Raw genomic sequence first — 72,089 nt, forward strand, 5'->3', positions numbered from 1 at the left:
TGAATGAAAAATTAGCTCCAATCGCTAGCGGACACGATGTCCCGTTTGGAGAGCCCCTGTGTGCCTAAACATTGGAGCTCCCCCACATGTGACCCCATTTTGGAAACTAGACCTCCCATGGAACTAATCTAGATGTTCGGTGACCACTTTAAACCCCCAAGTGCTTCACAGAAGTTTATAACGCAGAGCTGTGAAAATAAAAAATCATTTTTCTTTCCTCAAAAATTATTATTTAGCCTGCAATTTTTTATTTTCACAAGAGTAACAGGAGAAATTGGACCCCAAAAGATGTTTTCCAGTTTATCCTGAGTACGTTGATACCCCATATGTGGGGGTAAGCCACTGCTTGGGCACACGTCGAGGCTCGGAAGGGAAGTAGTGACTTTTGAAATGCAGACTTTGATGGAATGGTCCGCGGGCGTCATGTTGCGTTTGCAGAGCCCCTGATGTGCCTAAACAGTAGAAACCCCCCACAAGTGACCCCATTTTGGAAACTAGATCCCCCAAGGAACTTATCTAGATATATGGTGAGCACTTTGACCCCCAAAGTGCTTCGCAAAAGTTTACAACGCAGAGCCGTGAAAATAAAAAATCATTTTTATTTCCTCTAAAATTATGTTTTAGCAAGCAATTTTTTAGTTTCACAAGGGTAGCAGGAGAAATTGGACCCCAAAAGTTGTTGTGCAGTTTGTCGTGAGTACACTGATACCCCATATGTGGGGGGGAACCACTGTTTGGGCACACGTCGGGGCTCGGAAGGGAAGTAGTGACGTTTTGGAATGCAGACTTTGATGGAATGGTCTGCGGGCGTCACATTGCGTTTGCAGAGCCCCTGATGTACCTAAACAGTAGAAACCCCCTGAAATTGACCCTCTTTTGGAAACTAGACCCCCCAAGGAACTTATCTAGATATGTGGTGAGCACTTTGAACCCCCAAGTGCTTCACAGAAGTTTACAATGCAGAGCCGTGAAAATAAAAAATCATTTTTCTTTCCTCAAAAATGATGTTTAGCAAGCAATTTTTTATTTTCACAAGGGTAACAGGAGAAATTGGACCCCAAAAGTTGTTGTCGAGTTTGTCCTGAGTACACTGATACCCCATATGTGGGGGTAAACCACTGTTTGGACACACGTTGGGGCTCGGAAGGGAAGTAGTGACTTTTGAAATGCAGACTTTGATGGAATGGTCTGCGGGCGTCACGTTGCGTTTGCAGAGCCCCTGATGTGCCTAAACAGTAGAAACTCCCCACAAGGGACCCCATTTTGGAAACTAGACCCTCCACGGAACTTGTCTAGATGTGTGGTGAGCACTTTGAACCCCCAAGTGCTTCACAGAAGTTTATGACGCAGAGCCGTGAAAATAAAAAAAAATGTAATTCCTCTAAAATTATGTTTTAGCAAGCAATTTTTTATTTTTGCAAGGGTAACAGGAGAAATTGGACCCCAATAATTGTTGCCCAGTTTGTCCTGAGTATGCTGTTACCCCATATGTGGGGGTAAACCACTGATTTGGCGCATGTCGGGGCTCGGAAGGAAGGGAGCACCATTTGACTTTTTGAACGCAAGATTGGCTGGAATCAATGGTGGCGCCATATTGCGTTTGGAGACCCCTGATGTGCCTAAAAAGTGGAAGCCCCTCAATTCTAACTCCAACACTCACCCCAACACACCCCTAACCCTAATCCCAACTCTAGCCATAACCCTAATCACAACCCTAACCCCAACACACCCCTAACCACAACCCTAACCCCGACACACCCATAACCCTAATCCCAACCCTAACCCTAATCCCAACCCTAACCACAACCCTAACCCCAACACACCCCTAACCATAACCCTAACCACAGGCCTAATCTTAACCCTATTTCCAATCCTAGCCCTAATTCCAACCCTAACTCTAATTCCAACCCTAACCCTAAGGCTATGTGCCCACGCTGCGGATTCGTGTGAGATTTTTCTGCACCATTTTTGAAAAATCCGCAGGTAAAAGGCACTGCATTTTACCTGCGGATTTCCAGTGTTTTTTGTGCGGATTTCAGCTGCGGATTCCTACTGAAGAACAGGTGTAAAACGCTGCGGAATCCGCACAAAGAATTGACATGCTGCGGAAAATACAACACAGCGTTTCCGCGTGGTATTTTCCGCACCATGGGCACAGCGGATTTGGTTATCCATAGGTTTACATGGTACTGTAAACCTGATGGAAAACTGATATGCAGCCAACTTCGCACCGTGTGCACATAGCCTAATTCTAACCCTAACTCCAACCCCAGCCCTAACCCTAGCCCTAACCCTAACCCTAGCCCTAACCCTAGCCCTAACCCTAACCCTAGTGCAGAAAAAAAAAAAATATTTTCTTTATTTTATTATTGTCCCTACCTATGGGGGTGATAAAGGGGGGGTTCATTTACTATTTTTTTTATTTTGATCATTGTGATACGTTTATCACAGTGATCAAAATATACCTGGAACGAATCTGCCGCCCGGCAGATTCGTCGGGCGCACTGCGCATGCGCCCGCCATTTTGGAAGATGGCGGCGCCCATGGAGAAGACGGACGGACTCCGGGAGGCTCGGTAAGTATGGGGGGGATCGGAGCACGGGGGGTGGATCGGAGCACGGGGGGGTGGATCGGAGCACGGGGGGAGCGGGCAGGAGAACGGGGGAGCGGACAGGCGGCCGGAGGGGACTACGGGACAGATCGGAGGACTGAGGAGGCGATCGGTGGCTGTGGGGGGGGGCACATCAGGGTTTCCAGCCATGGCCGATGATATTGCAGCATCGGCCATGGCTGGATTGTAATATTTCACCACTTTTTATAGGTAAAATATTATGAATTGCTCTGATTGGCTGTTGCACTTTCAACAGCCAATCAGAGCGATCGTAGCCACGAGGGGGTGAAACCACCCCCCCTGGGCTGTAGTACCACTCCCCCTGTCCCTGCAGATCGGGTGAAATTGGAGTTAACCCTTTCATCTGATCTGCAGGGACGCGATCATTCCATGACGCCACATAGGCGTCACAGGTCGGATTGGCACCGACTTTCATGACGCCTACGTGACGTCAAAGGTCGGGAAGGGGTTAAGAAAGTGAGGGGTTGATGTTTCAGTTTCAGTTTCAGTACTAGCCTGAGGAGAAAATGTTATGCTGTGGGCTGGAGGAAAAGAGGAGACAAATAAACTATAGTTAAAGCTTACACTCTTAAATTCCTTGCACCGTGTGGACATTACACTGGCGATGAGGATGGGATTCAATCACCTGCTGCTGTGAGTACTGACCCCTGCTTTACCGCTTCACACGCCAGCGCCACTGAGAGACTCCATCATGGCTGAATACTTGCACATGTTCCCACAGTTTGATATGACTGATGTCACTAATCTATCTCATAACTGGAGAAAATGGCTGGTTTGAGAACTTCCTGGAAGCAATGGACACAAAAGAGGAGAAAAAAAAGAGAGCTGTGTTCCTGCATTGCGCGGGCACAGGAGTCTATGACATATACAGCACATTACCGGCAGCAGAGACAGACACGTACAGAAACTGCTCCAAAGCTCTCATTGACTATTCCAACCCTAAACAAAACATCAGATATGAAAGATACAAGTTCAGGATTGCTAAGCAGCTTCCAGAAGAATCCATAGACACCTTGTCACCCGGCTAAAAGAACTAGCACATGAGTGTGCATTTACTGACGTAGATGATGAAATCCGAACTCAAGTAATTGTCACCTGCTCGTCTAATAACATAAGGCGTAAAGCTCTGCAGCAGGATCTCTCTCTGCATGATTTACTCAAGATGGCCCATGCTATAGATATAGCAGATCATCAGGCAACTGCAATGGAGAATGGGGATAATTTACATGTGCATAATCTCAAACATAAAAGTGCACAAGGCAAGCAAGCCCCGAAACAGAAGAAATGTTATAGATGTGGACAAGATTTCCTTCACTACATGAATAAATGTCCAGCTATAGGACAAACTTGCAGTAAATGTGGAAAAGGGAACCATTTTGCAGTTGTCTGCAAATCAGCGCCCGACAAGTCTCCTCTGCCAATGACAAAGCCTGCAAATATAAAAATGGTAAATCAAGATATAGAAGAAATGTCTGTGGCTGAGAACTATGTGTTCACGACGTCTGTCACTGGCTCAGTGCAGTCTCCATGTATTACACTCACCATCTGCAACATGGATATCACCTTTACAATAGATACAGGAGCTTCGGTGGATATCATAGACAGCAATGCTTATGAACAATTGAAAACAAAGCCAGTCTTACAGCAAGTGCATACTAAAATCTTTCCATATGGATCTAAAACACCTCTAGTTACAATGGGACAATTTGATGCTGAACTTAGCTATAAAGAAAATAGGCAGAAAACCACTTTTCACACATTACAAGGATCGGGAGGCTGTCTTCTCAGCTATCAGACTGCCTTGAAGCTAGGACTCATCCAGATTATTCATACCATAACCGACCCTGCGTATCTGGATGCACAAGCCATGGTGAACAGTTTTCCCTCCCTATTTAGTGGATTGGGAAAATTAAAGGACTCTCAAGTGCATCTTTATGTGGATGACAGTGTTCGTCAAGTAGCACAGGCTCACAGGCGTATTCCATTTCACCTGAGAAAGAAGGTATAAAAGGAACTCCAATTACTCATGGATGATGATGTCATTGAAACTGTTTCTGGTTCCTCTCCGTGGGTCTCTCCACTTGTAGTAGTACCAAAACCAAAGACTCCAGAGCAGGTGAGACTGTGTGTTGACATGCACCTGCCCAACACTGCTATTCAGAAGGAAAGACATATCTCACCCACAATTGATGGCATTATACATATATTAAATGGAGCAACCCTTTTTTCAAAGCTCAACCTCAATAAGGGCTATTATCAATTAGAATTTAGCCCAGAATCTAGATACTTAACAACATTTTCCACCCATGTGGGTCTCAGAAGATACAAAAGATTGACTTTTGGGGTCTGCTCAGCAGCGGAAATTTTTCAAGATACGATAAGGAGCGTCATTCAAATGCCTTTAATTACAGTGATGACATACTGGTTTTTGGGAAAACTCAAGCTGAATATAATCGTGCTCTATATGCTATCTTTGAATGTCTGCCCTCTGCTGGACTCACTTTAAACCAAGAAAAATGCAAATTTGATAAAAATTCATTGGAGTTCTATGGTCACATTTTCTCGGTGGAAGGAGTGCGACCTGATCCCAAGAAGGTGGAATCCATCAGAGCAGCTTCAATTCCACAGAATGCCAGTGAAGTGCGCTCTTTTCTTGGAATGGCAAGCTACTGTGCTAGATACATTCCAAATTTTTCCCCAATAATTGTCCCCTTTTGGCGAAGGTGGGAGCCAGCCGAAACCTCTGCCTACACTGGGCTCGCTCTAACCTCCGCTCGTTAAAACGGAGGTCAATTCGAGTAGAGACAGTTATTAACTCCTCCAGTGTGGCAGGAATCTCCCTAGTGGCCAGAGCATCCTTACCGTGATCAGCCAGGCCCCTCCAAAATATGGGGATAAGGGCTTTATCCGACCACTCCAGCTCAGAGGCTAAAGTACAAAAGCAGACGGCAAAATGGCTGACCAAGGACTCACCCTGAGTTAATGCCAGCAGTTGGAGCGCCGTGTCATGGGTGACTTGAGGTCCTAAAAAGACCTGTTTCAGAGTGCTCAGGAACAGCGGAGCACTCTGCACCACATGATCGCCACGCTCCCACAGCGGCGTAGCCCATTCCAACGCCCTGTCCGACAAGAGAGACACAGTAAATCCCACCTTAGCCTGCTCTGTGGGAAAACGTGCAGTCAGGAGCTCGAGGTGACTTGAGCACTGAATCACGAATCCCCTACAAGATTTGCTATCTCCAGAAAATTTTTCTGGCAGCGGGAGGCGAGATAATGTCGGAACAGGGGTGGCAGTGGACAAGGTTGCTGCAGCCACGCTAGCAGCCTGTACAGCAACTGCGGCAACATCGACAGCTGAGGTTGAGCTCTCGAGAGCCGCCAACCTACCCTCCAGCTGAATGTCCGCCATTTACTAGCCAGACCCTGGCACTAGTATTATGTTAGGGCTAGCGGAATGCACCGAGTAAATAGAGATGTTTTTATTGATATTGGTGCGTTCGCAGCCCGGGGTCCACCGTGCAGGAGTACCTGCTGCTAGCAAACGGCGGCACTATATGGCGGTATGGACTAACTCAGTTAATTCACCGAGTAGCTGTGAAAGCAAAGCACTGTGCCCTGTTAGACTTCACAGAGGCACAGGCTAACTGCCCAAACAGAGAGCAGTCAGTGGTCACGCATGCACACAAAGCTGCTCGCCGGAGGTGCCAGCATTCTAGGGGCTAATTTCAGCCAGGTCCCTGAATACATACAAACACAAACTCCTCGCCGGAGGTGCCAGCATTCTAGGGGCTTATTTCAGCCGGGTCCCTGAACACACTCTCACGTGACCACACTGGCGCAAAGCACATAACAAAGAACAATACTAGCGAATGGCCATGCGGCCATGCAAGCCTTAAATAGTTGCAGCACGTACAGGACCTTCCTAGAAGGACCAATGAGAGTTTGCCACAGAGCGTGAGCACCTACAGGACCTTCCTGAAGGACCAATGGCCTCGGCTGCAGTATCTGATCATGTGACCCTCGATCTCCACTGAGAGATCTTACTCTGGGCATGGTCAGAACGAGAAAAGCAGGACTTAATCCCAGAAGCATCTGCTCGCCGCTGCCCAGCACTGACTTCAATGGCAGAACTGACTTCAATGGCAGAAGCAGGAAAAGCAGCAGTAACTCTTTGCACAGAGTCAGATTGAGCGAGACGCTGGAACCGACGTCTCCACTGAGCAGGCTCCACTGCGGCAGGAAAAGAATGGGAGACCGCAGCAGAGATGGCCCGAGATTCCCCCTGTGCAGAGGCGGGAACTCGACCCCTAAGAACTCCCGCCCTCACTTTCTTAAAGAGACAGATCTAATCATTATACATTACAATAACAAATGTACATTTTTGGTGAAGAATCAACAACAAGTGGAACACAATTGTGACGTTGAACAAAATTTATTGGATGTTTTACATTTTTGTGGAAATTCAAAAACTGAAAAGTGGGGCGTGCAATATTTTTCGGCACCATAACTTTCAGTGCAGCAAACTCACTCCAGAAGTTCATTGTGGATCTCTGAATGATCCAATGTTGTCCTAAATGCCTAATGATGATAAATATAATCCACCTGTGTGTAATCAAGTCTCCGTATAAATGCACCTGCTCTGTGATAGTCTCCGGGTTCTGTTTGAAGCACAGAGAGCATCATGAAGACCAAGGAACACAACAGGCAGGTCCGTGATACTGTTGTGGAGAAGTTTAAAGCCAGATTTGGCTACAAAATGAATTCCTAAAATTTAAACTCCCAAGGAGCACAGTGCAAGTGATCATATTGAAATGGAAGGAGTATCATACCACTGCAAATCTACCAAGACCAGGCCGTCCCTCTAAACTTTCATCTCAAACAAGGAGGAGACTGATCATAGATGCAGCTAAGAGGCCCATGATCACTCTGGATGAACTGCAGACATCTACAGCTGAGGAGGGACAGTCTGTCGATAGGACAACAATCAGTCGTACACTGCACAAATCTGGCCTTTATGGAAGAGTGGCAAGAAGAAAGTCATTTCTCAAAGATATCCATAAAAAGTGTTGTTTAAAGTTTGCAACAAGCCACCTGGGAGACACCCCAAACATGTGGAAGAAGGTGCTCTGGTCAGATGAAACCAAAATTGAACTTTTTGGCAACAATGCCAAATGATATGTTTGGCATAAAGGCAACACAGCTCATCACCCTGAACACACCATCCCCACTGTCAGACATGGTAGTGGCAGCATCATGGTTTGGGCCTGCTTTTCTTCAGCAGGGACAGGGAAGATGGTTAAAATTAATGGGAAGATGGATGGAGCCAAATACAGGACCATTCTTGAAGAAAACCCGTTGGAGTCTGCGAAAGATCTGAGACTGGGACAGAGATTTGTCTTCCAACAAGACAATGATCCCAAACATAAAGCAAAATCCACAATGGAATGGTTCCCAAATAAACATATCCAGGTGTTAGAATGGCCAAGTCAAAGTCCAGACCTCAATCCAATCGAGAATTTGTGGAAAGACCTCAAAAATTGCTGTCCACAAATGATCTCAATCAAACTTCACTGAGCTCGAGCTGTTTGCCAAGGAAAAATGGGCAAGAATTTAAGTCTCTCGATGTACAAAACTGATAGAGACATACCCCAAGCGACTTGCAGCTGTAATCACAGCAAAAGGTGGCACAACAAAGTATTAAGTTAAAGGGGTCAAATAATATTGCACGCCCCACTTCAATTTTTTTGAATTCCCTCAAAAATTTTAAATAACCAATAAATTTTGTTCAACTTTACAATTGTGTTCCACTTGTTGATTCTTCACCCAAAAATTTACATTTGGTATCTTTATGTTTGAAGCATGATATGTGGGAAAAGGTTGAAAAGTTCCAGGGGGCCAAATATTTTAGCAAGGCACTGTATATATCCAGGGTTTTGGCAGGATGCCATAATGTATGGAAAGGGCTTCCTTTTCCATGGTCAACCTACTTTATAGCTGATCTCCCCACCTTTTCCACCACCTTATAGGGTCCCTGCCACTAGGTAAGGAACCTGTTCTCCCCAGTAGGCACTAACACAAGTACCCGATCCCCAGGCTTAAATTGTCTCACTTGAGCAGAACCCCTGGGTTTTGCCTCTTGGACTTTGAGAAGGCTCTCTTTTTCCCAACCCTTCACTTTTGTTACATGACCCAACGTGATCATTATGCCTGGTGCATTCTTGAAACCGATTTTTGGCTCCTGTCTTCTGGGGAACCCACTTAACACACTTCAGGGGATGCTTCCTCATCCTCCTTTGTATCTTGTACAGTGAACAGAAATTCACTGTTTACATCAATTGATTTTGAAACCATAAATGATTCCTGGAAGCATACTGGACTTCTGGGTGCTAGAAGTTTAGCCCATTAGTCCCAAAACAAAGGAAAATCTTGACCAATAACAATAGCATGCAACAAGTCCTTGACAACTCCCATTTGGTGGGACACAGAATTAACGTCTGTGAATACCGCAACCTGAGCCATGGATAGTTCTTGGCATCTACATGGATACACTTTAACCCCACCACCTTCCCAGGGATGAGCACATGCAGAAGTGTGGCCCTTGCCAGGGTTACCAAACTCCCTAGGTCCAGGAGTCTCATCACTTGGACATCATTCACAGTCGCTTGACATTCCTAAGGCCCCTCAGGAACAGTACTGCAGGCAGGGTAGGTGAAATGGGAGTGGCGTCGGACTATGCTGCAGCCCATTCAATCTGAGGTCAAGGGGCAATGTGCTAATGTATATGACCAAGGGAATGACACCTTCAACAGACAGTGTTATGAGATGTACCCCTTGAAACCAACTCTCCTGAGACCTTGGGTGCCCCTCAATTGTGATCTTGGGCCCTTTCTTTTGGGTATCCCTGAAAGGTGAGCTCAGGCTCCCTTGACTGTTCAGGGAGTTCTTCACAGCAAAATATCTTTCCATCAAGGAGAGTCATCTGCTGCTGATACTGCTTCTGCTGATACTGTTTCTGTTGCTATTGAAGCTGCTAGATCAGTAGTTTGTTAGTCTCCTTTTAGGTCTGCTGCTGTAACTGCAGAGTGGCCCTGGTCAGTTATTTAAGAAGCTCAATGCTTTTAGACTCTATTCACAATGCAGTATCTGCCTTCACCCAGGATATTCAATCTTTACATTGCAATAGTTAAATTGTAAATTTAGCAGCTCATTCTTCAGTGGTTCTCAGCCTGGATGGTTGCATCTTGGCACTGTCCAGATTGAAAACTGTTTATACCCAGACATCAATAATGGCATGAAACAGAACGCCTGATGGGTGAGGGATATGGTGGTTATTTACTTTTGTTTCTTTTTACAGAATACCATGGTTTCAATGGAATGGTTGTTAGGTGAGTGTAACTGTTTAGTTATTTTTAAATAAAAAAGTAAATGTGTGTTTTTTTATTTCAAATAAAAGACTTTATTCTGGCTGTGTGTTTATTTACAATACAACTATAGGATTACTAATAGATAGGTGTTTTATAGATGCCTCTCCATTACTAAGCTGTGGCCTTGAAGTCACCTCACAATACAACGGTGATATCAACCACACAAATATTAACCCCACTTGCCACTGCAACAAGGCAAGTGGGACCAGCCTGTCAAAGTGCAATAATTGTCGCATCTAATAGATGCGCCTTTTCTGATGTGGCTGCGGGCTGCTATTTTTAGGCTGGGGGGACAATATCCATGGTGTCTTACCAGCCTGAGAATTCTAGCCCCTAGCTGTCTGCTTTAGCTTGGCTGGTTGCCAAAAATGGTAAGGACCCCCCACTGTTTTTTAAAATCATTTAGCTAAATGATCAAAAAAATTGCTTGGTGATTAGTGATGAGCGAATACATTCAGCACTATTCGTTACTCGCACAAATAGTACAGTATCTGGGCTATTCATTACTCAGGGAGTAATTTGGTATTTGCCTCGGTGTGACACATATTGGTACGTGTGTGAGCTTGCCAAGCTCCACAGCAGCCACCAGGTTACGCCCATTAACCCCTTCCCGACCTGTGACACAGCGTATGCGTCATGAAAGTCAGTGCCAATCCGACCTGTGATCGCATTCCTGCAGATCGGGTGAAAGGGTTAACATAAATTTCACCCGACCTGCAGAGACAAGGGGAGTGGTACTTCAGCCCAGGGGTGGCTTTGCCCCCACATGGCTATGATTGCTCTGATTGGCTGTTGAAAGTGAAACAGCCAATCAGAGCGATTTGTAATATTTCACCTATGAAAACTGGTGAAATATTACAATCCAGCCATGGCCGATGCTGCAATTTCATCGGCCACGGCTGGAGACCCTGATCTGCCCCCGCCACTGACTGACATCGGCGATCTGCCGCTGCTGTCAGTCCTTCCTCCCCTCAGTCCTGTCCTTCGCTGCCCTCCTCTCCCCTCCGCCCCCCGTCCTCCCCTCGGCTCCCCCGCTGTCTGATCCCACCCCCATACTTACCGAACCCCGGTGTCCCTCCATCTTCTCCTATGGGCGCTGCCATCTACCAAAATGGCGGGCGCATGAGCAGTGCGCCCGCCGAATCTGCCAGCCGGCAGATTAATTCCAAGTATGATCACTATGATAGGTTCTATCACAGTGATCAAAATAAAAAAAATAGTAAATAACCCCCCCTTTATCACCCCCATAGGTATGGAACATAATAAAATAAAGAAAATATATTTATTTTTATTTTTCCACTAGGGTTAGGGTTAGAGTTAGGGTTTGGGATAGGGTTGCAAATAGGGTTAGGGTTAGAACTAGGGTTAGGGATAGGGTTAGAATTAGGGTTAGGGTTGGAATTAGGGTTAAGGTTAGAATTAGGGTTAGGATTAGAAATAGGGTTAGGGTTAGAACTAAGCTATGTGCACACAGTACAGATTTGGCTGCAGATCCACATCGGATTGGCCACTGCAGATTCGTAGCAGTTTTCCATCACGTTTACAGTACCATGTAAACCTATGGAAAATCAAATCTGCTGTGCCCATGGTGCGGAAAATACTGCTCGGTATTTTCCACAGCATGTCAATTCTTTGTGTGGATTCCGCAGCGTTTTACACCTGTTCCTGTATAGGAATCTGCAAGAGAAATCTGCACAAAAAACACTGAAAATCAGCGGTAAATCTGCAGCTAAAACCCAGTGCGTTTTACCTGTGGATTTTTTAAAAACGGTGAAAAATCTGCACACAAATCCGCAATGTAGGAGGATAGCCTTATTGTTAGGGTTGGAATTAGAGTTAGGGTTGGAATTAGGGTTAAGATTAGGGTTAGGGGTGTGTTGGGGTTAGGGTTAGGTTTGTGGTTAGGGTTATGGTTAGGGTTGGGATTAGGGTTAGGGGTGTGTTGGGGTTAGGGTTGTGGTTAGGGTTGGCATTAGGGCTAGGGGTGTGTTGGGGTTAGGGTTGGAGTTAGAATTGAGGGGTTTCCACTGTTTAGGCACATCAGGGGGTCTCCAAACATAACATGGCGCCACCATTGATTCCAGACAATCTTGCGTTCAAAAAGTCAAATGGTGCTCCCTCTCTTCTGAGCATATGTGGCACCAGCATACTCAGGACAAACTGGACAACTACTTTTGGGGTCCAATTTCTCCTGTTACACTTGTGAAAATAAAAAATTGTGGGCTAAAAAAATCATTTTTGAGGAAAGAAAAATTGTATTTCACGGCTCTGCATTCTAAACTTCTGTGAAGCACTTGGGGGTTCAGAGATGTCACCAGACATCTAGATAAGTTCCTTGGGGGGTCCAATTTTCAAAATGGGGTCACTTGTGGGGGGTTTCTACTGTTTGGGCACATCAGGGGCTCTGAAAACGCAACATGACGCTCGCCGACCATTCGATCAAAGTCTGCAAACGTCACTACTTCCCTTCCGAGCCCCGACGTGTGCCCAAACAGTGGTTTACCCCCACATATGGGGTATTATTGTACCCAGGACAAACTGTACAACAACTTTTGTGGTCCAATTTCTCCTATTACCCTTGTGAAAATAAAAAATTGCGAGCTAAAAAAAATTTTTTGAGGAAAGCAAAATGATTTTTATTTTCATGGCTCTGCGTTATAAACTTCTGTGAAGCACTTGGGGGTTCAAAGTGCTCACCCCACATCTAGGTTAGTTCCTTGGGAGGTCTAGTTTCCAAAATGGGGTCACTTGTGGGTGAGCTCCAATGTTTAGGCACACGGGCTCTCCAAGCGCGACATGGTGCCCTCTAACGATTGGTGCTAATTTTCCATTCAAAAAGTCAAATGGAACTCCTTCCCTTTCGAGCTCTGCCGTGCACCCAAACAGTGGTTTATCCCCAAATATAAGGTATCAGTATATGCGCAACAAATTTTAGGATCCAATTTATCCTGTTGCCCATGTGAAAACGAGAAAATTGAGGCTAAAAGAAATTTTTTGTGAAAAAAAAGTACTTTTTCATTTTTACAGATCAATTTGTGAAGCACCTGGGGTTTAAAGTGCTCACTATGTATCTAGATAAGTTCTTTGGGGGGTCTAGTTTCCAAAATGGGGTCACTTGTGGGGAGCTCTAATCTTTAGGCACACACGGACTCTCCAAACGCGACATGGTGTCCGCTAAAGTTTGGAGCCAATTTTTCATTCAAAAAGTCAAATAGTGCTCCTTCCCTTCCGAGCCCTGTCGTGCGCCCAAACAGTGGCCCCACATATGGGGTATCGGCGTACTCAGAAGAAATTGGACAACAGCTTTCATGGTCTAGTTTCTCCTTTTACCCTTGGGAAAATAAAAAAATTGTTGCTGAAACATCATTTTTGGGACTAAAAAGTTAAATGTTCATTTTTTCCTTTCACGTTGCTTCGGCTGCTGTGAAACACCTAAAGGGTTAATAAACTTCTTGACTGTGGTTTTGAGCACCTTGATGGGTGCAGTTTTTAGAATGGTGTCACGTTTGGGTATTTTCAGTCATATAGACCCCTCAAATTGACTTCAAATGTGAGGTGGTCCCTAAAAAAAAATGGTTTTGTAAATTTTGTTGTAAAAATGAGAAATCGCTGGTCAAATTTTAACCCTTATAACTTCCTAGAAAAAAAAATTTGTGTCCAAAATTGTGCTGATGTAAAGTAGACATGTGGGAAATGTTCTATATTACCTATTTTGTGTCACATATCTCTCTAGTTTAATAGAATAAAAATTCAAAATTTGAAAATTGCAAAATTTTCAAAATTTTTGCCAAATTTCTATTTTTTTCACAAATAAACGCAAAAATTATCAACCTAAATTTACCAGTAACATGAAGCCCAATATGTCTTGAAAAAAGAGTCTCAGAATCACTAGGATCCGTTGAAGCATTCATGAGTTATTACCTCATAAAGGGACACTGGTCAGAATTGCAAAAAATGGCCAGGTCATTAAGGTCAAAATAGGCTGGGTCATGAAGGGGTTAATACACGACAATTCATGATTGGAATTTCAATGGCAAAAACCACAGCTCTGTCTGGTCTGTTGTTCCTTTACGTAACTCTGCTGTGGTGTGTGGTTTGTCTCCTAGACAAGTTAAAAACCAAGAATAAAAGGTAAACAAACTTTATTCACATAATATAAAAATATAGACATTCAAAATACAGTATATATTATTTTTTTTTAAGTCAGAAAAACACACAAATGTAACCATGGGTGGGTGAACCTGGAAGGTGGATAGTGTGAATGTATAGACAATGTTTTACGAAGTGAAGATATTACTAGAGCATAATAGTGATGTAGCTGTAATAGATATTAGTATATATGCTACATGTATCTATAATGACATAGGTGAGATATAAAATAGAAATGGCAACACAAGGTATCCCACAAAAGTAGTTCAAAAAGCTATGATAGTAAGATAGTCTTGGTACATATTATATCATTTTTGCATAATACATGTTGCCACCAATAGACATATATGAAGTAAGGTACAATAAATATACAGAACATAAGATATAGGTAAAAACTATAACATTGTACTTCCAATATGTATCATGACAAATTAGCTGTCAGTAATGCCTATTGAACACATATTATAAACATTGTCTAATACACAACACAACTCATCTTTCCTAAAAGAGTCAGGTTATCAGGCACCCACAACACCCGATGCGCATTTCACATTGAAATGCTTCATCCAGGGGTGGTGGAACACTGGACAGATAGATATTTAAATGATCACTGACCAATCAATAAGCAATGGTTCTTGTTAAGTGGGATCCCATTCAGCTGTGCCTAAATGTACCCTCAGCTCTTGTTGATTACTCCAATGCCATAGGGACCACTGCATAGATATCCCGGGACGAAGTGGGAGACGCAGCCGCGTCGAATACGAGAGTACCAGAAGTAGAAGCGAATGGCATCATCCAGGGTAACCACAGTGCATCACCGGAGGTCAACACTGAATGAGTCATGACAGGAATTTGTGTTGATGCTGGTGAAATTGTTGGGAAATTCCCGTCATTTGACTATAATATGGTCACATGATTGGAGCAAATCACATGATTTGGCTTAAAAGCAGCGGAGGGAAGTTTGAGAGGTTATTATACCCGGGACCACGACTGGAGGGGAAATGATGAAAGCCAAATAATCCAAAACAGAGTTAGATTTGGTAATCTTATAAAATAGATAAATACGCTGATAATGAATAATAATAATAAATTCTTTTCACAAGAACCATTGATTGAATGTAAAGTGACAGTGCAATAAGGCACAATAATGGAAATAAAGTGCAAAGTGCTGAGATGTGATGACCAATATACGTTAGTTGATCTTTAAACCCCGCTCAATGGATTTTTCGTTGAAGATGAATACTATCTGACCACATTAAGTGAACAACGTGAAAGGTGACAATAAAATATGAATTAATTAAAAAGATATTTAAAAAAATAAAAAAGTGACGTATTGTAAAAATAATAATAAAAACTATATAAATGCATATAAGAGAACAAAGTGAAAAGAGACAATAGGATGAATTTTACTGTTATAAAATGTTTTAATAATAAGTGCAATAAAGTACTGTAGTCACAATAAAGAAAAGGAAAATGCATACATGTGGAAAAAGTGTGCAAAAAATATTGTGAACCAAAGTATGCATGTGTATGCATATACTGTACACATGCATAAATATATGAATGAAGAGATGAAAAAAGGATAGCAGCAAACTCATATATTGTTGGTGAACAAAGGCATTCATGCAGAAGAAATATTCATAGGGAATAATAATAATAATAATCTTTATTTTTATATAGCGCTAACATATTCTGCAGCGCTTTACAGTTTGCACACATTATCGTCGCTGTCCCTGTTGGGGCTCACAATCTAAATTCCCTATCAGTATGTCTTTGGAATGTGGGAGGAAACCGGAGTACCCGGAGGAAACCCACGCAAACACGGGGAGAACATACAAACTCTTTGCAGATGTTGTCCTTAGTGGGGCTTGAACCCAGGTCTCCAGTGCTGCAAGGCTGCTGTGCTATCCACTGCACCACCATGCTGCCCAGTGCAGTGACCACCTAAATAAATAAAAAAAGAAGCAAGAAAATTGAAATTAAAATATATTTTAAGATTAGGAAAAAATACATACAATTAAAACTAGCATTAAAAAGGATTATTTCAGCAGGGGAAAATAAGTAAGACAAGGAGGAAGCGGAAAAAAAATACAGATAAAAGTAATTGAGATAACAATGGGTAAGTTATTATGTTCATAATTATCTATTATAATAGACTGACCCCATGAAGGGTCTAGATGTACCTAAAAACTAACCAAAATGGCTACAAAAAGGTTCATAGCTATTATGTTAATTGAGACTAGATGGAGAGATGGTATTGAGCTTATAGATCCGTTGTGTTTTGTTTTGTGCAAGAAGTTTCTTCAAATTTCTACCCTGAGGTCCAATGAAGACTATCTATCCCCTTAAAAATCAGTCCTGCAAAAATCACAATTATGGGTCTGCTTATATTGACGGGATAAATTTGAATGTGGATGAGTCATGCACTTGTGCCCCCCAATGTCCAAAACGTGCTCATGTATATGTCTTTTAAACTCATGTGTTAATATAATAATTCTTGGCACTCAGGAGAAATTTGTAGAATGATTCAAAAAGTAGATTTTTATTCTAGTGCATCCAGCTCAACATATAAACGTTTTCGGTCTCGACAACTGAGACCTTCATCAGATATGGTTGTCAAATGCTGTAATGTATATACAAAAGAGATGAGAGAAATATTTTTAAAAAAAAAGAAAATACTGTTTGCACAATTATACAAAAACAAAATGATGAATAATATGATCCATATTATACTAAACAAAATGACGGTCTGCATACAAATATCGATAGTAGCATGCAGCGCAGAAGGCAGAAAAAGGTGGATCCGGCCTGAATCAGCGTGCGTTGTGAGTCCTGTTCAACAGAGTGCTGGAGAGTGTACACATGTTAAGGATATACTAGGTAGGAGAGAAAATAAACATGGGTAACATGGAACAGGTAGCATAAGTAGACATCGGGATGTGATCTGGTGATGGATATGATAAGATATAAAGCACACACTGTCCTAGGTAAAGGATACGGGAAGTGGACCAACCTCCACTAGTAGGTGTAGGGCTACGCACAGTGAGCTATCTGTAAACATGAAAGAAATTATACGCATCAGAGTGTACATGGTAGACAAGACAAGAAGGACAAACCATGAGGATGGCACAGTGACGGAACACGAGATAACCTGTGGAATGCATGCCATAATGACTAACGGGGTGACCACCCTAAAACCAGATTGCTGCTGAGTGATAAACGGGCACCCATGGTCCAGGGAAGTTTACCTGGAGGACACTGGTAGTGTGTATGAGTCACACACTGTGTGTGTAGCCGAGGAGCGGGAGAGCAATGCGTCTGTGAATGCAAAGATATGGGACCGTGTGAGGCAGCTTTAAGGGTACCACAGGAGGCTATCATGGGCCTGGAAGTCAGTCATACCTGAAAGCACTGGACGGCAGTATAGGCGCTTGTGGTAATGCGAGATACTCGCAAAGTGAGGAGCGCTGTGGACAGAAGTTATGAGCAGGGGGGTTAAATAGGACTAAAGCCAACGTGGATAAAGGCCAAGCCAGCGGGGAGCTGGAACCGGTTATGGTATTACCTGGATGTTGCCGCTGTCAGGGGTGGAGAGGACGCTGCGCTGCTGTGCAGGAGGGAGCTCCCGGGGCTGCTAGGGGAAGCGCAGCACTTCCGGGTATAAGAGCACACAGGGAAGAGTCACCTGACGTGTGACGTCATCAGGTCATGTGATCGGAGAGGCCGGCTTATGCGCAGAGGAGCTGAGGGGCTAACAGGGAATCAGCACAGGGAACAGACAGCGCTTGTATGGCAAGCTCAAGGGGACACAGTGAATGAATGTAACGCTGCATTGCAGCATATAGAGAAGGCTAAATGATGGGAACAGTAGTGTGAACTAGACTATCAAAAGGCTATCTGGTATGGGTCACCCCGATTATATAGAGACATGATTAACCCTCTATATAAAGGCATACAGTGCATACTATACCGTGTGCAGTGTTACGTGCGAGAGGTGCGTTTAACGGTTCTGTGGAGAGAAACAAAAAAGGAGCACAAGTTAAAGACATCCATACTAGCTACAATGTTACATTATACAAAACAGTGTTAAAATACATATGAAATAAATGATAACATATGTGTACGATATTACAAAAATGCCGAGACGTCGTAGTCTCTATTGAGTCCCTTTGGTTCTAAGGTCTGCAGGGAGTAAATCCAGTAAGCCTCCCTTTTGAGAAGTAAACTAACGCGGCTTTGGCCCCTTCTTGGAGTATCTACCTGTTCCAGGACTTGAAAACGGAGCTGCGAGATATTGTGATTTTGTTTAGAAAAATGGTAGGGGAGGGGTAGATGTGTCTTGTTGCAACGGATTGTAGATTTGTGTTGAGCCACTCTGTCTCTAATTGGCTGTGTGGTTTCACCCACATATGCCAACCCACAGGGGCATTTGATGATATATATCACATGTGTGGATTCGCAGGTAAAGAAACCTTTTATGGGAATGGCCTTGCCCGTCTGGGGGTGAGAAACTGACGGACCCCTCTGGACATTGCTACATTGTTGGCAACTAAGGCACGGGAATGTACCTTGTTTCTGGGTTTGTAAGAACAATTGTTTGGGCACCCTGATGTTAGAGCCAATGTCCGCTTTGACCAGCCTATCCCTAAGATTTCTAGCTCGTTTGTAGCAGGGCATGAAAGGTGCTCCAAATTCTGGAATACCAGGATAGCTTTTTGTCAGGATACTCCAGTGTCTCCTGATGGTAGACTGAACCATATTGGAGAAGGGATGAAATGTGGAGACAAAAGGGATTCTCTTGCGGTTATCTTTGGGTCTAACCACTGAGGTATTACGTTGGGCCTCTGTGAGGATGTGTTGTGGATACCCCCGATTGGAGAATTTTTGTTCCATCTCACCTAGTCTAGTTTTCTTGATCTTGTCATCTGAGACAATCCTTTCAACCCTGTGGAATTGGGACTTCGGGATGGAATTTTTTATGGAAGGTGGATGGCAACTGGTGAAGTACAGGAGGCCGTTACGGTCCGTTGGCTTGGTGTATAAATCAATAGAAAGGCGGCCGTCCCTTTCCTTGTAGATAAGGGTATCTAGAAAGCTAATTTTAGAGTTGTCATGTTGTAAAGTGAAACCGAGTTCGGGCCAGATACTATTGATGTGTTGATCAAAGATTATTAACGACTCAAGAGGACCGTCCCACACGCAGAAAATGTCGTCGATGTATCTGCGCCATACCCTACAGTGGGAGGTGAATAGAGGATGTTCATACACAAAGTCATTTTCAAAGGCTGCCATGTATGCATTGGCGTAAGGGGGCGCTACGTTCGCGCCCATTGCAGTACCCTGTAGCTGGGCATAATATGAATCTTGGAACATGAAGTAATTGTCTCTCAGGACTAGATTTAACAGATCTGCACAGAAGTGGCGAATTTTAATGTCAACTTTATTGTCTAGCAGGAGCCTATCGGTAGCAGCCAGGCCTTTATCATGAACGATGGATGTGTAGAGACTATTCACGTCCCATGTGATTAGTAGGGAGGAGGGAGATATGGGGCCTAAGGTTTTTATGACTTGAATGAATTCACCAGTGTCCAAAAGAAAGGACCGGGTGGTTTTGACGAGTGGAGTGAGAATTTTCTCTAGGACTATGGACAGTGGCGAGAGTACAGAGTCTGTCAGGGACACAATGGGCCGACCTGGAGGTTTGGCTAGTCTTTTGTGTATTTTGGGTAGGATGTACAGGATGGGAGTTATCGGGTCTTTCTTAATGAGAAAATCTCTCATTTTACTGTCTATGGTGCCATTTTGTATGTGAAAATCAATGATTGGTGCAATTTTTTTCACCAATTCATTGAGAGGGTTGTGTGGTATTAGTTTATATACCGTAGTGTCCCCCAGTTGCCTGTACACCTCCTCCAGGTAATCAGTTCTATCCATTATTACCGTTGCTCCCCCCTTATCCGCCGGTTTTATAATAAGGGATTTATCAGACGCCAGTTGCTCTAATGACAGTCTTTCAGAAGGTGAAAGGTTGGGCTGAAAATGGAACTTCCCTTGTTCCATTTTTCGAGTTAGTGAGTGGATGTCCCTTTCAACAAGGGATACAAAAGTTTCAACTGGGGGATCCGACCGGGGTGGCATGTAGGAACTGTGGTTCCGGAGCCCCAGGCTCTGGAGTTCCAGGAGAGTTTTTTCACCCCTGGCAGGGTTTACCACCGGAGGTTGTGCTGCAAAATGAACCCGAAGTCTGAGGTTCCGGTAGAACCTTTGAAGGTCCATATTAAGTTCAAAAGAGTTGAACCTGTATACCGGGCAGAAGGACAAACCCTTCTGGAGTACAGCCAGTTGTTGTGAGTCCAGGTTTTTTGATGAGATGTTCACCACTAGGGGGAGATCCATACCTGTGAGCGTGTTGTCATCTGGTCTCTGGAGTCCCCGGTGGCACTGGCCGCCCCGCCTCGTCTTCCTCTTCTGCGACCTCGGCTGCTCCCTAAAAAAGAAGCAGAGCTTGAGGTACCGGGTCTGCTGTCGGTGGATCCAGAAGAGCTTCTTGAGCTGTGTCGCCTGGTGGAAGGCCGAATATCTCGCCATTGATAGACCCGGTTCTGTAGGTAGTCTTCGGTATCCCGTAGGAACTTGGACCTCTTTCTCTTTTCGACCTCCAATCTGTGCTGCCGTAGTTGTTCCTGATTCTTTATCTTTAATTCCTGGAATTCTTCCTGGGGCATCGTGCTGGTTAGTTGAGACTCGATGGCCTGTATCTGAGTATTGACTGAGTCCAAGTTCTTTTGAAGATAGGAGAGAGTGAGAGTCATTAGATCGGCTGAGCATTTGTTTAAAATGTGTTCAAATTTTTCACAATACTCCTTGTCTTCCCTGAAGAAGGTTGGTTGTAGGGGGACCCGCAGGCCACGTGGGATCCTCTGGACTCGAAGGTACTCGGCAATGGTAACGATATGTAATTCAAGATTGACCGCTCTTCTGGATTCACGTTCCAGGTCACGGTTCTTTAATTCCTTAGTTGGAATTTGGAGAAAATCGCTAGGTGCGGTAACTTTAGAGAGAATTTCTGCCGCCTCTGCTGCATTAAAGGAAAAGGTTTCAGACATCGTCCAAGGTGCTCGTGTACGGAAACAGCATATAGAAAGTATTGGCCACGGCACTCAGGGATTCTTGGGAGGTGCTCAAGTAGGGGATCCAACCCGTAGTAGCAAATATAATAATTCTTGGCACTCAGGAGAAATTTGTAGAATGATTCAAAAAGTAGATTTTTATTCTAGTGCATCCAGCTCAACATATAAACGTTTTCGGTCTCGACAACTGAGACCTTCATCAGATATGGTTGTCAAATGCTGTAATGTATATACAAAAGAGATGAGAGAAATATTTTTTAAAATAAAGAAAATACTGTTTGCACAATTATACAAAAACAAAATGATGAATAATATGATCCATATTATACTAAACAAAATGACGGTCTGCATACAAATATCGATAGTAGCATGCAGCGCAGAAGGCAGAAAAAGGTGGATCCGGCCTGAATCAGCGTGCGTTGTGAGTCCTGTTCAACAGAGTGCTGGAGAGTGTACACATGTTAAGGATATACTAGGTAGGAGAGAAAATAAACATGGGTAACATGGAACAGGTAGCATAAGTAGACATCGGGATGTGATCTGGTGATGGATATGATAAGATATAAAGCACACACTGTCCTAGGTAAAGGATACGGGAAGTGGACCAACCTCCACTAGTAGGTGTAGGGCTACGCACAGTGAGCTATCTGTAAACATGAAAGAAATTATACGCATCAGAGTGTACATGGTAGACAAGACAAGAAGGACAAACCATGAGGATGGCACAGTGACGGAACACGAGATAACCTGTGGAATGCATGCCATAATGACTAACGGGGTGACCACCCTAAAACCAGATTGCTGCTGAGTGATAAACGGGCACCCATGGTCCAGGGAAGTTTACCTGGAGGACACTGGTAGTGTGTATGAGTCACACACTGTGTGTGTAGCCGAGGAGCGGGAGAGCAATGCGTCTGTGAATGCAAAGATATGGGACCGTGTGAGGCAGCTTTAAGGGTACCACAGGAGGCTATCATGGGCCTGGAAGTCAGTCATACCTGAAAGCACTGGACGGCAGTATAGGCGCTTGTGGTAATGCGAGATACTCGCAAAGTGAGGAGCGCTGTGGACAGAAGTTATGAGCAGGGGGGTTAAATAGGACTAAAGCCAACGTGGATAAAGGCCAAGCCAGCGGGGAGCTGGAACCGGTTATGGTATTACCTGGATGTTGCCGCTGTCAGGGGTGGAGAGGACGCTGCGCTGCTGTGCAGGAGGGAGCTCCCGGGGCTGCTAGGGGAAGCGCAGCACTTCCGGGTATAAGAGCACACAGGGAAGAGTCACCTGACGTGTGACGTCATCAGGTCATGTGATCGGAGAGGCCGGCTTATGCGCAGAGGAGCTGAGGGGCTAACAGGGAATCAGCACAGGGAACAGACAGCGCTTGTATGGCAAGCTCAAGGGGACACAGTGAATGAATGTAACGCTGCATTGCAGCATATAGAGAAGGCTAAATGATGGGAACAGTAGTGTGAACTAGACTATCAAAAGGCTATCTGGTATGGGTCACCCCGATTATATAGAGACATGATTAACCCTCTATATAAAGGCATACAGTGCATACTATACCGTGTGCAGTGTTACGTGCGAGAGGTGCGTTTAACGGTTCTGTGGAGAGAAACAAAAAAGGAGCACAAGTTAAAGACATCCATACTAGCTACAATGTTACATTATACAAAACAGTGTTAAAATACATATGAAATAAATGATAACATATGTGTACGATATTACAAAAATGCCGAGACGTCGTAGTCTCTATTGAGTCCCTTTGGTTCTAAGGTCTGCAGGGAGTAAATCCAGTAAGCCTCCCTTTTGAGAAGTAAACTAACGCGGCTTTGGCCCCTTCTTGGAGTATCTACCTGTTCCAGGACTTGAAAACGGAGCTGCGAGATATTGTGATTTTGTTTAGAAAAATGGTAGGGGAGGGGTAGATGTGTCTTGTTGCAACGGATTGTAGATTTGTGTTGAGCCACTCTGTCTCTAATTGGCTGTGTGGTTTCACCCACATATGCCAACCCACAGGGGCATTTGATGATATATATCACATGTGTGGATTCGCAGGTAAAGAAACCTTTTATGGGAATGGCCTTGCCCGTCTGGGGGTGAGAAACTGACGGACCCCTCTGGACATTGCTACATTGTTGGCAACTAAGGCACGGGAATGTACCTTGTTTCTGGGTTTGTAAGAACAATTGTTTGGGCACCCTGATGTTAGAGCCAATGTCCGCTTTGACCAGCCTATCCCTAAGATTTCTAGCTCGTTTGTAGCAGGGCATGAAAGGTGCTCCAAATTCTGGAATACCAGGATAGCTTTTTGTCAGGATACTCCAGTGTCTCCTGATGGTAGACTGAACCATATTGGAGAAGGGATGAAATGTGGAGACAAAAGGGATTCTCTTGCGGTTATCTTTGGGTCTAACCACTGAGGTATTACGTTGGGCCTCTGTGAGGATGTGTTGTGGATACCCCCGATTGGAGAATTTTTGTTCCATCTCACCTAGTCTAGTTTTCTTGATCTTGTCATCTGAGACAATCCTTTCAACCCTGTGGAATTGGGACTTCGGGATGGAATTTTTTATGGAAGGTGGATGGCAACTGGTGAAGTACAGGAGGCCGTTACGGTCCGTTGGCTTGGTGTATAAATCAATAGAAAGGCGGCCGTCCCTTTCCTTGTAGATAAGGGTATCTAGAAAGCTAATTTTAGAGTTGTCATGTTGTAAAGTGAAACCGAGTTCGGGCCAGATACTATTGATGTGTTGATCAAAGATTATTAACGACTCAAGAGGACCGTCCCACACGCAGAAAATGTCGTCGATGTATCTGCGCCATACCCTACAGTGGGAGGTGAATAGAGGATGTTCATACACAAAGTCATTTTCAAAGGCTGCCATGTATGCATTGGCGTAAGGGGGCGCTACGTTCGCGCCCATTGCAGTACCCTGTAGCTGGGCATAATATGAATCTTGGAACATGAAGTAATTGTCTCTCAGGACTAGATTTAACAGATCTGCACAGAAGTGGCGAATTTTAATGTCAACTTTATTGTCTAGCAGGAGCCTATCGGTAGCAGCCAGGCCTTTATCATGAACGATGGATGTGTAGAGACTATTCACGTCCCATGTGATTAGTAGGGAGGAGGGAGATATGGGGCCTAAGGTTTTTATGACTTGAATGAATTCACCAGTGTCCAAAAGAAAGGACCGGGTGGTTTTGACGAGTGGAGTGAGAATTTTCTCTAGGACTATGGACAGTGGCGAGAGTACAGAGTCTGTCAGGGACACAATGGGCCGACCTGGAGGTTTGGCTGTCTCTATATAATCGGGGTGACCCATACCAGATAGCCTTTTGATAGTCTAGTTCACACTACTGTTCCCATCATTTAGCCTTCTCTATATGCTGCAATGCAGCGTTACATTCATTCACTGTGTCCCCTTGAGCTTGCCATACAAGCGCTGTCTGTTCCCTGTGCTGATTCCCTGTTAGCCCCTCAGCTCCTCTGCGCATAAGCCGGCCTCTCCGATCACATGACCTGATGACGTCACACGTCAGGTGACTCTTCCCTGTGTGCTCTTATACCCGGAAGTGCTGCGCTTCCCCTAGCAGCCCCGGGAGCTCCCTCCTGCACAGCAGCGCAGCGTCCTCTCCACCCCTGACAGCGGCAACATCCAGGTAATACCATAACCGGTTCCAGCTCCCCGCTGGCTTGGCCTTTATCCACGTTGGCTTTAGTCCTATTTAACCCCCCTGCTCATAACTTCTGTCCACAGCGCTCCTCACTTTGCGAGTATCTCGCATTACCACAAGCGCCTATACTGCCGTCCAGTGCTTTCAGGTATGACTGACTTCCAGGCCCATGATAGCCTCCTGTGGTACCCTTAAAGCTGCCTCACACGGTCCCATATCTTTGCATTCACAGACGCATTGCTCTCCCGCTCCTCGGCTACACACACAGTGTGTGACTCATACACACTACCAGTGTCCTCCAGGTAAACTTCCCTGGACCATGGGTGCCCGTTTATCACTCAGCAGCAATCTGGTTTTAGGGTGGTCACCCCGTTAGTCATTATGGCATGCATTCCACAGGTTATCTCGTGTTCCGTCACTGTGCCATCCTCATGGTTTGTCCTTCTTGTCTTGTCTACCATGTACACTCTGATGCGTATAATTTCTTTCATGTTTACAGATAGCTCACTGTGCGTAGCCCTACACCTACTAGTGGAGGTTGGTCCACTTCCCGTATCCTTTACCTAGGACAGTGTGTGCTTTATATCTTATCATATCCATCACCAGATCACATCCCGATGTCTACTTATGCTACCTGTTCCATGTTACCCATGTTTATTTTCTCTCCTACCTAGTATATCCTTAACATGTGTACACTCTCCAGCACTCTGTTGAACAGGACTCACAACGCACGCTGATTCAGGCCGGATCCACCTTTTTCTGCCTTCTGCGCTGCATGCTACTATCGATATTTGTATGCAGACCGTCATTTTGTTTAGTATAATATGGATCATATTATTCATCATTTTGTTTTTGTATAATTGTGCAAACAGTATTTTCTTTATTTTAAAAAATATTTCTCTCATCTCTTTTGTATATACATTACAGCATTTGACAACCATATCTGATGAAGGTCTCAGTTGTCGAGACCGAAAACGTTTATATGTTGAGCTGGATGCACTAGAATAAAAATCTACTTTTTGAATCATTCTACAAATTTCTCCTGAGTGCCAAGAATTATTATATTTGCTACTACGGGTTGGATCCCCTACTTGAGCACCTCCCAAGAATCCCTGAGTGCCGTGGCCAATACTTTCTATATGCTGTTTCCGTACACGAGCACCTTGGACGATGTCTGAAACCTTTTCCTTTAATGCAGCAGAGGCGGCAGAAATTCTCTCTAAAGTTACCGCACCTAGCGATTTTCTCCAAATTCCAACTAAGGAATTAAAGAACCGTGACCTGGAACGTGAATCCAGAAGAGCGGTCAATCTTGAATTACATATCGTTACCATTGCCGAGTACCTTCGAGTCCAGAGGATCCCACGTGGCCTGCGGGTCCCCCTACAACCAACCTTCTTCAGGGAAGACAAGGAGTATTGTGAAAAATTTGAACACATTTTAAACAAATGCTCAGCCGATCTAATGACTCTCACTCTCTCCTATCTTCAAAAGAACTTGGACTCAGTCAATACTCAGATACAGGCCATCGAGTCTCAACTAACCAGCACGATGCCCCAGGAAGAATTCCAGGAATTAAAGATAAAGAATCAGGAACAACTACGGCAGCACAGATTGGAGGTCGAAAAGAGAAAGAGGTCCAAGTTCCTACGGGATACCGAAGACTACCTACAGAACCGGGTCTATCAATGGCGAGATATTCGGCCTTCCACCAGGCGACACAGCTCAAGAAGCTCTTCTGGATCCACCGACAGCAGACCCGGTACCTCAAGCTCTGCTTCTTTTTTAGGGAGCAGCCGAGGTCGCAGAAGAGGAAGACGAGGCGGGGCGGCCAGTGCCACCGGGGACTCCAGAGACCAGATGACAACACGCTCACAGGTATGGATCTCCCCCTAGTGGTGAACATCTCATCAAAAAACCTGGACTCACAACAACTGGCTGTACTCCAGAAGGGTTTGTCCTTCTGCCCGGTATACAGGTTCAACTCTTTTGAACTTAATATGGACCTTCAAAGGTTCTACCGGAACCTCAGACTTCGGGTTCATTTTGCAGCACAACCTCCGGTGGTAAACCCTGCCAGGGGTGAAAAAACTCTCCTGGAACTCCAGAGCCTGGGGCTCCGGAACCACAGTTCCTACATGCCACCCCGGTCGGATCCCCCAGTTGAAACTTTTGTATCCCTTGTTGAAAGGGACATCCACTCACTAACTCGAAAAATGGAACAAGGGAAGTTCCATTTTCAGCCCAACCTTTCACCTTCTGAAAGACTGTCATTAGAGCAACTGGCGTCTGATAAATCCCTTATTATAAAACCGGCGGATAAGGGGGGAGCAACGGTAATAATGGATAGAACTGATTACCTGGAGGAGGTGTACAGGCAACTGGGGGACACTACGGTATATAAACTAATACCACACAACCCTCTCAATGAATTGGTGAAAAAAATTGCACCAATCATTGATTTTCACATACAAAATGGCACCATAGACAGTAAAATGAGAGATTTTCTCATTAAGAAAGACCCGATAACTCCCATCCTGTACATCCTACCCAAAATACACAAAAGACTAGCCAAACCTCCAGGTCGGCCCATTGTGTCCCTGACAGACTCTGTACTCTCGCCACTGTCCATAGTCCTAGAGAAAATTCTCACTCCACTCGTCAAAACCACCCGGTCCTTTCTTTTGGACACTGGTGAATTCATTCAAGTCATAAAAACCTTAGGCCCCATATCTCCCTCCTCCCTACTAATCACATGGGACGTGAATAGTCTCTACACATCCATCGTTCATGATAAAGGCCTGGCTGCTACCGATAGGCTCCTGCTAGACAATAAAGTTGACATTAAAATTCGCCACTTCTGTGCAGATCTGTTAAATCTAGTCCTGAGAGACAATTACTTCATGTTCCAAGATTCATATTATGCCCAGCTACAGGGTACTGCAATGGGCGCGAACGTAGCGCCCCCTTACGCCAATGCATACATGGCAGCCTTTGAAAATGACTTTGTGTATGAACATCCTCTATTCACCTCCCACTGTAGGGTATGGCGCAGATACATCGACGACATTTTCTGCGTGTGGGACGGTCCTCTTGAGTCGTTAATAATCTTTGATCAACACATCAATAGTATCTGGCCCGAACTCGGTTTCACTTTACAACATGACAACTCTAAAATTAGCTTTCTAGATACCCTTATCTACAAGGAAAGGGACGGCCGCCTTTCTATTGATTTATACACCAAGCCAACGGACCGTAACGGCCTCCTGTACTTCACCAGTTGCCATCCACCTTCCATAAAAAATTCCATCCCGAAGTCCCAATTCCACAGGGTTGAAAGGATTGTCTCAGATGACAAGATCAAGAAAACTAGACTAGGTGAGATGGAACAAAAATTCTCCAATCGGGGGTATCCACAACACATCCTCACAGAGGCCCAACGTAATACCTCAGTGGTTAGACCCAAAGATAACCGCAAGAGAATCCCTTTTGTCTCCACATTTCATCCCTTCTCCAATATGGTTCAGTCTACCATCAGGAGACACTGGAGTATCCTGACAAAAAGCTATCCTGGTATTCCAGAATTTGGAGCACCTTTCATGCCCTGCTACAAACGAGCTAGAAATCTTAGGGATAGGCTGGTCAAAGCGGACATTGGCTCTAACATCAGGGTGCCCAAACAATTGTTCTTACAAACCCAGAAACAAGGTACATTCCCGTGCCTTAGTTGCCAACAATGTAGCAATGTCCAGAGGGGTCCGTCAGTTTCTCACCCCCAGACGGGCAAGGCCATTCCCATAAAAGGTTTCTTTACCTGCGAATCCACACATGTGATATATATCATCAAATGCCCCTGTGGGTTGGCATATGTGGGTGAAACCACACAGCCAATTAGAGACAGAGTGGCTCAACACAAATCTACAATCCGTTGCAACAAGACACATCTACCCCTCCCCTACCATTTTTCTAAACAAAATCACAATATCTCGCAGCTCCGTTTTCAAGTCCTGGAACAGGTAGATACTCCAAGAAGGGGCCAAAGCCGCGTTAGTTTACTTCTCAAAAGGGAGGCTTACTGGATTTACTCCCTGCAGACCTTAGAACCAAAGGGACTCAATAGAGACTACGACGTCTCGGCATTTTTGTAATATCGTACACATATGTTATCATTTATTTCATATGTATTTTAACACTGTTTTGTATAATGTAACATTGTAGCTAGTATGGATGTCTTTAACTTGTGCTCCTTTTTTGTTTCTCTCCACAGAACCGTTAAACGCACCTCTCGCACGTAACACTGCACACGGTATAGTATGCACTGTATGCCTTTATATAGAGGGTTAATCATGTCTCTATATAATCGGGGTGACCCATACCAGATAGCCTTTTGATAGTCTAGTTCACACTACTGTTCCCATCATTTAGCCTTCTCTATATGCTGCAATGCAGCGTTACATTCATTCACTGTGTCCCCTTGAGCTTGCCATACAAGCGCTGTCTGTTCCCTGTGCTGATTCCCTGTTAGCCCCTCAGCTCCTCTGCGCATAAGCCGGCCTCTCCGATCACATGACCTGATGACGTCACACGTCAGGTGACTCTTCCCTGTGTGCTCTTATACCCGGAAGTGCTGCGCTTCCCCTAGCAGCCCCGGGAGCTCCCTCCTGCACAGCAGCGCAGCGTCCTCTCCACCCCTGACAGCGGCAACATCCAGGTAATACCATAACCGGTTCCAGCTCCCCGCTGGCTTGGCCTTTATCCACGTTGGCTTTAGTCCTATTTAACCCCCCTGCTCATAACTTCTGTCCACAGCGCTCCTCACTTTGCGAGTATCTCGCATTACCACAAGCGCCTATACTGCCGTCCAGTGCTTTCAGGTATGACTGACTTCCAGGCCCATGATAGCCTCCTGTGGTACCCTTAAAGCTGCCTCACACGGTCCCATATCTTTGCATTCACAGACGCATTGCTCTCCCGCTCCTCGGCTACACACACAGTGTGTGACTCATACACACTACCAGTGTCCTCCAGGTAAACTTCCCTGGACCATGGGTGCCCGTTTATCACTCAGCAGCAATCTGGTTTTAGGGTGGTCACCCCGTTAGTCATTATGGCATGCATTCCACAGGTTATCTCGTGTTCCGTCACTGTGCCATCCTCATGGTTTGTCCTTCTTGTCTTGTCTACCATGTACACTCTGATGCGTATAATTTCTTTCATGTTTACAGATAGCTCACTGTGCGTAGCCCTACACCTACTAGTGGAGGTTGGTCCACTTCCCGTATCCTTTACCTAGGACAGTGTGTGCTTTATATCTTATCATATCCATCACCAGATCACATCCCGATGTCTACTTATGCTACCTGTTCCATGTTACCCATGTTTATTTTCTCTCCTACCTAGTATATCCTTAACATGTGTACACTCTCCAGCACTCTGTTGAACAGGACTCACAACGCACGCTGATTCAGGCCGGATCCACCTTTTTCTGCCTTCTGCGCTGCATGCTACTATCGATATTTGTATGCAGACCGTCATTTTGTTTAGTATAATATGGATCATATTATTCATCATTTTGTTTTTGTATAATTGTGCAAACAGTATTTTCTTTTTTTTAAAAAATATTTCTCTCATCTCTTTTGTATATACATTACAGCATTTGACAACCATATCTGATGAAGGTCTCAGTTGTCGAGACCGAAAACGTTTATATGTTGAGCTGGATGCACTAGAATAAAAATCTACTTTTTGAATCATTCTACAAATTTCTCCTGAGTGCCAAGAATTATTATATTTGCTACTACGGGTTGGATCCCCTACTTGAGCACCTCCCAAGAATCCCTGAGTGCCGTGGCCAATACTTTCTTTAAACTCATGTGTTGTCATGTCCACGTAAATTAGTCCACATGGACATGTGGCATGGTAGATCACTGCCTTAGTGGTACAATTGATGTTGTGTGTAATTATATATCTCTTGATATTGTTAGAGTCACAAATTTTTTAGATATACCCACATTTTTACAAGCAACACATTTGTTGCAGGGGGAACACCCCCACCTAGGGCCTTTTGAATCAAAAATATATCTAGCTGCTGCTCCTTTATGATAACTGTGAACTAACTGCTGGGGTACAGTCAATTAATTTACATATACTGTAGTTCTGTTCAGTGATAACACAGACTAATATTTCTGTAATATCTCATCACTCCTGAAGTTGTTGTTCAGAATGCACCATACCTTGGAATTTAATTCCTCTTTGTGACATTTAATTTTCAGAAGATAATTGCCCTACTGGTAAATTTTGATCAAATGTCTCAGATGTTGAGAAGTGCCATGTAGGAAAGAATTAATGGAGGTATTCTTCCGAAACAGGTCCGTCTGTATATACCCATCGTTGTCAACCTGTATAGAGATATCCAAAAATTGAATCAGATGTCTGCTGTGCTTGTAAATAAGTCTTATGTTTAGATCATTTGAGTTTAATTCATTAAAGGGAGTCTGTCACCCCTTTTTTTTCAATTTGAGATAAAAATATGGTTCAATTGTGCATGAGTTCTGCATTACAGCAGTACCTTTCATATCCCCCGATTCCCTACCTTTGCTGAGAAAATACCTTTGTAATCTCTCTGTTGTCCTATGTAAATTACCCCAGTCCGGCCCGATGGGCGAGGCCTATTCGCCGTCTCTCCTCCGCTCCTCGGCGTACTGGACGTAACGAGATCTGTGAATAGCACAGATCCCATACAGTTTCTGCGCATGCGCATTGAATTGACATCTAGCGCCTGTGCAGTATGCTTTGACCAACTGTGGGCAAAGCATGAAATCATTAATGCGCATGAGTAATGATAATGAGTTGTATAAAGAAGCCACTTCAATGCGCAGGCGCAGGAAAACAGCGCCAACTCAGGAAAGAAGAAAACCTAATGCGTAGAGCAAGGCAGGAGGTGGGGAGGATCGGCAAATAGGCCCCACCCATCGGACCGGACCAGGGTAATTTACATAGGACAATGGAGAGATTACAAAGGTACTTTTTCAGCAAAGGTAGGGAATCGGGGGATATGAAAGGTACTGCCATAATGGAGAGCTCATGCACAATGGAACCATATTTTAATCTCAAATAAAAAATAGGGGTCACAGACTCCCTTTAAAGAAAGAATGCAATTCAGCTTGTGACCCCTGCCAAATTATGAATACATCATCGATGTATCTCCGCCATGCTAGTACTTGGCTAGAATGAAAAGTGGGGTCTGTTTGAAAGATGTTCCTCTCCCACAGCCTCAGGAAGAGGTTTGCATATGAGGGTGCATAACACACCCCCATTGCAGTCCCCTGGAGCTGCAGGTAAAGTACCTCACAAAACATGAAGAAGTTGTGAGTCAAAACAAAAGGTAAGAGAATTGAGGAGGTAATCACATAGGTCTTTGTCCAGGCTGCTGGTATTCAAGAAAAATTGGGCAGCCCCAATGCCATCCTAATGTCGAATGAAGTGTAAAGTGTTGAAGTGTAAAGTGATTCCACATCACATGTCACTAAACACATTTTGCTCCAATCGGACATGATCCAGTTTCCTTAGGACATCCTTGGTGTTCTTCAAATAAGAAGGAAGTATTTCAACAATAGGTCTCAGGAAGTGGTCAATGAGTTTACAAATGAGATCGCATATGTTGTTGATCACGGACACAATGGGTCTACCTGGTGATATTTTAGGATCTTTATGAATTTAAGATAGTAAATAAATCCCTGCTTCCATTAGGCTTGTTATGATATTGCCTCCTTCCACTGCATCTGAAATAAGTTTCTGTAATTCAATCCTAAATTTGGAAAAAAGGATTATGTGTAGTGATGAGCCAATACATTCAGCACTATTCATTACTTGCCCAAGTAGTATTGTACTCGTGGGTATTCGTTACTCGGCGAGTAATTAAATATTCGCCTAGGTATATTCAGTGACCCGCCCAGCATGTTTGGCGCTTTATTTGCAGCCAGTGAACATATTGGGTTGACTAGCCAATCTTTAAAATGTCTGCGCCATCTTTGGTGTGCCATAATTGTGATTGGCTGGCCTTCCAGTGTCATAGTGACCATTTAAACGCTGCTGACGCCATCTTGCGCACATTGCAGCTGGAAATAGCATAGTGAGAGCATAGTGTTAGCGTAGGGAGAGTGAAAAGAGCGTAGGGACAGTGATAGAAAGTTATAGTGAGTATTATTTATTCTAAAAAGCTCTTTTAAGATCTGAAGACTGTCAAGATTACTTGTTTTTGTTTGTTAAGTGGGGATTTAGTAGGAAGAGATTTACTAGGTGGGTGGTTGGTTGGTTGAAAGGCAGGCACCTGGGTGTTCTGATCATTGCTACAGCGCTCTGCAATTTCCCACTTTAAAAACCTAATATCTGTCTAGCAGTCGTGCGATTGGCGCAATCTGGGTGCAGATAATCTTATGTGACAATTTAGGGGGGCAATAATCTACTTTACTCCATATTTGGAGTGTGTCAGCAAGCTGATGGACAAAAAAATCATATTTTCCTATTGGTTTAAAAAATAGCATATCTTTATCTCACAATTGAGCGACTGGCGTAATCTGGATACAGATAATCTTATGTGACAATTTAGCAGGGGTAATAATCTTCATTACTCCGCATTTGGAGTATTTCAGCAAGTCGATTTAAAAAAAATCATAATTTTCTATTGTGCGAAAAATAGCGTATCTTTAGCTCACAGTTGTGCGACTGGCGCAATCCGGGTACAGATAATCTTATGTGACAATTTAGCAGAGGCAATAATCTTCTTTACTCCATATTTGGAGTATGCCAGCAAGCTGACTGACAAAAAATCATATTTTCCTATTGGTTTACAAAATAGCATGTCTTTATCTCACAGCTGTGCAACTGGCGCAATCCGGTTACAGATAATCTTATGTGACAATTTAGCAGGTGTAATAATCTTCATTACTGCGCATTTGGAGTATTTCAGCAAGCTGATTTTTTAAAAATCATAATTTTCTATTGTTCTAAAAAATAGCGTACGGCTATCTAGCAGTTGTGCAACTGGTGCAATCCAGGTACAGATAATCATACGTGACAATTTAGCAGGGGCAATAATCTTCATTACTCAGCATTTGGAGTGTGTCTGCAACACAATCTCCCAAAAAATAGTCACACATTGCTAGATACAGTGAGTTTGTGCATATAGCCTTTGTAAGGGTACGTGTGAAAAATAAAGTCAGTATTTTTTGGTTTCATAAGTATAAAGCATTCTAGATTAGAAAGGGTGATGTTAAGCGATGTGGATGGGGTGGTGCCCATCAAGGCCATGTGACAGATATGAAGGTGACTGTATTTAGTTCGAGCTTTCTGTCAAAATTTGGTCAGCGTACTACACACTAACTAACTGAGAAAAGTGTGAGGATGTTGTGGGTTGGATGGCAGACAAATGCTCCAGTGTGTTGACAAGCAGCACCATGACGTCTTCCACATGCTCCATTCTCAGTAGCCAAAAGGCTGGGCCTCTGAATCCTCAACCTGGTCCTTTTTCCTTCCACCATCAAGAGTCCCTGAGGAACTGTTTATGTTCCCTTGCAATTTGCCAGGCCTCTCAAAGTGTATCATGAAAAAGGGTCATGAGGAGGTGGAGTCCAGTGATGCCCAAACATTAGAGCACCCATGGCCAGGAGAAAGGCACGTTGGGAAAGGTCAATTGATGTCTGAAGAGGTGGGGGATAATCATGAGGCACAGTTGCCATCAGGTCAGCCTCAAATCGCAGCTCAGAAGGACAATCAGATGGAGGGATTGGAAGACAATGTGGTCGATGATGAGGCCACTGATCCAACCTGGCATGGTGGCATGCCTAGTGAGCACAGCAGTGCAGAGACAGATGGATCTGTAGCAAGAAAATAGGCAAGAAGAGGTAGTGGTTTGCCCAGAGGTAGAACTAGGTCAACTGTTCTACAGAGACCCCACTCGGCTAGCTAACAGGCCAAGTGTTGTTGTTCCCCTGTATGGCAGTTTTTTCTGAAAGTCCTTGAGATTAAACAACTGTAATTTGAAGCATCTGCCAAACCAAGCTAAGAAGAGGCAAAAACATTGCCAACCTGAGCTTAACCAGCATGCAAAAGCACATAGCCAAGCACTCCAGTAGGCTGGCGGAACCCTTGGGTACCAAATCTGTGTCTGAGGGTGAAGCAACTGTATCTTCCCCTGTGTTATGGCCTTCCCAATCTGCTGGTGCTGATATCTCCTGCCACAATCAGCGCTTGCACACAAAAAAAATCAGCAATCACGTACACTTTGTTGTCCCAGCACGGCGTTCAGTTGTCCCTGCCCCAGACAGTTATTAGAAAGGAGAAATGTCCACCCACCCACAGGCCCAAATCCTAAACACCAACATTGCTAGATTGCTAGCCCTGGAATTGTTGCCATTTCAACTTGTGGGAACTGAACTTTTGGCGACCTCTTTGCAGTTTCAGCCCCATGGTACTCGATTCCAAGCCGACACTATTTTTCCCAATGTGCCGTTCCCACATTACCTAATCACATGTTACACAATATCAGCAGTGCTCTGTCCAACGCAGTCACAGGGAGGGTTCACCTAACCAGAGACCTAACCAGAGACACGTGGATAAGTTCTTGTGGACAGGGACGATACATTTCCCTGAAGGCGCACTAGGTTAACCTAGTGGAGCCTAGAGCAATGTCTGAGGCTAGGACATCTCACATCTTACCCACACCAAGAATAGTGGGCAAAGCTTCCATCAAGGTTTGTCTCCTCGTATTTCACTTCATGTCTGTCCTCCTCCTCCTCCTGCTCATCCTCAGTGGCACTATCCTCCCCATCACTCCCTAGCTGCAAAATCAGCAGCACCTTGGCAAAACGGCAGCACACTCTGCTAAAGCTCATCTGTTTATGTGATAAAGCTCACAATACAGCCAAGCTGTTGAAAGGGACAAAAGAACAAACTGATCAGTTGCTCTCCCCGCTGAACCTCCAACCAGGTCTGGTTGTGTGCGATAATGGGTGCAACTTGGTGACGGCTTTAAAGCTCGGCCAGCTGGAACACATTCCACGCATGGCCCACGTGCTGAACTTGGTTGTACAGCATCTTTTAAAAACATACCCTGACTTGCCTGACCTACTTGCCAATGTAAGTCATGTCAGCGCATATTTCCAAAAGTCATCTCAGGCTTTCACCGGTCTAGCTTCGCTACAACAGTGCTTTCATTTGCCTCATCACTGACTGATTTGTGACCTGCCCACATACTGGAATTCGACCTTCCATTTGTTGGCAAGGCTTAGTGAGCAGCAGAGAGAAGTCTCTGAATTCCAGCTTCTCAATGCCCATCAGAGTGACACTCATCCCCCACACATAAAACTACTAAGTGGGTGTGGATCACTGACCTATGTGAGGTTCTTCAAAACTTTGAGTGCTGCACCAAGATAGTGAGCCCTGATGATGCTATTATGAGTGTAACCCTCCCATTGCTCTGTTTATTAAAACGTTTGTTGCAGAATCCGAAGGAGCAAGCTTTGAAAGCTGAGAAGGTTGCTATGGAGCAAGATTGTACAGTGGCTAATACCACACAACCCATCCTCACACAGCACTCACAGGCCACATTGGTTGATGACAAGGAAAAGGAGGAGGAGGAGGAACAGGATTTTTTGCTCTGTGCTACAAAGGGGACTCCCAATCCCAGCTTTATGCCTGTCCAGCATGTATTAAGCTACTTTCACACTAGCGTCGTGCACTGCACATCGCTATGCGTCGTTATGTAGAAAAAACGCATCCTGCAAAAGTGCTTGCAGGATGCGTTTTTTCTCCATAGACTTGCATTAGCGACGCAGTGCGACGCATTGCCACACATCGCAACCATCGTGCGATGGTTGCGTCGGACCGTCGCCACCAAAAAACGTTACATGTAACGTTTTTTGGTGCGTCGAGACCGTCTTTTCCAACCACGCATGTGCGGACAGAACTCCGCCCCCGCCTCCCCGCGCATCACAATGGGGCAGCGGATGCGTTGAAAAACAGCATCCGCTGCCCCCATTGTGCGGCGCTTTCACTGCTTGCATCGGTACGTCGCAACGACGCAATTCGTCGTGCGTCGTATGACGCTAGTGTGAAAGTAGCCTTACCTGAATAGGAGGAGGCTATGTGTCATGAGGAGGAGAAGATGGTTACTGTTCTTTTTGATGAGGACACTGAATGTTTGACTCTTTGTAGTCTGTCACATATGGCAGAGTTCATGTCCAGATGCCTTTCCCAAGACCCTCATGTGAAAGACATTTTGTCCTCCATGAAATACTGGCTGTGCACCTTTCTTGACCCATGTTACAACGAGAAATTTGCTTCTTTCATGTCGGAGGCAGACATGCCATTTTCAGTGCATGCATGCCAGAGGGCTATAGTGGAAGACTTGCTCAAAAGATTACCCTCTGACAATGCTGGCAGCAGAAGTACCGGCTCTTCTCGACCACAAGGATTACAGGAGAGGGCCACAAACATCAGGTGCAATTCAGGGGGATAATGTCCACCAATTGAGCCATTTTCTTGAGACTATCCCATCAGGAAGGGCTATCTGCGGGTGTAACTATGACGAGGAAGGGAGAAGTTGACCAAGATGGTGAAGAACTACTAAAGTGACCATGCCAGTGTCCTTCCTGATTCTTCTTCTGAGGCCTCCTGTCCACAACCTGCAGTTGCACAGACACAACAGGCAGCAACCACATCCAGTTCGGTGTCCCAGCGCAGGGTTCAGTTGTCCCTTGCCTGCATATACACTATGTTCCAAATTATTATGCAAATGACATTTTTCTCTGATTTTCCTAAATGGTCGGTCCAAATGACAATCAGTCTAATAAAAGTCATCACCCGATAGAGCATACATTGAATTTTATTGAAGAAACCTCCCAATGATAACAGTATAATCTCCAAAATGAATAAAAACTTAAAATGCACTGTTCCAAATTATTAGGCACAGTAGAATTTCTAAACATTTGATATGTTTTAAAGAACTGAAAATGCTCATTTGTGGAATTTGCAGCATTAGGAGGTCACATTCACTGAACAAAAAAGCTATTTAACTCCAAAACCTCCCAACAGGCCAAGTTACATGTTACCATAGGAACCCTTCTTTGATATCACCTTCACAATTCTTGCATCCATTGAACTTGTAAGTTTTTGGAGAGTTTCTGCTTGTATTTCTTTGCATGAAGTCAGAATAGCCTCCCAGAGCTGCTGTTGTGATGTGAACGGCCTCCCACCCTCATAGATCTTTAGCTTGATCATAATCCAAAGGTTCTCTATAGGGTTGAGGTCAGGGGAAGATGGTGGCCACACCATGAGTTTATCTCCTTTCATGCCCATAGCAGCCAATGACTCAGAGGTATTCTTTGCAGCATGAGATGGGGCACTGTCAGCATGAAAATGCTTCTGCTCCTGAAGGCACGTTTCTGTTTTTTATACCATGGAAGAAAGTTGTCAGTCAGAAACTCTATACGCTTTGCAGAGGTCATTTTCACACCTTCAGGAACCTTAAAGGGCCCTACCAGCTGTTCCGGACCAAAACATGACTCCTCAACCTCCTTGCTGACGTCGCAGCCTTGTTGGGACATGGTGGCCATCCACCAACCATCCACTACTCCATCCATCTGGACCATCCAGGGTTGCTCGACACTTATCAGTAAACAAGACTGCTTGAAAAACAGTCTTCATGTATGTCTTGGCCCACTGCAACCATTTCTGCTTGTGATCACTGTTTAGGGGTGGCCGAATAGTAGGTTTATGCACCAAAGCAAGCCTTTGAAGGATCCTACACCTTGAGGTTTGAGGGACTCCAGAGGCACCAGCGACTTCAAATAACTTTTTGCTGCTTTGTAATGGTATTTTGGCAGCTGCTCTCTTAATTCAATGAATTTGTCTGGCAGAAACCTTCCTCAATATGCCTTTATCTGCATGAACTCTGTTTCAGTCATAAATCTCTTCATAGTATGATGATCACTCCTAAGTTTTCGTTAAATATCTAATGTTTTCATACCTTGTCCAAGGCATTGCACTATTCAACACTTTTCAGCAGCAGAGAGATCCTTTTTATTTCCCATATTGCTTGAAACCTGTGGCCTGCATAATAATGTGGAACATCATTTTTAAGTAGTTTTCCTTTAATTAGAATCACCTGGAAAACTAAATATCACATGTGTTTAAGATTGATTTCAGTGATCCATTGAGCCCTGAGACACAATACCATCCACGAGTTTATTTGAAAAACAAAACGAATAAATCTTTATGACACTTAAATCCAATTTGCATAATAATTTGGAACACAGTGTATATCTGTTCACAAATTGTTAGTTAGATAAGGCATACATATTCATTAGCAATTTACATTGTCCAGTGCTCGACAAAGACCATTGCAGACTTTTCCAGGCTCCAAAATGAGACCTCTGTCTCTTTATTAAACTGTTTCTTTCCTAACATTTTCTAAATTTGGGTTCTTACAAAAAATACTGGTGGGGTATTATCCAGTTCCTGTATATTTTAAGGACAGCGAAGAGACTGGGTTAATACACTCGAAAGACCCATTCAGGCCGCAATCTCACACATATTGGAACATGATCATTGTCACACTAAGGCCTTTACTTGAGCTCTGTAGCACTGCCTGTCACCTGAGTAATACACTCCACAGACCTTGACACTCTCTGGGACATATCCTGTAATTACTCCATTATTGCTCAAACTATGCAAACGATACATTCTGCCTGATTGGGTAGTTTCCAGAAGACGTGCATAGGCTTGTGCAGATTGGTCAATGACACTCATGGCTCTTTCCCTTGAGTAGACTGCTTCCAAGTAAAATGAGGCTTGTACATGTTCCTGACATGAGTTTCAGGCCTCACAGACTAACCACAATACAGACCCTTTCTTGCATTCACTGTATTCCGAAATTAATTCTAATGCTTTTGGTGTTTGGTAGATTCCAACTTACTGACACTGATCATACAGCTTACCCAACTCCTGTATCATATTCACCTTACAGCGGCTTCACCTGCTATGACAGTGGTTCCATTGAAAAAATGAACTGTAGACCTTACAAAACGCAGGTTTCACAGCACCTGGGGGTCCGCTAAAAGTTAAAAGCAAGGCCGCATAATGACATGGCGGTTGACATGGTGGTGGTGCAGGGCAAAGCCCAAAATTCAAATGGGTAAGTTTGAAATGGCATTGTAAAGTAATGGAGAATATGCATTCCACTATCTGGCTAACTTTTTGGCATGAGAGAGGGACCTTCCAATGTAGAAGTGAGAGCCCTCGCAAATGTTAAAGGAAAAACTAAAGCCGATCATAGGCATTGCTGCGGGGTGTCATCTCTCATAGAGAGCTGAAACCTGCAAGCGATTGCTGTGGTGCTTAGCATGGGGCCGCATGATCGTGCCACCATACTAGTACTGCTATTTGCGGGAACACAGCTCCCACAAAGCAGTATATGTACGGCGCATGTCGGGAGGAGTTAAAGTAAAAGATAAAGCCAAAACGCTACGTGTGAACATATGTTAAATGGGAGGTGTAACTTTTTTTTTCATTACATACATGTAATTATGAAGGAAATAATGTTTCTTAGCATAGCATTTTTCCTTTAAGATAAAAATGTTGGTTTAGTTTGGTAGGTCTTTTTAAAAATCCATAAAACTGGCGCAATAGTCTGACAACATTATTCCCAGATACCATATATGAGTCCGAAAGGCATGCAGGCATCTTCTCCATGCTGTTCCCATTTAGTTTTAACTCTTTTCCATTCATTTCAGCTTTTTTCTCATGTTCCCAGACCTGTTTATTGGGTCCAGCAGAAAAATATTCTGCTTTCCCTTTTACTTGCATTGGATTCGTTTTTCGGTATAAATACAGGAAATTATTTGTGCTAATTTTCCAGAATCCGAATGTTTCACTATTCAATCATTACTAATTATATGTCAATCTATGGAAACAATCAGTGTTCTTAAGTTGTTTAAACACTCCTTTGAGTTTTTCCAGATCTATCAAAGCTATTCTTTCCTTCCTTCCTACTTAAGTTATCACATTTGATGGTTTCAGGAACTTTTTTAGATATCTTGCATGACTAAACATATGAATAAATCAACTTCCGGAAATCCCAATATTTGAGGTAATTTTTTGATTTAGGAAGTAGCTGTTGGGGATACTTACTTTTGTAGTTGTTTGATGCTTCCTCAGTCAATTTTTCCAAAATCTGAGAGAGCCTCCCCTTCAGTCACTGTTGAGGATGTTGAATCTGTTGAACGATTAAAATATAGTTTCTTATAGATGAGCTTCCGAGCGAATAGATGTAGGTCCTTATCTGCTGAAAATCTATTAAAACTGGGCGATGGAGAAAAAGAAAGGCGATGATCTGATCAGATGATAACGACACATTGGAAAGATTACCGTATATACTTGAGTATAAGCCGACCTGAGTATAAGCCGACCCCCCTAATTTTGCAATAAAAAACTGGGAAAACTTATTGATTCGAGTATAAGCCGAGGGTGGAAAATGCAGCAGCTACCGATAAATGTCAAAAATAAAAATAGATACCAATAAAAGTAAAATTAATTGAGACATCAGTAGGTTAAGTGTTTTTGAATATCCATATTGAATCAGGAGCTCTATACACTTCATTATGGCCCCATAAGATGTTCCATACAAAATAGGCCCAATATAATGCTCCATACAGTTCATTATGGCCCCATAGATACCCCATATAATGCTCCATGCAGTTCTTTATGGCCCCATAGATGCCCCATATAATGCTCCATGCAGTTCTTTATGGCCCCATAGATGTTCCATATAATGCTCCATGCAGTTCTTTATGGCATCATGTAATGCTCCATATAAAGCTCCATGCAGTTCATTATGGCCCCATATAATGCTCCATGCAGTTCTTTATGGCCCCATACATGCCCCATATAATGCCCCATATAAAGCTCCATGCAGTTATGGCCCCATAGATGCTCCATATAATGCTCCATGCAGTTCTTTATGGCCCCATAGATGCCCCATATAATGCTCCATGCAGTTATGGCCCCATAGATGCTCCATATAATGCTCCATGCAGTTCTTTATGGCCCCATAGACGCTCCATATAGCATTGTGCCACATGTAATGCTGCTGCTGCACTAAAAAAAATAAAATGACATACTTAGCTCTCGTTGCTGCTCCTCAGCGTCCCGTCTCTCCATGCTAACTGTTCAGGCAGAGGGCAGTGCGCACACTAGTACATCATCGCACCCCCTGACCTGAACAGTCACAGCCGAGGACGCGGAAGACGAGGCGGCGGTGGAAAGTGGAAAGGTGAATATGACATACTCACCTGCTCCCGGCGCTCCTGACGTGGTCCCTGCATGTCCCACAGCTTCTTCCTGTAGTGAGCGGACACATGGTACCGCTCATTACAGTAATGAATATGCGGCTCAGCCCCTATGGGAGTGGAGTCCATATTCATTACTCTAATCAGCGGTACCAGTGGCCGCTGAACAGGGGAAGAAGCTGCCATGCCCCAAGACCGTGGGACATGCAGGGACCGCGCCAGGAGCGCCGGGAGCAGGTGAGTATTTGACAGGCGTTGCTCCCCCTCACCCGCTGACCCCCCCGCCTTCCATGACTCGAGTATAAGCCGAGAGGGGCACTTTCAGACCATTTTTTGGGGCTGAAAATCTCGGCTTATACTCGAGTATATACGGTAATTACCTTACTATTAGACTCAACATCTATAGGTGTCTTTGGATGTTTCCTCCCAGTATGTCGATGATGGTAGTTCGCTCTCCATTTATTATATCTCAGAGATTATTAATGCTCCTTCTGTTGAGACATCTGTCAAGCCCATTGTGGAGACCTCAGACTTATTTGTTTTCTTGTGATTCCATCTAAAAACTTTATTCTGCTTTTTGTCTTGTAAGTGCAGTTGAAATTTTTTGGGTTTATTTGTTGAGATCTGATTTTCCCATTCAACACAGCTCTTCTCAATTTATTTTCTAAACTCCTATATTTCTTCTTTGATGATGATATAGTCAGGGGCGGATTATAATAGGGTCAATCTGGGTGGTAGCCCAGGGCCCAGCGGTGTGGGGGGCCGTCGGCTACCGCTCAGATTGCCCACCGCCATCAGGGCATTACTGCCCTGACTGGCGTATGGGCCCGGTGGGCAGAGAAGGAGCCCGCATCGGGCCCCGTCTCATCTGCTCACCGGGCCCCTACCAGCGCTGTGGCAGTTTCACCTATTCACGTGCAGGCGTTAACAACAGCCGCCAGCCAATTGGAGGCTGGCAGCTGAAGTCAGCCGCAGGCGCATCACACACGTCGCTGGCGTCTGATGTCATTGTCAGTCGCCGGCGAGTGCGAGCTGCTGGAGGGAGCTCGCAACTGGAGCATGGACAGGAGAGGAGAACTTGTTTTTTTTTTCTTTGCGAACGGCCAGATTGCTGGAAACACTGGGGGCAATGCTGGAGAGGAGACACTGGGGCAGAATGCTGGATCATGCACTGGGGGCAATATGCTGGACAGACTGGGGGCAATATGCTGGACACACTGGGGCAGATTGCTGGACAGACTGGGGGCAATATTGGAGACACTGGGGCAGATGGCTGGACATACTGGGGCAGATTGCTGGACACACTGGGGCAGATTGCTGGACGCACTGGGGCAATATGATGGAGACACTGGGGGCAGATTGCTGGACACACTGGGGGCAGATTACTGGACACACTGGGGGCAATATGATGGAGACACTGGGGGCAGATTTCTGGACACACTGGGGGCAATATGCTGGACAGACTGGGGCAGAATGCTGAACACACTGGGGCAGAATGCTGGACACACTGGGGCAGGTTGCTGGACAGACTGGGGGCAATATTGGAGACACTGGGGCAGAATGCTGGACACACTGGGGCAATATGCTGGAGACACGGGCAGATTGGTGAACACACTGGGGCAAAATGCTGGACACACTAAGGCAGATTGCTGGACACACTGGGGGCAATGCTGGAGAGGAGACACTGGGGCAGATTGCTGGACAGACTGGGGGCAATATTGGACACACTGGGGGAAATATGCTGGACACACTGGGGGCAATATGATGGAGACACTGGGGGCAGATTGCTGGACACAATGGGGGCAATATGCTGGACAGACTGGGGCAGAATGCTGAACACACTGGGGCAGAATGCTGGACACACTGGGGGCAATATGCTGGAGACACTGGAGCAGAATGCTGGACACACTGGGGGTAATATGCTGGAGACACTGGACCAGAATGCTGGACACACTGGGGCAGATTGCTGGACAGACTGGGGGCAATATGGGAGACACCAGGGCAGAGTGCTGGGCACACTGGGGCAATATGCTGGAGACACTGGGGCAGATTGCTGAACACATTGGGGCAGAATGCTGGACACACTAAGGCAGATTGCTGGACACACTGGGGGCAATGCTGGAGAGGGGACACTGGGGCAGATTGCTGGACAGACTGGGGGCAATATTGGAGACACTGGGGCAGATTGCTGGACACACTGGGGGCAATATGCTGGAGTCACTGGGGAAGAATGCTGGACACACTGGGGCAGAATGCTGGACACACTGGGGCAGATTGCTGGACACACTGGGGGCAGGACTGGAGGCATGGGCAGAATGTAGATACTTGGCATGATTGGAGACACGGGGCAGAATGAAAGACATGAGACAGGATAGGATCATGGGGCAGGATGGATACGATGGAGACAGATGGGGCAGGATGGAGAGATCATATGGGGTAGAATGGATACTCATGAGGGCAGGATGCGAGAACATATGGCTGGAGCCAGGAATGAGATACACGGGGCAGGATGGGGAATATTATTACCATAGGGGCTAATTAAGGGATATTATTACTGCAGTGATGTATTTATTTTATTTTTGGAGTATATTGTTTTAAATGGAGGGGCAGTCCTGTTACTGTGCAGAGTGACACTATGTCACCTTTTTTTTCATGTGGTGTAATGTGGAAGTTGGGAAAAATTAAGTAATGTGTTCTGCAAGCGGAGCTCGAGATAACTGTGTTATTTCCTGCAGAAACGAGTCCTGGCCGGAACAAAAGATGGCGGTCTGTGCTGGATGAAAGATGAAGGACTTCACCTAGAGACATCACTGGTGAGTCAGTGTTACCTATACACTGACACTATACACTGTATACTATATACAGAGGTCCTGTGTATGTCACCGGTGATCACTGTATAACCTTTACACAGACACTGCATACTAAGTACAGATCTCCTGTGTGTAATGGCACTTATGGTGATAGTATTGTGTTTTTTGGGGGTTTTTTATCACTGATCAGTATTGTAGTATTCAGTCACTATGTGGTGGTAACATGTGGTCTGGAAATGGTGTTGCGGTATTTATCCCTTGTATGTGCTATTTGGTCCCCATGTGGTGTGTTATGATCCGGTGACCTTGGAGCCGCATGAAAACTTTCTCTGGAGTCGGTGGAACCTGTACTGACCGCAAATCCTGAACTAACCGCAACTAGAAGTAGCCGTGGGGTGTGCTTAACAAACCCTAGACACCTCGACACAGCCGGAGGACTAAATACCCCTATAGATGGAAATAGGAATGCCATCTTGCCTCAGAGAAGACCCCCAAAGGATAGGCAGCCCCCCACGAATAATGACTGTGAGTAGGAGAAGAATAGACACACGCAGTTAGAAAACAGGATTTAGCAAAAGAGGACACTCTAGCTAAATATTAAAACCCTTCCAAAAATATCCACAACAGATAATACAAAAAGTTCCACAATCTAACTAAAGACATGGAATGTATATCTGCCACTCCAGAGAATCCAGCAAGACTGAGAAAATACTGACACAATCCAAGCTGGACAAGAAAACACAAAGAATAGCACTGAACTGTGAAGCACACAGCATGTGTGCCACAGGAAAAAAAAAACCAGACACTTATCTTTGCTGATTTGGCAGAGTGACAGGAGGAACCAGGCAGAGGTCCAACACCTCCCAACAACAATTGACAACTGGCTAGGACTAATGAATCCTGCATACCTAAATACCCCAGTCAGAACTGCAATCAGCAGACACACCTGACCAGGACTGCAACCCAGGGACAACTGCATTACCACCTACTACCACCGGAGGGAACCCAAAAGCAAAATTCACAACAGTGGTGGTAATATGTGGTCTTGACATGGTGTAGCGGTATTTGTTCCTTGTATGTGATATTATTCGATCACTGTGGTTGTAATATGTGGCCTGGTCATGGTGCCGTAGTATTTGTTCCTTGTATGTGATATTATTGGTCATTTTAAAAATTGAAAAATAAATCAAAATATACCTAAATTGTATTGCATATTTTAACAAATATTTAATAGGTTAGAGTAGGGCCCAGCCAAAAGTGTCTACCGTGTTATGGTGGCGGCTTACAAAATCTTTGTCACATGACCCCCGTCACATGACCCCCGTCACATGACCCCTGTCACATGACCGGAGGGGCCCACAGTGTCTGAACAGCCCGGGACCCTGGCTACCCTTAATCCACCCCTGGATATAGTACTAGATGAAACATGTGTTGGGGCGGTGAGGACGCTTTAACAAGTAGAACCTTTGTTTTGCAAGTATTGTTTCCATGCTTTAATCTATTTGGCTTGAACTGTTGGTGATGTTTAACCCCAAGAACTGCTGATCATGTAGATTTGAAAGATATGACAAGCATGCTATCTTATCTTGCTTGTACTTTATAGCATCCCCAATATTGACTGTCCAGTAGCTCCATTGTTCTTATTTTATTATGTGTCAATTTTAACACATCTAATAAAAAAAATTTTTTTAAGGGTATATACTCCTTGGATATTTATTCAACTGTTTTTTTTGAGTACATACTTATTTCATACTAGACTGTGGCCCGATTCTAATGCATCGGGTATTCTAGAATATGCATGTCCCCGTAGTATATGGACAATGATGGTTCCAGAATTCGCGGCAGACTGTGCCCGTCGCTGATGGGTCGAGGCAACCTTTATGACATCATCGTCGCCATGGCAACCATTATGACATCTACGTCGATACTGTGCCCGTCGCTGATTGGTCGAGGCGAATTCGCGGCAGACTGTGCCCGTCGCTGATTGGTCGAGGCAACCTTTATGAAATCATCGTCGCCATGCTGTGCCCGTCGCTGATTGGTCGAGGCCTGGCGGCCTCGACCAATCAGAGACGCGGGATTTCCAGGACAGACAGAAAGACAGACAGACAAACAAAAAAACCCTTAGACAATTATATATATAGATATGTCTATTACAGCTATATTGCTATTATGCTCTAGTAATATCTTCACTTGGCACACATTTTCTATATATACATGCTATCCACCCTCCAGGTGTCCACCCACCCATGGTTCTATTTGTGGTGTTTTTCTGTTTTAGAAAATAATATTTACTCTATTTTGAACGTCTGTATTTTTATATTACCTGAATAAAGTTTGCTTGTCTTTTATTATTGTTTTTTAAGTTCCTTTTTTCAGTATATATTTCATCATTAAATTCACTATGTCAGTGTATTCCTAGACAAATTAACTTCTGCAGAGACTTTCCACTTCACTGAGGAAGTGCTGCAGAGCTTCCAGCTTCTGGCTGATGTAAGAAGTGCTCTGAGATACCACATCGGAGATGGAGGATGAGGAGGAGAAAGAGGGAGTACAGGAACTGCTGTAGAAGGTGGAGGAAATGGTGATAGAACTAGGGCCAGCAATCCTCTGCGTCAGTAGCACATGCTCCATACCAGGGTTTGACTTGGCTGCAGTCTCACCCAGTGTGCCATCAGTGAAATCTGGAGTCCCTGTCCACGTGTCCGTCATTAAGTGGACAATTCCAGTAAGAACGTTGGAAAAGGATGATATTCCTGGACACTTGTTAGTACAAGGCGGGGACTCCAAATAGGGAGAAAAAGTGGTGGCTGGGTACCAAGTCCGAGGGACAGCTGCCGCCATGAGTCAGCAGAAGTCATCCCTGTCTATCACCCTAAATTGCAACATTTCCATGCCAAGCAGCCTGGAAATGTGCATGTTTAACATTTTGGCCTTTGGATGGGTGGCTGGGATCTGTCTCTTTTGTTCGAAGGCCTGGGGAGGGACAGCTGAAGTCTGGGCTGGGACAAGGATTTGGAAGTTCCTGATTATGGTAAGTCAAAATGTGCTTGAATAGATCAAGGCAGAAGACATATGATCCAGATTTTTGGACAGGGGATTGGGAAGCACCTAGCACAGGGAATGAGGCAGAGGTTTCACTCAATAGCACCAATTGTTGACCTAGGCGTACGATCCGCCGAGTCAGGTGCTTAGATGTCATGTGGCTGATCATGCTGGTGGTGGTTAGGTTCTTAGCAATCAGGCCTCTGCTGATTTTTGCATGTCACGGGGTGCAAATGGCCATTTTGTCTTCTTAAAAAGTCCCAAACTGGGGAACACTTAACTCTTTGACTAAAAAACTCAGGACTGTCGGTGCTCTGCAAAACAGTTGACTGCCTTCTCCCTCTGGTCACCTCACTGACTTTTCCTGTCTGTTTCGATGCTGCTGATGTCTCCCCCTCAGCACTGCTGGCCTCGCTCTGCATGCCAGCTTCTCAGGTTGGGTCGGTGACGTTGTCATCCACACCTCGTCTTCTACCACCACATCCTGGTCCTCCTTACTTCTTGACTTAACAACAAGAATTAGTGGCAACTGTGTCTTATAATGATCTTCCTCCTCTTTATCCCAAATGTATTGTTCCCAACCACCATATTCTTCTGCTCATGGGTGCTCCAAGTTTTGTACATCACTTTACAGCAAGTCGTCCTGTCCCTCTTGGAGCATTCAGGTTGCGAGTAGTGTTGAGCATTCCGATACTGCAAGTATCGGGTATCAGCCGATACTTGCGGGTATCGGAATTCCGATACCGAGATCCGATACTTTTGTGGTATCGGGTATCGGTATCGAAACAACATTAATGTGTAAAATAAAGAATTAAAATAAAAAATATTGCTATACTCACCTCTCCGACGCAGCCTGGACCTCACCGAGGGAACCGGCAGCGTTCTTTGCTTAAAATGCGCGCTTTTACTTCCTTCCGTGACATCACGGCTTGTGATTGGTCGCGTGCCGCCCATGTGGCCGCGACGCGACCAATCACAGCAAGCCGTGACGTAATTTTCAGGTCCTCAATGCCTAATTCTAGGCATTCAGGAATTTAAAATTACGTTCCGGCTTGTGATTGGTCGCGTCGCGGTCACATGGGCGACGCGACCAATCACAAGCCGTGACGTCACGGGAGGCAGGAGACGCGCGCATTTTTAAAATTACGTCACGGCTTGTGATTGGTTGCGTGCCGCCCATGTGACCGCGACGCGACCAATCACAGCAAGCCGTGACGTAATTTCAGGTCCTCAATGCAGAAATAGGCATCAGGACCTGAAATTACGTCACGGCTTGCTGTGATTGGTCGCGTCGCGGTCACATGGGCGGCTACGGATTTTGCTGCAGATTTGCAGCAGTTTTCCATGCGTTTACAGTACCATGTAAACCTATGGAAAACAAAATCGGCAGTGCACATGCTGTGGAAAAAAATGCTCGGAAACGTAGCGTTGTTGATTCCGCAGCATATCAATTCTTTGTGCGGATTCCGAAGCGGTTTACACCTGCTCCATAATAGGAATCTGCATGTGTAAAACCGCAGGTGGAATCTGCACAAAAACCGCAAAAAAGGCGGTAAATTCACAATAATTCCACAGGAAATCCGCAGTGCCGATTACCTGCGGATTTACCAAAATCAGTCTGGAAAAATCTGCAGAGTAATCCGCAGTGTGTGCAAATAGCCTAAGCAGGTGAGGTTTTTTAGTTTTGTTATTTTGCCAACTCCTCTGTTGCTAGCTCAAACTTAAAAATCCTGGGCAATCCCTTTAGCCAATATTTTGCTTAGAGCTACAGAACTGTACCTATACTTTTTATACCTTCCATCATTATGACATTCCTAATCATTTAATTCAATATGTGCTAACAGATGGCTGTAGGTGCACAGTGACACTAATGTATATACAATCCACACCTGTATGAAAAAAAAAAAAGTTGAAAAAAAAGGGTTTCATGAGTATATGGCTACAGATGTAAGTTTTGCCTTGAAAATAAAAGCATAAGATTGCCAGTACATAAATACAGATATAGCATGCCCCAGTAAATGACATGTTCTCTATTTATAGAAAACTCTAGGGTGGTGTGATCATTGGCCAGTCACACTTATTTTTTTAAGTTTTCAGTTGGTATTAGTGTGATATCTAACAGCATATGGCAAGTGTTAAATTGACTACATCTGTATTCAGAAAAAATATAGGTAAATTAACATTTCAATAATATGACTTCTATAATGAGACATTTAAAGGGGTGGTCTCATGAATAACTATGAATTTATTCTGTTAGATCACACAAAAAAAAATCAAGTTATATTTTTAAAACAGGCACCATGTATCAAGATGTTGATGTTATATACTCTCTTTAACATGCGATTTACAATACCAATAAGGAAAAGTCGTGGAAAGATAGAAATCACAGGATCCATAGACGTGATAATGATATGCAAATGATGAAAAAATGGAAATAAAATCTTCAAAACTTCTTGATTTATTTAGTAGGCACATCACACTCAGAATTACATGCACTTACATTTCTTAGCATGTCATAAATAAGGCTATTAATGCGGAGGCATGACATCTCACATGTGCTCAAAGAGAGTCAAATCCAGAAATGCTACAGGCCATTTTTTTCTTTCAGAACAGCAGCCTAGCGTGTTCAATCTCACATGCCTTGTTGATTAGGCTACTTTCTCACTTGCGTTGGTACGGGTCCGTCGCTATGCGTCGGGCCGACGTACCGATGCATGTTGTGAAATTTGTGCACGACATGGGCAGCGGATGCAGTTTTTCAATGCATCCGATGCCCATTCTGAAGTCCGGGGAGGAGGGGCGGAGTTTCGGCAGTGCATGCGCAGTAGAAAATGGTGGACGCGACGGACAAAAAAGTTCACTTGGATGTTTTTTCGTGCTGACGGTCCATCAAAACACGATGGATCCGTTGCTCGACGGATGCGACATGTGGCCATCCGTCGCTAATACAAGTCTATGGGGAAAAAACGCATCCTGCGGGCACATTTGCAGGATCCATTTTTTCCCAAAATGACGGATTGCAACGGATGCCAAATGACGCAAGTGTGAAAGAGGTCTTAGTTGTGCAATTTCTCCTGAGAATGCCAATACCTCATATGTGGGGGAATACTAATGTTTGGGCACACAGCAGGGCTTGAAAATAAGGAGCGCCATTTGACTTTTTGAATGCAAAATTTGATGGAATAATTAGCGGATGCCATGCCGCGTTTGAAGAGTCCCAGATGTGCCTAAACAGTGGAAACCTCACACAAATTAAATCTTTTTGGAAACTAGACACTTATTGAACGTACCTAGATGTCTATTGAGCAAATTGATCCCACAGGTGCTTCACAGAAGTTTATAACGTTAAGCCATGAAAATAAAAAAAATCACATTTTTCCCACAAAAACCTTTTTTAGCTACAAATTTTGTTTTTTCACAAAGTCAATAGTAGAAAATGTACCCCAAAATTTGTTGAGCAATTTCTCCTGAGTTCTCCGATATCCCATATGTGGTTGAAAACTACTTTTTAGGCACAGTGCAAAGCTCAGAATGGAAGTAGCTCCATACTGCAGTGCAGATTTTGCTGCACTTGTCTGAGGGTGCCATGTTACACTGGCAGAGCCTCTGAGGTGCCATAACAGCAGAACCCCCATAAGTGACCCCATTTTACCAATTAAACCTCTCAATGAATTCATCTAGGGGTTCAATGATTATATTGACACCACAGATATGTCACAGACTTTTATACCATTGGGCAGTGAAGAAAAAATAATTTACATTTTTACCACCAAGATTGTGTGTTAGCCCCGAGTTTTACATTTTCACTCTGGGAATTGGGTACAAATGGCACCATAATTTGTCCCACAATTTCTACTGAATGTAGAAATACCCCATATGTGGCTGTACCGTTCGGAGTGACTTGAAAAGGGCGGAGCACTATTTGCCTCCTGGAGCGCAGATGTTCCTTGACTAGTTTGTGGATTCCATATAAAGAGCCCCTAAGTGCTAGAAAAGTGGAATCCCCCTCAAGTGACCACATTTTGGAAATTATAACCCTTTGGGAATTTATTGACAGATTTACTGATGATATTGACTCCATGCATGTCTTCCAGAAACAGGCAGCAGTGGATGTTGCTGAGTGAAATTGCAAACTGTCGTTGTAGTGACCAGTATGTTGCCGTCGCCAGTAAATTATGCCCAACTCATGCTTCTGGAGACGCGCACCTGTAAATTAAGTGGGCTCTCATCTCTACAGAAGTGCCAAACATGTGGGTGATAAATGTGGTTTAGGCACACTGGGGCTCAGAAGGGAGGTGGGGCATTTGGATTTGGGAGCGGAGAATTTGCTGAATTTCTTTTGGGGAGCGAGGAGCCATTCAGCTTTTCCAGAGCCTTTGTGCTACCAGATCTGAGTGGGAACTTGCTTTTTTTGTGGATTGAGTTGAAGCTTTTGTTTGGGATCACATTTATCTGGCACTCTACGCTGAGCACTTACTTTGGGGTTTCCATCTAAACGTCTGAGTGACGTGATTCAGATGAAACCCCTGAGGGATCCATTCACTATAGTGAGGCAGCACATTTACTCTGGACTCCGTCTGGCCTCTGTTCAGCGGTGTCCTTTTCATAAGTGCACAAAACTGTTGCCGATGGCACTTTTATGCAATCCTTAAAAGATGGACACCGCGGGATCACAGGTCCTATGGCGTCCACAGTGCCTCCATCTGCCTCATTATAGGAAATTTTACGCTGGGGGGTCTGTCAGAATCATGTATTTCAGATATATAGATGGAAACACCGATGCAAGCACTCAGCATAGAACACAGGATAAATGTGCGCCAGGTCTTACTGCAATCTTTGGGAGGCAGAATTAAAAAATCAACAGCATGTGAAGAATTGGTTTTACTTATTTTTTACGCCATTCCTCATACAGTATAAGTGATTACACGACTTTATTCTGTGTGTCAGTATGATTACAGCGATAGCAGATTTATATTGGGTTTTTATGTTTGGCTGCTGTCACACACTAAAATACACTTTTTTTTGCGAAAACTAGATTTTGCATCACCATATTTAGAGAGCTATATTTTTTAATATTTTGGCCGACAGAGTCATGTAAGGGCGTTTTTTTTTTTTTTTTGCAGGACGAGCTGATGTTTTTATTGGTACCATTCTCGAACACATGATTTCTATTCTGATTTTTGGAAGACAGAATGAACAAAAAAACAGCAATTCAGAAATTGTTTTTTTTATATATATACCATTCCACATGTAGAAAAATTGGTAAGACTGCTTTATTCTTGGGGTCAGTACGATTACAGCGATTCCTTATTTATATCTTTTTAATGTTTTGGCGCTTTTACACAATAAAAACTATTTTATAGAAAAAATTATTATTTTTGCATCTCTTTATTCTGAGAGCTATACGTTTTTTATTTTTCTACTGATGGAGCAGTATGACGGTGTGTTTTTTTGGGACAAGATGACGATTTCAGCTAGACAATTTTATTAATATCCGTCTTTTTGATCGCGTTTTATTGTGCTTTTGTTCAACAGTATGTGTTGCACTCCAGCCGGCGGGTCCCATCCCTAGGGTTCTGAGCAATCAGGTTTTCCTCTGCCCCCTGCAGGCTTCCTTACCTGTCCGTGCTCTCACAGTGTATCCCCTGTTATGATCCCAATGGCAGGGGACCTCAAAGATTACAGCAAAGTCTGCAAAACATAAATACCAGCTCATAGGGAAGTGGTAACTAGGCTGACCATATACCTGATCCTAGCGCAAACACTAACAGCAGCCGGGGAACGTGCCTACATTGATTCTAGACGTCTCGCGCCAGCCGGAGAACTAACTACCCCTATCAGTGAAAATAAGACCTCTCTTGCCTCCAGAGAAAAGACCCCAAAGTAATACAAGCCCCCAACAAAAAATAACGGTGAGGTAAGAAGAAAAGACAAACGTAAGAATGAACTAGATTTAGCAAAGAGAGGCCCACTGACTAATAGCAGAATATAGTAAGAAGACTTATATGGTCAGCAAAAAACCCTGCAAAATATCCACGCTGAATATCCAAGAACCCCCAAACCGACTGACGGTGTGGGGGGAGAATATCAGCCCCCCTAGAGCTTCCAGCAATAACAGGAATCACATATTGTACAAGCTGGACAAAAAATATGAACAATGCAAATGATCAAGAGTACGAAAGCAGGACTTAGCTTATCTTGCAAAGAACCAGGACCTGAAGACAGGAGCAAACAGAAGTGAACTGATTACAACGAAGCCAGGCACTGGACTGAGAATCCAGGAAGTTTAAATAGCAACACCCCAGGCCTAACGAAGCAGGTGAGCACAAACCTGGTAAAAGACAATCCAAGTGCCAAATCACTAGTGACCACAAGAGGGAGCCAAAAAGTATAGTTCACAACAGTACCCCCCCTTTAAGGAGGGGTCACCGAACCCTCACCAAGACCACCAGGGCGACCAGGATGAGCAGCGTGGAAGGCACGAACCAAATCGGCCGCATGAACATCAGAGGCGGCCACCCAGGAATTATCCTCCTGACCATAGCCCTTCCATTTGACCAAATACTGGAGCCTCCGTCTAGAGAGACGAGAATCCAAGATCTTCTCCACCACGTACTCCAACTCGCCCTCAACCAACACCGGAGCAGGAGGCTCAACAGCAGGAACCACAGGCACAACGTACCGCCGTAACAAAGACCTATGGAACACGTTGTGAATGGCAAACGACACCGGAAGATCCAAACGAAAAGAAACCGGGTTAAGAACTTCCAAAATTTTATAAGGACCAATAAAGCGAGGCTTAAACTTAGGAGAGGAAACCTTCAGAGGGACATACCGAGAAGACAACCAAACCAAATCCCCAACACGAAGTCGGGGGCCCACACCGCGGCGGCGGTTGGCAAAACACTGAGCCTTCTCCTGTGACAACTTCAAGTTGTCCACCACATGATTCCAAATCCGCTGCAACCTATCCACCACGGAATCCACCCCAGGACAGTCAGAAGACTCAACATGACCCGAGGAGAAACGAGGATGAAAACCAGAGTTGCAGAAGAATGGTGAAACCAAAGTAGCGGAACTAGCCCGATTATTAAGGGCAAACTCCGCCAATGGCAAGAAGGTCACCCAATCATCCTGGTCCGCAGAAACAAAACATCTCAAATAAGCCTCCAGTGTCTGATTAGTTCGCTCCGTTTGACCATTAGTCTGAGGATGGAAGGCAGATGAAAACGACAAATCAATGCCCATCTTAGCACAAAAAGATCGCCAGAATCTGGACACAAACTGGGATCCTCTGTCGGACACGATATTCTCCGGAATGCCGTGCAAACGAACCACATTCTGAAAAAACAAAGGAACCAGATCGGAAGAGGAAGGCAACTTAGGCAAGGGTACCAAATGGACCATCTTGGAAAAACGATCACACACCACCCAGATGACAGACATTCCCCGAGACACCGGAAGATCAGAAATGAAATCCATGGAAATGTGTGTACAAGGCCTCTTCGAGACGGGCAAGGGCAAAAGCAACCCGCTAGCACGAGAACAACAAGGCTTAGCCCGAGCACAAGTCCCACAGGACTGCACAAATGACCGCACATCCCGTGACAAGGAAGGCCACCAAAAGGACCTAGCCACCAAATCTCGGGTACCAAAAATTCCCGGATGCCCTGCCAACACCGAGGAATGAACCTCGGAAATGACTCTGCTGGTCCACTTATCAGGAACAAACAGTCTGTCGGGTGGACACGAGTCAGGTCTACCAGCCTGAAATCTCTGCAAGACACGTCGCAAATCCGGAGATATGGCCGACACGATCACTCCCTCTTTAAGAATACCAGCTGGCTCTGAGACTCCAGGAGAGTCAGGAACAAAGCTCCTAGAGAGAGCATCAGCCTTAACATTCTTCGAACCAGGCAGGTATGAGACCACAAAGTCAAAACGAGAGAAAAACAATGACCAACGAGCCTGTCTAGGATTCAGGCGCTTAGCAGACTCGAGATACATCAGATTTTTGTGATCAGTCAAGACCACCACACGATGCTTAGCACCCTCGAGCCAATGACGCCACTCCTCAAATGCCCACTTCATGGCCAACAACTCCCGATTACTAACATCATAGTTCCGCTCAGCAGGCGAAAACTTCCTAGAAAAAAAGGCACATGGTCTCATCACAGAACAACCAGAGCCTCTCTGCGACAAAACAGCCCCAGCACCGATCTCAGAAGCATCCACTTCAACCTGAAAGGGAAGTGAGACATCAGGCTGGCACAAAACAGGCGCCGAAGTAAACCGGCGCTTCAGCTCCTGGAAGGCCTCCACGGCTGCAGGAGCCCAATTAGCCACATCAGAACCTTTCTTGGTCATATCCGTCAAAGGTTTAACAATGCTAGAAAAATTAGCGATAAAGCGACGGTAGAAATTAGCGAACCCCAAGAACTTCTGAAGACTCTTAACAGACGTGGGCTGAGTCCAATTATGAATAGCTCGGACCTTGACTGGGTCCATCTCCACGGCAGAAGGGGAGAAAATAAAACCCAAAAAGGAAACCTTCTGCACTCCAAAGAGACACTTTGAGCCCTTCACAAACAAAGCGTTATCACGCAAAACCTGAAACACCATCCTGACCTGCTTTACATGAGAATCCCAATCATCCGAGAAAACTAGAATATCATCCAGATACACAATCAAAAATTTATCCAGATACTTCCGGAAGATATCATGCATAAAGGACTGAAACACTGAAGGGGCATTAGAGAGCCCAAAGGGCATCACCAAGTATTCAAAATGACCTTCGGGCGTATTGAATGCAGTTTTCCATTCATCTCCCTGCCTAATGCGCACAAGGTTGTACGCACCACGAAGATCTATCTTGGTGAACCACTTGGCGCCCTTAATCCGAGCAAACAAGTCTGACAATAGCGGCAACGGATACTGAAACTTAACAGTGATTTTATTCAGAAGCCGATAGTCTATACAAGGTCTCAAAGACCCGTCTTTCTTGGCCACAAAAAAGAATCCCGCACCGAGAGGGGAAGAGGATGGACGAATATGCCCCTTCTCCAAAGACTCCTTGACATAAGAACGCATCGCGGCATGCTCGGGTACAGACAAATTAAATAATCGTCCCTTAGGAAATTTACTGCCAGGAATCAAATCTATAGCGCAGTCACAGTCCCTATGAGGAGGAATAGCACTGGACCTGGACTCACTGAATACATCCTGATAGTCACACAAATACTCAGGAACTTCTGAAGGAGTAGAAGTAGCAATAGACACCGGCGAAGAATCGCAATGAATTCCCTGACAACCCCAAATTGAGACAGACATAGCCTTCCAATCCAAAACAGGATTATGGGTCTGTAACCATGGCAGACCTAAAACGACCAAATCATTCATTTTATGCAGAACAAGAAAACGAATCACCTCCCGATGTTCAGGAGTCATGCACATGGTCACTTGTGTCCAATACTGCGGTTTATTTTCCGCCAGTGGCGTAGCATCAATTCCTCTGAGAGGAATCGGAACCTTTAAAGGCTCCAGGACAAAACCGCAGCGCTTGGCAAACGACAAGTCCATAAGACTCAGGGCAGCACCTGAATCCACAAATGCCATAACAGGGTAGGAAGACAATGAACAAATTAAAGTCACAGACAAAATAAATTTAGGCTGCAAATTACCAATGGTGACAGGACTGACAACCTTGGTTAGGCGTTTAGAGCATGCTGATATAACATGTGTAGAATCACCACAGTAAAAACACAGCCCATTCTGACGTCTATGATTTTGTCGTTCGGTTCTAGTCAGGATTCTATCGCATTGCATTGAGACAGGTGTCTGTTGTGAAATTGGATTTTGGGCTCCCCCGGTGGCCACTGGTGGAATTGAACTTGTGTGCATCATCCCCTCTGTTCACCTGTTCCCATCAGGATGTGGGAGTCGCTATTTAACCTTGCTCCTCTGTCATTTCCATGCCGGTCAACATTGTAATCAGAAGCCTTTCTGTGCATGTTCCTGCTTCTAGACAACTCCCAGCTAAGTCGGACTTTTGTCCTTGTTTGTTTTTGCATTTTGTTCCAGTTCACAGCTGCAGTTTCGTTTCTGTGTCTGGAAAGCTCTTGTGATCTGAAATTGCCACTCTGATGTTATGAGTTAATACTAGAGTCTTAAAGTAATTTCAGGATGGTGTTTTGATAGGGTTTTCAGCTGACCATGAAAGTGCCCTTTCTGTCTTCCTGCTATCTAGTAAGCGGACCTCGATTTTGCTAAACCTATTTTCATACTACGTTTGTCATTTTCATCTAAAATCACCGCCAATATATGTGGGGGCCTCTGTCTGCCTTTCGGGGAAATTTCTCTAGAGGTGAGCCAGGACTGTATTTTCCTCTGCCAGGATTAGTTAGTCCTCCGGCTGGCGCTGAGCGTCTAGGGATAAAACGTAGGCACGCTACCCGGCTACTGTTAGTTGTGCGGCAGGTTTAGTTCATGGTCAGTTTAGTTTCCATCCTTCCAAGAGCTTGTTCCTATGTATGCTGGGCTATGTTCTCTTGCCATTGAGAACCATAACAGTTTGACCGGCCCACAAAGGGTTAAATTAATTGGCAGAGAAAGGAGAGAAAAAAGAAGTCTGCTGAAATTTTTTTTTTTTTCTTCAGTTCTGAGTGTGCTTTCAATTGAATCACTTGCAAGTCTGCCTATATTGCAGCCTTCCTCTCTCTCTCTCCTTCTAATCCTGGAATGGCTCTGTGTTCACCTGTTTAAAATGGATATTCAGAGTTTAGCTGCAGGTTTGAATAATCTCACCACGAAAGTTCAAAATTTACAAGATTTTGTTGTTCATGTTCCTATATCTGAACCTAGAATTCCTTTGCCTGAATTTTTCTCGGGGAATAGATCTTGCTTTCAAAATTTCAAAAATAATTGCAAGTTGTTTTTGTCCCTGAAATCTCGCTCTGCTGGAGATCCTGCACAGCAGGTCAGGATTGTGATTTCCTTGCTCCGGGGCGACCCTCAAGATTGGGCTTTTGCATTGGCTCCAGGGGATCCTGCGTTGCTCAATGTGGATGCGTTTTTTCTGGCCTTGGGGTTGCTTTATGAGGAACCTCATTTAGAGCTTCAGGCGGAAAAAGCCTTGATGTCCCTATCTCAGGGGCAAGATGAAGTTGAAATATACTGCCAAAAATTCCGTAAATGGTCTGTGCTTACTCAGTGGAATGAGTGCGCCCTGGCGGCGAATTTCAGAGAGGGTCTCTCTGATGCCATTAAGGACGTTATGGTGGGGTTCCCTGTGCCTGCGGGTCTGAATGAGTCCATGACAATGGCTATTCAGATCGATAGACGTCTGCGGGAGCGCAAACCTGTGCACCATTTGGCGGTGTCTACTGAGAAGACGCCAGAGAATATGCAATGTGATAGAATTCTGTCCAGAAGCGAACGGCAGAATTTTAGACGAAAAAATGGGTTGTGCTTTTATTGTGGTGATTCAACTCATGTTATATCAGCATGCTCTAAGCGTACTAAGAAGCTTGATAAGTCAGTTTCAATTGGCACCTTTCAGTCTAAGTTTATTCTATCTGTGACCCTGATTTGTTCTTTATCATCTATTACCGCGGACGCCTATGTCGACTCTGGCGCCGCTTTGAGTCTTATGGATTGGTCCTTTGCCAAACGCTGTGGGTATGATTTAGAGCCTCTTGAAACTCCTATACCTCTGAAGGGGATTGACTCCACCCCATTGGCTAGTAATAAACCACAATACTGGACACAAGTAACTATGCGAATTAATCCGGATCATCAAGAGATTATTCGCTTTCTTGTGCTGTATAATCTACATGATGTGTTGGTGCTTGGATTGCCATGGCTGCAATCTCATAACCCAGTCCTCGACTGGAAAGCTATGTCTGTGTTAAGCTGGGGATGTAAGGGGATGCATGGGGACGTACCTTTGGTTTCCATTTCATCATCTATTCCCTCTGAGATTCCTGAATTCTTGTCTGACTATCGTGACGTTTTTGAAGAACCTAAGCTTGGTTCATTACCTCCGCACCGGGAGTGCGATTGTGCCATAGATTTGATTCCGGGTAGTAAATACCCTAAGGGTCGTTTATTTAATCTGTCTGTGCCTGAACATGCTGCTATGCGAGAATATATAAAGGAGTCCTTGGAAAAGGGACATATTCGTCCTTCGTCATCTCCCTTAGGAGCCGTTTTTTTCTTTGTGTCTAAAGGTACCGTCACATTAAGCGACGCTGCAGCGATAGCGACAGCGATGCCGATCGCTGCAGCGTCGCTGTTTGGTCGCTGGAGAGCTGTCACACAGACCGCTCTCCAGCGACCAACGATGCCGAGGTCCCCGGGTAACCAGGGTAAGCATCGGGTTGCTAAGCGCAAGGCCGCGCTTAGTAACCCGATGTTTACCCTGGTTACCAGCGTAAAAGTTAAAAAAACAAACAGCACATACTCACCAGCGCGTCCCCCAGCCTCTGCTTCCTGACACTGACTGAGCTCCGGCCCTAACAGCACAGCGGTGACGTCACCGCTGTGCTTTCACTTTCAGTTTAGGGCCGGCGCTCAGTCAGTGTCAGGAAGCAGAGGCTGGGGGACGCGCTGGTGAGTATGTGCTGTTTGTTTTTTTAACTTTTACGCTGGTAACCAGGGTAAACATCGGGTTACTAAGCGCGGCCCTGCGCTTAGTAACCCGATGTTTACCCTGGTTACCAGTGTAAAATATCGCTGGTATCCTTGCTTTTGCTGTCAAACACGGCGATACACGGCGACCTAGCGACCAAATAAAGTGCAGACCTTCTAGCAGCGACCAGCAATTTCACAGCGGGATCCAGATCGCTGCTGCGTGTCAAATACAGCGATATCGCTATCCAGGTCGCTGCAACGTCACGGATCGCTGGCGATATCGCCTAGTGTGACGGTACCTTAAGAAAGATGGCTCTTTGAGGCCGTGTATTGATTATCGGCTTTTGAATAAAATCACGGTTAAATATCAATATCCGTTGCCACTGCTGACTGATTTGTTTGCTCGCATAAAGGGGGCCAAGTGGTTCTCTAAGATAGATCTCCGTGGGGCGTATAATTTGGTGCGAATTAAGCAGGGGGATGAGTGGAAAACCGCATTTAATACGCCCGAGGGCCACTTTGAGTATTTGGTGATGCCTTTTGGCCTTTCAAATGCCCCTTCAGTCTTTCAGTCCTTTATGCATGACATTTTCCGTGATTATTTGGATAAATTTATGATTGTGTATCTAGATGATATTCTGATTTTTTCGGATGACTGGGATTCTCATGTCCAGCAGGTCAGGAGTGTTTTTCAGGTTTTGCGGTCTAATTCCTTGTGTGTGAAGGGTTCTAAGTGCGTTTTTGGGGTGCAAAAGATTTCCTTCTTGGGATACATTTTTTCCCCCTCTTCCATCGAGATGGATCCTGTCAAGGTTCAGGCTATTTGTGATTGGACGCAACCCTCTTCTCTTAAGAGTCTTCAGAAATTTTTGGGCTTTGCTAACTTTTATCGTCGATTTATTGCTGGTTTTTCTGATGTTGTTAAACCATTGACTGATTTGACTAAGAAGGGTGCTGATGTTGCTGATTGGTCCCCTGCTGCTGTGGAGGCCTTTCGGGAGCTTAAGCGCCGCTTTTCTTCTGCCCCTGGGTTGCGTCAGCCTGATGTTGCTCTTCCTTTTCAGGTTGAGGTCGACGCTTCTGAAATCGGAGCTGGGGCGGTTTTGTCGCAGAGAAGTTCCGACTGCTCCGTGATGAAGCCTTGTGCTTTTTTTTCTCGTAAATTTTCGCCCGCCGAGCGGAATTATGATATTGGGAATCGGGAGCTTTTGGCCATGAAGTGGGCTTTTGAGGAGTGGCGTCATTGGCTTGAGGGGGCTAGACATCAGGTGGTGGTATTGACCGACCACAAAAATTTAATTTATCTTGAGTCCGCCAGACGCCTGAATCCTAGACAGGCGCGCTGGTCGTTGTTTTTCTCTCGGTTTAATTTTGTGGTGTCATACCTACCGGGTTCTAAGAATGTTAAGGCGGATGCCCTTTCTAGGAGTTTTGAGCCTGACTCCCCTGGTAATTCTGAACCTACAGGTATCCTTAAGGATGGAGTGATATTGTCTGCCGTTTCTCCAGACCTGCGGCGGGCCTTGCAGGAGTTTCAGGCGGATAGACCTGATCGTTGCCCACCTGGTAGACTGTTTGTTCCTGATGATTGGACCAGTAAAGTCATTTCTGAGGTTCATTCTTCTGCGTTGGCAGGTCATCCTGGAATCTTTGGTACCAGGGATTTGGTGGCAAGGTCCTTCTGGTGGCCTTCCCTGTCACGAGATGTACGAGGCTTTGTGCAGTCTTGTGACGTGTGTGCTCGGGCCAAGCCTTGTTGTTCTCGGGCTAGTGGATTGTTGTTGCCCTTGCCTATCCCGAAGAGGCCTTGGACGCACATCTCGATGGATTTTATTTCGGATCTTCCTGTTTCTCAGAAGATGTCTGTCATCTGGGTGGTGTGTGACCGTTTCTCTAAGATGGTCCATTTGGTTCCCCTGCCTAAGTTGCCTTCTTCTTCCGAGTTGGTTCCTCTGTTTTTTCAAAATGTGGTTCGTTTGCATGGTATTCCGGAGAATATCGTTTCTGACAGAGGAACCCAATTCGTGTCTAGATTTTGGCGGGCATTCTGTGCTAGGATGGGCATAGATTTGTCTTTCTCGTCTGCTTTCCATCCTCAGACTAATGGCCAGACCGAGCGGACGAATCAGACCTTGGAGACATATTTGAGGTGTTTTGTGTCTGCAGATCAGGATGATTGGGTTGCTTTTTTGCCTTTAGCGGAGTTTGCCCTCAATAATCGGGCCAGCTCTGCCACCTTGGTGTCTCCTTTTTTCTGTAATTCGGGGTTTCATCCTCGATTTTCCTCCGGTCAGGTGGAATCTTCGGATTGTCCTGGAGTGGATGCTGTGGTGGAGAGGTTGCATCAGATTTGGGGGCAGGTAGTGGACAATTTGAAGTTGTCCCAGGAGAAGACTCAGCTTTTTGCCAACCGCCGGCGTCGGGTTGGTCCTCGGCTTTGTGTCGGGGACTTGGTGTGGTTGTCTTCTCGTTTTGTCCCTATGAGGGTTTCTTCTCCTAAGTTTAAGCCTCGGTTCATCGGCCCGTACAAGATATTGGAGATTCTTAACCCTGTGTCCTTCCGTTTGGACCTCCCTGCATCTTTTTCTATTCATAATGTTTTTCATCGGTCATTATTGCGCAGGTATGAGGTACCGGTTGTGCCTTCCGTTGAGCCTCCTGCTCCGGTGTTGGTTGAGGGCGAGTTGGAGTACGTTGTGGAAAAAATCTTGGACTCCCGTGTTTCCAGACGGAAACTCCAGTATCTGGTCAAATGGAAGGGATACGGTCAGGAGGATAATTCTTGGGTGACTGCCTCTGATGTTCATGCCTCCGATCTGGTCCGTGCCTTTCATAGGGCTCATCCTGATCGCCCTGGTGGTTCTGGTGAGGGTTCGGTGCCCCCTCCTTGAGGGGGGGGTACTGTTGTGAAATTGGATTTTGGGCTCCCCCGGTGGCCACTGGTGGAATTGAACTTGTGTGCATCATCCCCTCTGTTCACCTGTTCCCATCAGGATGTGGGAGTCGCTATTTAACCTTGCTCCTCTGTCATTTCCATGCCGGTCAACATTGTAATCAGAAGCCTTTCTGTGCATGTTCCTGCTTCTAGACAACTCCCAGCTAAGTCGGACTTTTGTCCTTGTTTGTTTTTGCATTTTGTTCCAGTTCACAGCTGCAGTTTCGTTTCTGTGTCTGGAAAGCTCTTGTGATCTGAAATTGCCACTCTGATGTTATGAGTTAATACTAGAGTCTTAAAGTAATTTCAGGATGGTGTTTTGATAGGGTTTTCAGCTGACCATGAAAGTGCCCTTTCTGTCTTCCTGCTATCTAGTAAGCGGACCTCGATTTTGCTAAACCTATTTTCATACTACGTTTGTCATTTTCATCTAAAATCACCGCCAATATATGTGGGGGCCTCTGTCTGCCTTTCGGGGAAATTTCTCTAGAGGTGAGCCAGGACTGTATTTTCCTCTGCCAGGATTAGTTAGTCCTCCGGCTGGCGCTGAGCGTCTAGGGATAAAACGTAGGCACGCTACCCGGCTACTGTTAGTTGTGCGGCAGGTTTAGTTCATGGTCAGTTTAGTTTCCATCCTTCCAAGAGCTTGTTCCTATGTATGCTGGGCTATGTTCTCTTGCCATTGAGAACCATAACAGGTGTCTGTTCAGACAACACCGCCAGAGGTTTAGCGGATTTGCGCTCCCACAAACGCCGATCAATCTGAATAGCCAGCGCCATAGAATCATTCAGACTTGTAGGAATTGTAAAACCCACCATCACATTCTTAATGGCTTCAGAAAGGCCATTTCTGAAATTTGCGGCCAGAGCACATTCATTCCATCGAGTAAGCACGGACCATTTCCGAAATTTTTGGCAGTACACCTCAGCTTCATCCTTGCCCTGAGAGATGGCCAGTAGAGCTTTTTCTGCCTGAATTTCAAGATTAGGCTCCTCATAAAGCAATCCAAGCGCCAGAAAAAACGCATCAACATCCGCCAATGCAGGATCTCCTGGCGCTAACGAGAAAGCCCAATCCTGAGGGTCGCCACGCAAGAAGGAGATAATCATTTTAACTTGCTGAGCTGAATCTCCAGACGAACGAGGTTTCAAAGATAGAAACAATTTACAATTATTCCTAAAATTCCTAAATTTGAATCGATCTCCAGAGAACAGCTCAGGAATAGGTATCTTAGGCTCTGACATAGGACTGCTAACAACAAAATCCTGAATGCCCTGCACACGTGCAGCAAGCTGATCCACACTAGTAATCAAGGTCTGAACATTCATGTCTGCAGCAAAGCTTCAAGCCACTCAGAGATAAAGGGGAGGAAAAAAAAAAAAAAAAAACTCAGAACTTCTTTTCTTTTAATCCCACTTCAGCAATGCATTAACTATTTATGGGCCTGGCTTACTGTTATGATCCCAATGGCAGGGGACCTCAAAGATTACAGCAAAGTCTGCAAAACATAAATACCAGCTCATAGGGAAGTGGTAACTAGGCTGACCATATACCTGATCCTAGCGCAAACACTAACAGCAGCCGGGGAATGTGCCTACGTTGATTCTAGACGTCTCGCGCCAGCCGGAGTACTAACTACCCCTATCAGGGAAAATAAGACCTCTCTTGCCTCCAGAGAAAAGACCCCAAAGTAATACAAGCCCCCAACAAAAAATAACGGTGAGGTAAGAAGAAAAGACAAACGTAAGAATGAACTAGATTTAGCAAAGAGAGGCCCACTGACTAATAGCAGAATATAGTAAGAAGACTTATATGGTCAACAAAAAACCCTGCAAAATATCCACGCTGAATATCCAAGAACCCCCAAACCGACTGACGGTGTGGGGGGAGAATATCAGCCCCCCTAGAGCTTCCAGCAATAACAGGAATCACATATTGTACAAGCTGGACAAAAAATATGAACAATGCAAATGATCAAGAGTACGAAAGCAGGACTTAGCTTATCTTGCAAAGAACCAGGACCTGAAGACAGGAGCAAACAGAAGTGAACTGATTACAACGAAGCCAGGCACTGGACTGAGAATCCAGGAAGTTTAAATAGCAACACCCCAGGCCTAACAAAGCAGGTGAGCACAAACCTGGTAAAAGACAATCCAAGTGCCAAATCACTAGTGACCACAAGAGGGAGCCAAAAAGTATAGCTCACAACAATCCCCCAGCTATGGCATTGTCCCAGCATGTCTCCTCCCCTGCTTCACTTTCTGGTTGCGGGGGAGTGTACATAGGGTGTGGGCGCACCACTGCCAAATGATTTAAAGGGCCAGCACACCTTTTTTCTGTGACCGTCTCTCAGCCAATCGCTGAGAGATCAGTGGATATTTAAGGTCCTCACTTCCTGTGGGAGGTGCCTGGGCAATTTTGTGCTTTATTCTGAGTTGCCATTCTCAGGTCCCAGACATGCACTTTCTTATTCTGTCTCATTTTTCCTGATGTTAATAGTCAGCGTTCTTTCTTCCAGTGCCGTTGTTCTAGCTGCCTACCTCTTGCCTGGGGACCCCAATGGTACTCACTGGACCATCGGGTTGCCTTCCTCTGGTTAACTGGACCTCCCGCTCCCTTCCCATATTTGTAATTTGTTCCTCCTTGGTTGGTCCCTCTGGTGTTGGAACCGTCTCACTAGAGCCTCCCAGGCTGTGCTGGGACATTCCCTGTTATAGGGGTCCACTCGCTTGCACTCCCTTGGAGGTATTCGGTGTTTTGGTCCAGGGAGTTCTTTCCAGTAGGTTATCCTGTTTTTATTTCAAATAAACCTCACAATTTATCTGATGACCTAGTCTGGCCAGTTCCTTGGGTTCACGTTCCACAGGTTTCTCTGTGGTCTAGTGGGTTCACTAACCTCCCTCCACCTGCCTTGACGTTGCAGAAAGACGATAAACAATTGTTTTTTGCTTTTCTTTTTTTTATGGTGTTCACTGAAGTGTTTAACTAGTGGGACAGTTTTATAGAGCAGGTTGTTATGGATACGGCGATACCAAATATCTGTACTTTTATTTATTTTATTTTTTTACATAAATAAATGTATTTATTTGAACAATATTTATTTCTTTTTTTTATCTAGGGATTCTTAAAAAAATATATTTTTACACTATATTTTTTTTAACTTTTTTACATTGTCCCAGTATGGGACATTACTATATTACATCAGATTGCTGATCTGACACTCTGCACAGCAGAGTATCACATCAGGAACTGATAGGCAGAGAAGGAGGCATGCCAGCTCCTGCTCTCAGCAGGCACTCACAAGCCACCTTCCCTGCAGGACCCGTAAGGATCCTGCGGCCATCCTGGGGCCAGGGGGCTCCATGGAGACCATCAGAACAGCGTGATCACATTGCATTGTCCTAATGGAATCACACAGGGAGCTCCCTCCCTACGCGATGCCCCTCTATGTCGCTGTCACTACTGACAGCAGCATCAGAGGGGTTAAATGCCCACGATTGGTGCTAGCACTGATCATGGGTGTTGCTGTGAGGTGTCAGTTGTCACATACAGCTGACAACCGCACCCGATCACTGCAGCGCTCAGCATGAGGCCGCGTGATCGGTGCGCCATACTAGTACTGCTGTTTGCGGGAACACAATTCCCACAGAGCTGTACTATTATGGCGCACGTCAGGAAGGGGTTAAACTTCTTGATTATTTTGAACAACGTGGACAAAGGAACATCAAGATCTATGTAATCTTGAGATTGTTATTGTTCAACATTTTTGGTTCTCAAATCTTGAGACAGTTCTCTTCTTTGCAATCTGTTCTCCATGCTTAGTGTGGCACACACAGACACAAAATGCAAATATTGAATCAACTTCTCACATTTTTTTCTGGTTTCAGTTGTGATTTTGATATTGCCCACACCTGTTAATTACCACTGGGGAGTTTGAAAGAGCATCACATGCTTGACACAAAGTTGTTTACCGACATTGTTTGAAAGGTGCCAGCAATTTTTGTTCAGCCCATTTTTGTGGTTTTGTGTGAAATGTGAAATAATGTCCAACTTGCCTTTTTTTCCTCTGTTTTTTTTTGTATTATTCCAATACACACAAAGGAAATAGACAAGTGTATATGAAAATATGTATGATTGCAATATTTTTCTGGTAGAAATAATTCATTTTCTGGAACAATTTGGAGGGTGCCAACTAGTGTTGAGCGATACCTTCCGATATCGGAAAGTATCGGTATCGGAAAGTATCGGCCGATACCGTCAAAGTATCGGATCTAATCCGATACCGATACCCGATCCCAATGCAAGTCAATGGGACGAAAATATCGGAATTAAAATAAACCCTTTCTTTCCTTGTAGGTTAATTCTACATGAAGGAAAACAACTAAGAATAATGTAGGATGTATTGGGGGAGGTGGCGGAGACATTAAAGGCACAGAGGTTTAGCCCAATCAAATAGAATAGCAGGATTTTTATTTTTTTTTATGACGTTCGGCGTTAGAAAGATTTTGACTGTTATTTTTTTTTATTTTATTTTGTCAGATATTGATGTTTCACTACTTCCACGCCCTTCACCTTCTTTTTTACTTCTCCCACACTTTCTTCTTCATTATCCTCATCATCAGCTTCTTTGACATCAACTTCTTCACCTTATTCATCTTCTTCTTCATCTTCTACCTATTATTTTTTTTTGTTACATTGTTCATATTCTTTTTATTTTACTATTATCTTCTTCATATTCTACTTCTTCATCATATTCTTATTTGTGACAGGCATTCCCGTAGTTGTTATCTATAAAAGTTTGAAGATTACACCTTCCGTTCTGCCTGTCACAAAACAGTTACATTTGTCCGCGTTCAGTTTGGCCTGCAGCATCAGGCTTTATCCAGGGGCACCACGAGGAGGAACGGACTCACCCCCATACACTGCTTAGTCTTCTTCTGCTTATAATTTAGATAATATCTTTTGCTCTGATATTTAGTCTTATGCTTAATGTTCTTCTGCTCTTTGTTCTGCAGCCTCTTGTTCTTCTGCTTCTCGGCTCGGTCTTCCAGGTCGTCGTCGTCTCCAGGGTCGTCGTCTCCGGGGTCGTTGTCATCGGGGTGGTCTTCAGGGTCATCGTCTCCAGGGTCGTCGTCATCACGGTGGTTGTCGTCTCTGGTGTCATCGTCATCTTAGGGGTGGTCTTCCGGGTCATCGTGTTTAGTCTCTTGAACTTGGAAATGTAGCAGAAGGTACAAGAAGGCTGAGAAAATGCTGAGAAACAGCTGATGGAACTGAAACTCAGATGGCTACCCGAAGGTCCAAGAGCCAATGGAACTACCGAGGACCAGCTGACGTTACTGGAACCCGGTTACTAAGCAGGAGGTACCCGTGCCTGAAAGCACTACCAAGGACCACCTGACATTGGTGGAACTCGGATACCCAGAGGGAGGCACCTAAGCCAAAGGCTCTGCCCGGAACCAGCTGACGGTACTGGAACCAGGATGGGGAGCAGAAGGTACAAGAGCAAAAGACACTGCCGAGAACCAGCTGACGGTGCTGGAACCCGGATGGGTAGCCGAAGGTCCAAGAGCCAATGGAACTACCGAGGACCAGCTGACGTTACTGGAACCCGGTTACTAAGCAGGAGGTACCCGTGCCTGAAAGCACTACCAAGGACCACCTGACGTTGGTGGAACTCGGATACCCAGAGGGAGGCACCTAAGCCAAAGGCTCTGCCCGATACCAGCTGACGGTACTGGAACCAGGATGGGGAGCAGAAGGTACAAGAGCAAAAGACACTGCCGAGAACCAGCTGACGGTGCTGGAACCCGGATGGGTAGCCGAAGGTCCAAGAGCCAATGGAACGACCGAGGACCAGCTGACGTTACTGGAACCCGGTTGCTAAGCAGGAGGTACCCGTGCCTGAAAGCACTACCAAGGACCACCTGACATTGGTGGAACTCGGATACCCAGAGGGAGGCACCTAAGCCAAAGGCTCTGCCCGGAACCAGCTGACGGTGCTGGAACCAGGATGGGGACCTATTCAAGCTTGTCTTCCTAGAGCCCCAACTAGCAGTGTTGGAGCCCGGGGTCAGCAGGAGGAGGAGAGGGAGCAGAGTGTAGGCCGAAGCCTGCACTGGCGGCAGCTTTGGGTCTGTTGTGCCTGCGTGGCTGTTGCAGGACACGTTGCCGGCTGCACAGCAGGGGAACAGCTGGCGGTGCTGAACCCCACTGACACATTGGCTGGTGTTTGGCTCTGTGCAGCTAGCAGTACCGGGCCCCAACTGGCGGTGTTGGAGCCCGGGCTCTGCAGGGGGAGCAGAGTGTAGGCCGAAGCCTAATTGAACCAATTTCAAAGGTAACCTTTAACCCCCCCTCAGGGGTTACAAAGTAGAAGAGCCACAGCTTATGCAGCAGTAGTGCTGCACAAGTCAAAGGTTGCTCTTTTAATTTTTCTCCTTGCACACGCTGAATGAAACACGTATAACATTTAGCCCTTTATACAGTCAAACTGTGTTGGAGGCGCGAGTTCCCTTTGTAATGAGACGCAGCACAGATGTCAAGAATCCCACCTTGGTGCTGGGTGCAGCCTCCTGAGCGTTGTTATTTGCTGTACAGGAGTCTGCGCTGTCGTGTTATCCCCTGGCCTAACGCTGTTAGCGCTGCCCATCTTCTGACATCATTTAATGTCGGCTGGTGCGGTTCGCGATGACCATGAATCCCAGCCCCGCAGTGTCTTAACATTGTTAAAACACTGCGGGTCTGGGATTCATGGCCTGGCGCAGCACATATGTTCGCCTCTCACACTCGGGTCCTTACACCCGCTTCAGACTGTGTGGCGTCAGCTGATCCCTTATCGCATGCCATGGCCATGAAGCCGCACAGTCTGAAGAAGGCGGAAGGAGATGAGGGACAGGCGAACTGATGCACTGCTCATGCCCATCAATCACACCCTCGCAGTCCCAATAAATAAGACACCGAGGGTGTGGGTCAGGGCGGCCGCAGAGGCGCAGGCAGCCAAACAATGATGCCAGAAGACGGGCAGCGCTACCAAGGGGGTTGCAGCGTGTCATTACAAAGGAAAGTCACACCTCCGGGACGGTTAAATGGTCACACAGAGGACACATTTTAGACGTGTTTTCAGTTCCACATGTGCGAGGAGAATACGTTTATGAGCCACCTTGCACACATGCAGCATTACCGCTGTACAAGGTGGCTGTAAAACGTACAAACGCCTGGGGGAGGGGGGACAGGTTCCCTTCAATTTCAGTTCTTGTGTCTGCGTGGCTTTTGCAGGACACGATGCCGGCTACACAGCAGGGGAACAGCTGGCGGTGCTGAACCCCACTGACACATTGACTGGTGTTTTTCTCTGTGCAGCTAGCAGTACTGGGCCCCAACTGGCGGTGTTGGAGCCCGGGGTCAGCAGGAGGAGGAGAGAGAGCAGAGTGTAGGCCGAAGCCTGCACTGGCGGCAGCTTTGGGTCTGTTATGCCTGCGTGGCTGTTGCAGGACACGTTGCCGGCTGCACAGCAGGGGAACAGCTGGCGGTGCTGAACCCCACTGACACATTGGCTGGTGTTTGGCTCTGTGCAGCTAGCAGTACCGGGCCCCAACTGGCGGTGTTGGAGCCCGGGCTCTGCAGGGGGAGCAGAGTGTAGGCCGAAGCCTAATTGAACCAATTTCAAAGGTAACCTTTAACCCCCCCTCAGGGGTTACTAACTAGAAGAGCCACAGCTTATGCAGCAGTAATGCTGCACAAGTCAAAGGTTGCTCTTTTAATTTTGCTCCTTGCACATGCTGAAAGGAACACGTATAACATTTAGGCCCTTACACAGTCAAACTGTGTTGGAGGCGTGAGTTCCCTTCGTAAAGAGACGCAGTACAGCTGGCAAAAATGCCACCTTGGTGCTTTGCGCAGCCTCCTGAGCATCGTTATTTGTTGCACAGGAGTCTGCGCTTTTGTATTATCCCTTGGCCTTGCGCTGTTAGCGCTGCCCATCCTCTGACATCATGTTATGTCGGCCGTTGCGGTTTTCGATGACCATGAATCCCAGCCCCCCAGTGTCTTAACATTGTTAAAACACTGCGGGGCTGGGATTCATGGCCTGGCGCAGTACATATGTTCGCCTCTCGCTTGGGTTCTTACACCCGCTTCAGACTATGCGGCGTCAGCTGATCCCTTATCGCATGCCATGGCCATGAAGACGCACAGTCCGAAGAAGGCGGAAGGAGATGAGGGACAGGTGAAGAAATGCACCGTTCAAGCCCATCAATCACACCCTCGCAGTCCCAATAAATAAGACACCGAGGGGCGTTGTGTGGG

General features: G+C 45.1%; 2 protein-coding genes across 10 annotated transcripts; one reads left to right on the forward strand and one right to left on the reverse strand.

The window, feature by feature from the left end:
• Positions 1-16,872: 16,872 nt before the first annotated feature.
• Positions 16,873-22,648, reverse strand: LOC143808327 (uncharacterized). 5 transcript variants are annotated; one of them, XR_013221925.1, is made up of 8 exons: positions 22,497-22,648; positions 22,334-22,398; positions 22,180-22,249; positions 21,930-21,982; positions 20,604-21,778; positions 18,176-18,214; positions 17,204-17,256; positions 16,873-17,052 (listed from the first exon to the last, which is right to left on the reverse strand). XR_013221925.1 is itself a non-coding variant. In XM_077290849.1 (5 exons), exons 2-5 carry the CDS (start codon positions 21,031-21,033, stop codon positions 16,933-16,935), a joined length of 642 nt encoding a protein of 213 aa, XP_077146964.1. In that variant the 5' UTR covers positions 21,034-21,778; positions 21,930-22,490; the 3' UTR covers positions 16,873-16,932. The 5 variants fall into 5 exon arrangements, 1 of the variants encoding a protein (XP_077146964.1); XR_013221927.1 differs by lacking the exon at positions 22,180-22,249; XR_013221926.1 differs by lacking the exons at positions 22,180-22,249; positions 22,334-22,398.
• Positions 22,649-24,849: 2,201 nt separating this feature from the next.
• Positions 24,850-30,625, forward strand: LOC143808328 (uncharacterized). 5 transcript variants are annotated; one of them, XR_013221929.1, is made up of 8 exons: positions 24,850-25,001; positions 25,100-25,164; positions 25,249-25,318; positions 25,516-25,568; positions 25,720-26,894; positions 29,284-29,322; positions 30,242-30,294; positions 30,446-30,625. XR_013221929.1 is itself a non-coding variant. In XM_077290850.1 (5 exons), the coding sequence occupies exons 2-5, from the start codon at positions 26,465-26,467 to the stop codon at positions 30,563-30,565; spliced, it is 642 nt and encodes a 213-aa protein (XP_077146965.1). In that variant the 5' UTR covers positions 25,008-25,568; positions 25,720-26,464; the 3' UTR covers positions 30,566-30,625. The 5 variants fall into 5 exon arrangements, 1 of the variants encoding a protein (XP_077146965.1); XR_013221931.1 differs by lacking the exon at positions 25,249-25,318; XR_013221930.1 differs by lacking the exons at positions 25,100-25,164; positions 25,249-25,318.
• Positions 30,626-72,089: the final 41,464 nt, after the last annotated feature.

This window comes from Ranitomeya variabilis, chromosome 2 (genome assembly GCF_051348905.1).
Source record: "Ranitomeya variabilis isolate aRanVar5 chromosome 2, aRanVar5.hap1, whole genome shotgun sequence".
Taxonomy (NCBI): domain Eukaryota; kingdom Metazoa; phylum Chordata; class Amphibia; order Anura; family Dendrobatidae; genus Ranitomeya; species Ranitomeya variabilis.

Bases quoted from the DNA above. Each gene is read 5' to 3' on its own strand.
- LOC143808327 (XM_077290849.1), bottom strand. From the start codon at position 21,033: ATGCTCAGCCGATCTAATGACTCTCACTCTCTCCTATCTTCAAAAGAA. The intron at 18,215-20,603 runs GTATGGATCTCC...TTCTCTCCACAG, and splicing joins AGATGACAACACGCTCACAG to AACCGTTAAACGCACCTCTC. The intron at 17,053-17,203 runs GTATCCTTTACC...TACACTCTCCAG, and splicing joins TGGAGGTTGGTCCACTTCCC to CACTCTGTTGAACAGGACTC.
- LOC143808328 (XM_077290850.1), top strand. From the start codon at position 26,465: ATGCTCAGCCGATCTAATGACTCTCACTCTCTCCTATCTTCAAAAGAA. The intron at 29,323-30,241 runs GTATAGTATGCA...TCATGTTTACAG, and splicing joins CGCACGTAACACTGCACACG to ATAGCTCACTGTGCGTAGCC. The intron at 30,295-30,445 runs GTATCCTTTACC...TACACTCTCCAG, and splicing joins TGGAGGTTGGTCCACTTCCC to CACTCTGTTGAACAGGACTC.